The sequence below is a fragment of the Dermacentor andersoni genome, chromosome 1, assembly GCF_023375885.2.
Source record: "Dermacentor andersoni chromosome 1, qqDerAnde1_hic_scaffold, whole genome shotgun sequence".
Classification (NCBI taxonomy): domain Eukaryota; kingdom Metazoa; phylum Arthropoda; class Arachnida; order Ixodida; family Ixodidae; genus Dermacentor; species Dermacentor andersoni.
The window spans coordinates 39,998,423-40,059,370 of NC_092814.1; the positions used below are offsets into that span (position 1 = coordinate 39,998,423).

The 60,948-nt window shown below is 43.5% G+C and overlaps 1 protein-coding gene, 1 non-coding gene and 1 pseudogene across 4 annotated transcripts; 2 read left to right on the forward strand and 1 right to left on the reverse strand.

Annotated features, from left to right (window-relative positions):
• Nucleotides 1–7,099: 7,099 nt before the first annotated feature.
• On the forward strand, nt 7,100–7,174 carry TRNAS-GGA (transfer RNA serine (anticodon GGA)). Its single transcript has one exon. It is a non-coding gene; the product is annotated as a tRNA-Ser (tRNA).
• Nucleotides 7,175–9,353: 2,179 nt separating this feature from the next.
• On the forward strand, nt 9,354–60,230 carry LOC126545259 (uncharacterized). Of its 3 annotated transcripts, none has more exons than XM_055061354.2 (10): nt 9,354–9,629; nt 9,705–9,743; nt 13,388–13,508; nt 15,089–15,135; nt 19,986–20,181; nt 26,263–26,508; nt 27,338–27,409; nt 46,172–47,726; nt 53,364–53,493; nt 60,060–60,230. In XM_055061354.2, exons 1-9 carry the CDS (start codon nt 9,474–9,476, stop codon nt 53,452–53,454), a joined length of 2,523 nt encoding a protein of 840 aa, XP_054917329.2. In that variant the 5' UTR covers nt 9,354–9,473; the 3' UTR covers nt 53,455–53,493; nt 60,060–60,230. The 3 variants fall into 3 exon arrangements, with proteins under 3 accessions (XP_054917329.2, XP_054917328.2, XP_072141994.1); XM_055061353.2 differs by having other exon boundaries at nt 53,364–53,428; XM_072285893.1 differs by lacking the exons at nt 9,354–9,629; nt 9,705–9,743; nt 15,089–15,135 and having other exon boundaries at nt 13,394–13,508; nt 53,364–53,428.
• On the reverse strand, nt 39,828–42,095 carry LOC129380437 (uncharacterized; annotated as a pseudogene).
• Nucleotides 60,231–60,948: the final 718 nt, after the last annotated feature.

Below are 60,948 nucleotides of genomic sequence, written 5' to 3' on the forward strand. Positions count from 1 at the left end.
ATCCGAACGTCGACGTACAAAGACGCACTGAGAACAACGAAGGCGGCGAACGCAGATACCGCCGTTGTGGTAGTAAGGCCTCGGCGAAAACACGCAATACAGCCGATGTCACGAAGCACTAATACGAAACACACGGCAAACAGCATCAGCACAATAGTATAAATGTACAGAACGGCTTAGAATGATGCACGACTGGTATAACGAACCCACAACCGAGACATTGCAGGTGGCAGTGGCCGTTTTTTTTTTCAAACTTCCTGCCTCCCAGTGTTTCCGGTACGGAAAGAGATGCCTGAGAAATTTGGAGCGTCTCTACTTGACTGCAGCCGAAGTCATCGCAGCGTAGTGGCTCTGTGACACCGCTGTGGTCACTGCGACACCGGCGTTTCTCTCCTGCTGCTGTCAGTACCTGCTGCGCGAGCATATAGAAGAATGGTTTCCAGGAGTCGTGTGCGCGCCCCGTTTGGAAAATAACACGCCCTTGATTGTTGAAGTTCTGGTGTGAAATTATGTAACATTAGAGCCAACTTATTATGTTGCTTCCCACGAGTTCGATTTGTCTGTGGCGTCTTTTATTCGTTAACGCCGACGGCCGACGGTAACCGCACTTTTAACACGCCATTTGGCATGTTGTGCACTTTTAGACAAAAAGATTTGAAAAAACTTCTTGAGTTAGAAGTTCTCAATGTGTTTACCAAAATTGACTCTAGTGACACCAGTAGTGGGTTTTACCGCAGAAAGAATATATACTAACATATTCAGGTGCTCAGGTTATGTTTAGAAGAAATACTATTTTCAGTGTTATCATAGACCAAGACGTCTATAGCCGTTTGTAGCCGTTTCAAGAGGTATTTAGGAGGTTCTGTGTTTCATCGTCATCATCAGCCTGGTTATGCCCACTGCAGGGCAAAGGCCTCTCCCATACTTCTCCAACTACCCCGGTCATGTACTAATTGTGGCCATGTTGTCCCTGCAAACTTCTTAATCTCATCCGCCCACCTAACTTTCTGCCGCCCTCTGCTACACTTTCCTTCCCTTGGAATCCATTCCGTAACTCTTAATGACCATCGGTTATCTTCCCTCCTCATTACGTGTCCTGCCCATGCCCATTTCTTTTTCTTGATTTCAACTAAGATATCATTAACTCGCGTTTGTTCCCTCACCCAATCTGCTCTTTTCTTATCCCTTAACGTTACACCTATCATTCTTCTTTCCATAGCTCGTTGCGTCGTCCTCAATTTAAGTAGAACCCTTTTCGTGAGCCTCCAGGTTTCTGCCCCGTACGTGAGTACTGGTAAGACACAGCTGTTATAAACTTTACTCTTGAGGGATAATGGCAACCTGCTGTTCATGATCTGAGAATGCCTGCCAAACGCACCCCAGCCCATTCTTATTCTTCTGATTATTTCAGTCTCATGATCCGGATCCGCAGTCACTACCTGTCCTAAGTAGATGTATTCCCTTACCACTTCCAGCGCATCACTACCTATTGTAAACTGCTGTTCCCTTCCGAGACTGTTAAACATTACTTTAGTTTTCTGCAGATTAATTTTTAGACCCACCCTTCGGCTTTGCCTCTCCAGGTCAGTCAGCATGCATTGCAGTTGGTCCCCTGAGTTACTAAGCAAGGCAATATCATCAGCGAATCGCAAGTTACTAAGGTATTCTCCATTAACTCTTATCCCCAATTCTTCCCAATCCAGGTCTCTGAATACCTCCTGTAAACACGCTGTGAATAGCATCGGAGAGATCGTATCTCCCTGCCTGACGGCTTTCTTTATTGGGATTTTGTTGCTTTCTTTATGAAGGACTACGGTGGCTGTGGAGCCGCTATAGATATCTTTCAGTATTTTTACATACGGCTTGTCTACACCCTGATTCCGTAATGCCTCCATGACTGCTGAGGTTTCGACAGAATCAAACGCTTTCTCGTAATCAATGAAAGCTACAAGGGTTCGTTATATTCCGCACATTTCTCTATCACCTGATTGATAGTGTGAATATGGTCTATTGTTGAGTAGCCTTTACAGAATCCTGCCTGGTCCATTGCTTGACAGAAGTCTAAGGTATTCCTGATTCTATTTGCAATTAACTTAGTAAATACTTTGTAGGCAACGGACAGTAAACTGATCGGTCTATAATTTTTCAAGTCTTTGGCGTCCCCTTTCTTATGGATTAGGATTATGTTAGCGTTTTTCCAAGATTCCGGTACGCTCGAAGTCATGAGGCATTGCGTATACAGGGTGGCCAGTTTCTCTAGAACAATCTGCCCACCATCCTTCAACAAATCTGCTGTTACCTGATCCTCCCCAGCTGCCTTCCCCCTTTGCATAGCTCCCAAGGCTTTCTTTACTTCTTCCGGTGTTACCTGTGGGATTTCGAATTCCTCTAGACTAATCTCTCTTCCATTATCGTCGTGGGTGCCACTGGTACTGTATAAATCTCTATAGAACTCCTCAGCCACTTGAACTATCTCATGCATATTAGTAATGATATTGCCGGCTTTGTCTCTTAACGCATACATCTGATTCTTGCCGATTCCTAGTTTCTTCTTCACTGCTTTTAGGCTTCCTCTGTGTTTAGTGGGCATACTGTGTTTAGTGGTCATTCTGTACTGTGTTTAGTGGGCATTCTGTTCTGTGTTTAGTGGGCATTAAAACCAAGTGTATCACGTGCTTTGTGGGGATCTGTTGGTGGTTTCGTCGAAGTGGTATTCTTTGTGCCTTAATTACGTTTTGTTCCTGGAATACCTCAAAGAGCTCTTCGTCACTGAGGTTCAAGAAATCCTCTTCCGATATTACTCCTCTGCTTGTGTTGAGCGAGCGATGTGACCCGCCGTGGTTGCTCAGTGGCTATGGTGTTAGGCTGCTGAGCACGAGGTCGCGGGATCGAATCCCGGCCACGGCGGCCGCATTTCGATGGGGGCGAAATGCGAAAACACCCGTGTACTTAGATTTAGGTGCACGTTAAAGAACCCCAGGTGGTCGAAATTTCCGGAGTCCTCCACTACGGCGTGCCTCATAATCAGAAAGTGGTTTTGGCACGTAAAACCCCATTATTTAATTTTTTTTTGAGCGAGCGATGTGGAGAGATTGTGACATTAATATGTCACCGGTACTTGTGAGTTCGGCGATCTTTTCGACTTAGTCTTTCTTTGTCAGTTCGAGGAGGAGGTCTCCGCTTGCCATCTTTAATGCTTTGTAGCCTGGGCCGATAGTGTTTGGTAAGCACTTCGATACAAGGAAAGGTGATAGTTTTCTGACAGTTGTGTTGCCTTCACTGTGAAGGACATGGTACTTTGGGGAGGTGACTTGGTTCGCACTCTTAAAACGATTGCACCCTTTGGGGTGTATATTTGTCCCACAACAATAATCGTCCTCTGCCTTGCTTGCGTTTCCTTTCCTGAAAACTCCGCGCTCGCTACTTTCCAGTAGAGAATGATGCGTCACACTGATAACGCGCGTGCCGTTCGTGACTGGGAAGTACCGGGCTCGCAAAGTTAAAGAAAGGAAACACGGACAAGACAGATGACGATTATCGTTGTGGGACAAGGTAAGCCCCAAAGGGTGTAAATTTTTCTAAGAGTGCGGTTTAAAAAGGAACTGGAATTTTGCCCTCGTTTTTGAAGGCGATCTTGGAGGGGGGGGAGAGTGTTTGCCATGTAAGCACTGGAAAATTCGGCGGCGATGGTAGCCACCCACCACCGAGCCCAACAAGGGGACGCTACTACGTTGGAATTAATACCCGCAGACGCCAGTCATGCATCGCTGCTATAACCTAATATATAAATATATCCAGACTACATGTATTACACATGGTTAACCCTTGCCACCCGGAAATTTGGAAAGTGATAAGAAGAGAAGACAGGAAATATTGAAAGTGAGAGAGAAAGGCGAAGGTTGGAAAGGAGGACAGGAAAAAGAACTGCCGATTTCCTCCAGATGGGTCAGTCTGGAGGTGCCGTCCATGTGAAGCAGAGGCCAAAGAGGTGTGTTGCCTCCGCCGGGGGGCCTTAAAGGTCCGAACACCCGGCATCGGCTCAACCCGCAGGATCCCCTTTCCCCAGACACGGCTAAGCCACGCACGGCTACACGCGGGAGGGTTCAACCCTCATGTCGAAAATTGCGTTTTGGCAATGTAACGATAGGCCACGTTCACTTTATTCTCGGGGCTTCCCTTGATTTGCAGCACACTCAGCTATTCCTTGATGTTTGCTTAGCCGACAATATAGGGGCAAACGCCCGTCTCAGTATGCTCACCCATGCCACGTCGTCTGCTGGGCGTCTAGTTGGCGTTTACTCAACACCGTCATTGCGTACTGTACAAGGGCGGAGTAGTAAAATAATAATGCAGTGAAAAATTACACTTTTAAAGCGCACCGCATCGCAAACACATCACTAGCGCAAAAGCAATGGCACCAGCTGCTAAGCTAAAAGAATTTTTGCACACCGGCATGGTCTGTCTAGCCCTAAACGCGCCAAAAAAATAGTTGATCTCAATAACTATGCCAAAACATATCTAATGTCCTGCCCTCAGCATGAGGCCACACTAAGTGGTGGCTGATATTTCATCATTTATTTCTTGCCGTCGGTTTGGAGAGCAAATAACACGCGTGAATTTGGATCGAAGCGGGCGCATACAATGAAGAATGGGATACGCCATGGCTATTGGTCAAAAATACAACCTGCACAGCGTTGGCAATTAGGCTGCACAGATTATGCTTGTTTATTTATTTATTTATCTATTTATTTATTCATACGTTGGCCCATGAGGGCCGACACAGGGTGGAAAGAAGATAACACTAGGATATAGGCAGCTGACAAAGTAACACTTCAGAATAGACTTCTCGTAAACACTTACACATCTTGAAAAAAAAAAAAAAAGCACACACCGATACATCGTTCTTCATGCGCGAAACACTGTTCAACGATAGTCATAATAATTTCAAATATAGTCACTCCCGTTGCGCGGAGACGCATTGCCGCCAACGGGTGAGACACAAAAAAAGAAAAAAAGCCCCAATATACTCATCAATAGCCACACGTTTAGAAATGTACATTTACAGTATCCGTGAGCACAGACCGTACATAATTTTGAAAGGTTCGCAGACAAGTTCAAGAATAACTCGACACTCTCACTCACACAAACTAGGAAAGTGCAATGATATTCCGTCCGTTTTAGGGGAGCGGTCGGCTGGAAGACGTACACAACGTGAATAACTTTAAATCTGTTCAGCAGTTTCGATTAAAAGATAGCTTAATAAAGATTTTCCGAATTGATTTATGCTTCCTGCAATCACGATTTCTCGCGGCAAAATGTTCCATTCTTCTTTGTATAGGAAAGAAACAGTATTTGAAAGTGTTTATACATGCCATTATCAGCATGAATATATATATATATATATATATATATATATATATTGTACTAGCAACTAAACGAATACTAACTCTTTGTGCGTAATATTGCTTTGATGAAAGTAATTGGCAATGTCACAGTAAACAAATATTCTTATTTTTCTACATGCCCCGTTTGGTCTTGAGCTTTTCTGGAGGCGCTTCGGTACAGTGACGAGGAGGAAACAAGCAGAAAACGAGGAGTGGTGCTAGCTCGAAAACTTGTTTTTCTTTGGACTTTAGGTGCAGTGTGTTCGTAAAGGCCGATCCACACGACGAACCAAATCTGCGGGCCGATCGGTCACGTGATGCGACGTCACGGCCCGCCGCGGTCCGGTCCGGCGCAGAGCACATCCACACGGCGGACCGCCATAGCAGACGGCAAAGCAGACGGCAGAGCAGACCAACCAGCTACACTAACGCTTTTCCGCGTTATCTTGTAATCATTCCGGCTCGAGTCCCACAAAGCAGGGAACTGCTCAACGAGGGATACAAAATAAAAAACCTCCTCGTCATTTCAAGAGGACACGATGTTTAAAAAATGTATCTGCTGCACGCACATCTAGGCGGAACGGCGGACATGAAACGACTGGCTTGACTGGCTTTTGCTGAGCCGAAAACTAGAGTCGATTTGGCTGAAGACACTCTGTTGCCGGACAACATTCGTTGGCTACGCCAAAATCGCTGCGGTTTGCGTGCGGTCCGCCGCCAAAACTGAAGCGGGAAAAGCCTCGGCGATTTGTTGGACCGCGAGGGTCGCGGTTTTGCGCGGGCCAACGGCGGTACGCACGAACTATCACGTCCTATCACGTGATGCGCGGACCGTGGTCCAAAAGAGCAATTTGGTCCGTCGTGTGGATCGGCCTTTTACTGCACATTTCTTCGGCTGATGGCCGGTCGCTACAGAACAGGCCCCTGATAACCACTTTGGCCAAGCTGAAGATATGGTGGACGGCCACGGTTCGAACAGCTTAAAGCTTGCTGTATCGAGAGTTTTGGGAATGTTTTTGTTAGCTTCGAACACAAAACGTATTTTAAACGTCTTGAAAAATGCGTTTATCAAACGTCTTCACATAGACCAATAATAGCTGTTCTGAACCGTTTCCATACGCATGTTAATACGGGTGTCACACGGCGCACTTTCCATAGCAATCGAGCCCGATCGAGATCGAACTTCTCGGTCGCGTTTGCCTCCTTTGTGGAATCTGCGGGAGGGAGCAAATCGCGGTCGAGAATTTCGGTCCGGATCGAGCTTGATCACGATCGAAAGTGGCCGTGTGACACAGGTATAAAGTCTTTTGTGTTCCATGGGTAGCCCCAACAACGTGCCTACAATTTCCCATCAAATTTCTGATAAATTTTAACCGGAGCAGCCATCTTTCCACACAGCGCACACGAAGCTATGAGGACTCGGCGCACTCTGCTTCCATCACTGATCGCTCTCAAAATAGCGCCCGTGGGGCCCTATCTAAAACGAAATCATGATTTTAGCACTTATAGCCTCCGAATCCAATTCAACGCCATATATTTAAGCAGAACACCAGTATATGGTATGATTCAGTGCGTGCAACCTCTACTATTCTGATTTTCCCTTTATTAATTACTTCTCTCCACCTTGCGGGTTTCCGCAGAACTACTACGTCAAACATTTGCCTTTGCTTCGTGTGTTGTCGACAAATTCGACTTCGCCCTGCCATCTGCTAGCCGCCTGGTTAGCTCAGATGGTAGAGCGGCTGCCCCGGAAAGGCAGTGGTCCCGGGTTCGAGTCCCGGACCAGGGCGAATTTTTCTTCAACTCTGAGGCTTTTCTTTCGAGGAACCCGTATGGGTTTCCTTTGTAGAAATTGCTGCGAACGGGTGGATGTCTGATTTTCCCTTTATTAACCCTACACTGTTAAAAATGTGAGCATTCTTTGGGGTCGCGGTCTGTTCTGTTCCACAATGATAATCGTCATTTGCCTTGCTTGCGTTTTCTTTCTACAAAACTCAGCGCTCACTACTTTGCTGTCGAGAATGCTGTGCTTCGCTAATAACGCGCAAGCCATTCGTTTCTTGGGAGTACCAGGCTCGCAGCGTTAAAGAAATGAAATGGGGCAGGACAGATGACTATTATCTAACGTTGTGGGACAAGAATAGCTTCAAAGGTTGTAACATTTTTTAAAGAGTGTACGGAATTAATACCATTACAACAGCAGCATCCAACTTTCTACACTCTTAAGCAAAATTACACCCTTTTGTCACACGACGATAATCGTCATCTGTCTTGTCCGCATTTCCTTTCTTTAACGCGGCGAGCCCGGTACTTTCCAGTAACGAACGCCATACGTGTTATCAGCCTGACATTGCATTCCCGACAGGAATGTAGCGGGCGCGGCGTTTTGAAGGAAACGCAAGCAAGGCAGATGACGATTATTGTTGTGTGGCAGAACTTTGCCCAATAGTGCAGCACATCCCACATGTAGTCGTAACAATTTTAGAGCGCAGCTCTTTGGCGTCCGTTCCTGGGTTTCGCGTCGTCGTCGGCGTTGTCGTCGGCCTCGTAACCAGCTCCGCCCCCCTTTCATCCCCCCAGCGCTAGCAGCGACCGACTGATACCGCTGGATGCCGCTGACGCCGCTAGAGAGTCAAGATAACGTGACTGCATAGAACACCGTCGCCGCCATGCAGAAAGAGGAGGAAAGGGTCCCCCCCCCCCTGTTCTTGTGTGGCGGATAGGGTGCTCTTCAGTTGCCGACGCGCCGGTTATTTCACGTAGGCCCCGGCACGTCGACGAATACGTGACCACCTTCCCACGGCTAGACCTGGTTCTTAGCGCTGCGGAAGCGAGGGTATCTTATTGTTTGTGTCGGCATCGGCGGCGTTGTCCCTGAAACCAACTCCGCAGCTGGGGTTGACTCACTATCGGCGTCAGCGGCATCAGTCAGTCGCTGCTATCTCTTCCCTCCTCCCTTTATCGTGTTGTCCGCTTGCTGCGCGCGCTTCTGCCCCCATCGTTTGCCGCTGGGTGTACACGCCGCCCCCCTCCCCCCTCTTCCTGCGAGTCTCCGGTTGTCAAAGCGCCGGCTCGAACTTAATTCCTTTCTTCGCTCCTCCTCCAATGCAACCCCTGTGCGGTGGCAATCAGAGAGCCAGATCGGTGGCGGCGGATCTGTATATGTGCACCGCCCGAGCCGAAATTGCCGCTGCCGTTCGCCCTGTGCGGTGGCAATCAGAGAGCCAGATCGGTGGCGGCGGATCTGTATATGTGCACCGCCCGAGCCGAAATTGCCGCTGCCGTTCGCCACTGCGAAATTATCTGCCAGTTCTTTCTGAGCCATGAGCGAGACGACCGATGGGACTTTAATGTTGACATAAAGACAAACAGCAATTTCCTAACACTTATGCGGGAGAACATCCCGTTCCTCTCGCTCGTAACGCGTCCCACGGCTGTGACAACCTCGCGAGGCACTTGTATAGATCTCGTCTTTGAGAATCAAGCATTGGTGTACCAAGTCGAACATATATCAGTCTATTTCTCCGACCACAAAGCTTCCTTCATGACTGTCAAGAACTGTTAGTGGAGTCTTTGTTAAAGGAATACGTGTGAAAAATAAAAAAAAAAATTCTGTGATAGCGCATACATGTGTTGCTCGATTTCTTTGCCTCAATCTATCGAAAAGGTGAAACAGCTTATTTGCTGCGCTCAAATTTCGCATTAGGAAGTAACGTAATCGTCGGTAATTTTTTTTTTGGATAGCGCACTCCGAGACAGTTTGCACCCTTTGGGGCTTATCTTGTCCTACAACGATAATGGCGTGACATATATCATTATCAACAGATATCGAGAAGAGTGCATCAGACTCGCAATAATTTCGATTATTACGTGTCTTGATATGGCTTCGCTGCACTGATCGGTGTAAGCGTGCATTTGCGTGCATTATAATAACAGACATCATCATCATCGTAATGCGCATCAGCGCCACTCGGTGCTCTTGTTGCAGCTAGGGTTGGAACACGGGCTAGAGTTCCATTTCACGTTCAACAGCCTGCGTGGATCCTCTGACATCGTGCAGTTGACGCTCAAGACGAAGGTTTTAACATCATGGAGCATCAGTGCAGTCAGTCTGGTAAACCCCTAGATGACGACGACAAAGTAATACCACTGCGGTGTTATGGCCGCGGCTGGAAACTGATTCCCTTGGATGAGCTGCCGATATTCCAGTACCTCAAGCGACAGGCTGCCTTGCAAGGAGTAGCTGTGAGTTTCATGTGTTAGTTGAGCTCTCAGAACGTGCTCCTTGGTTTAAACTGTTCTTTAACGTGTGTTTTACAGGTTGCCGGAGAACGAGGGCGCCCACCTGAGAAGCACTCGGTAAGCCTACAATAGCTTTTGTAGCCGATCCTGTAATCGCTGTGCGTACAATAACCACATGCTGCATCGCTAAATGGCGAGACTTAAACATTTTAATTGTTTGGAGCACACGCTCATTTGCATTCGAAGGTGAGCTAGAGTAGCGGTGTTTTGTGCGGTGCAACATTTCCTCTGTGCTACATGTACTTGACAGCTTCGTCTTAAAACGACGTGCTAGGCTAGGCCTAACTATCTGCCTCAACCAACTAGGCTTGAGCGCATTGAGCATCAATCAACGTAAGCACAGCAAAGGTATATAGCGCCAGACGTCTGCCGGAAACGTCATGTCTTGACGGTATTCTCATGTTCCTGCATGCCTACAATATTATTTCTATTCTTCTCTCACGGATAACTGAACACGTTCTGCCGCACTGCTGGGGCGACGGGCTGTCAACATAACGCGAACGAACTGGAGGTTGAACTGGGTCGTTGAGGTTTACGCAGAAATCGGCACAGGTGATGTCATATAGAGGCAATATATTTAACGAATATCAATTTTTATATCTTTTTACTATTCGTGAAAAGAACACTTCGGTGCCGTTGTGCCGCCAGTGTGCATTATCGTGTGGATCGGCCACCACACTCTAAGAACAGTTTACACCCTTTGGAGTGCCCCTTCTGCCACACAACGATAATCATCTGCCTTGATGCGTTTCCTTTCTTTTACGCTGCGAGCCCGGTACTTTCCAGTAACGAACGGCATGCGCGTTATCAGCATGATGGCATTTCCTGTCGGCAATGCTATCATGCTGATAACGCGCGTGCCGTTCGTTACTGGAAAGTACCGGGCTCGCAGCGTTAAAGAAAGGAAACGCATCAAGGCAGATGACAATTATTGTTGTGTGGCAGAAGGGGCACACCAAAGGGTGTAAACTGTTCTTAGAGTGCACTACGCGACGGATGTTAAAAAAAACATGAAATAAATATAATATTTAGAAATCGATTATGTCTGCATTACCGCGATATGTTCGTAAAGGCCCGGTAGTTGCAACACAGTGTCTACGTTGATTTATGTTACTTTGCCTCTTAATGGGAAAACATGGTATAATAGGAGATATGGTAGAATTATTTCATTATCAAGCTTGATGGTATTCATCCTGTGCTTATATCAATGTAATATATATCTGTTTTCGTTTCTGGCTATAGGATTGACCATATTTTGTAGAGCAATGGTCACAATGTGTCATGGGCATTGTGGACCATTGTGACTCGCATATATATCATTTGTGTTAGGAAAAGGCTTTTTCATGGCTAGTTGTAGATAATTTTACACAAATCAAACAAATCCAATCTAACTTTGTACAAAATAGTCCAATATGCACTGTATAAGCTCCTGACAGTCGAGCTTGCTGGTGGGGGTACTGTACCACCTGTCACAGCGGAAGCGCAACTAAGGGAAGGACGAATTGACATCCTGTGAGACAGGGTAGTTCATGGCTTTGAAACTGGTCGGGTCACAGCATTTCATTGGCATGTTCTATAAGAGAATGAATCTTTTTGAAACATGTGAGGCAACGCTTATGCTTTCTGTTCTGTGTCATGGGCGATTTGACGTGCAGTCGTCGAATCACCAGTGACTGTGCTTGCGATTGTACGTTGACATTTCTAATGGTATCGCTGGACATTTGTGTCATTATTTTGCCTTTCAGAAGAGGCTTGGTCAAAATGTCCTCGGTGGCATGTTAGGGCTAGAAAATTGTTTAAGAAATCAAGCTTAACATAACATGCATCTTCTATAGATTGTTGCTCTGGTCAATTTGATGCCTTGCTCGATGATTTCCCCGTCGATAATTCATAGGCTTCATCGCTCTACTCTCTCGCTGGCAGTCGAGGCAGGTTCCTGTTACTTGGGCATCTGGTGAAGGTTTGCGCCTGGTAGGTGCTGCTCACATGGAGCAGTGGTGACGCCCCACCGGAGCAATTGTCTCTGATTAGCAACTCAAGACGGTTAATTACATTAATATTTTTCAGTTATCTTTGGTTAGCGTGATGCCTCTCACTGACTTGCGATAGCACTGCAATATATAATAGTTATAGTGCGCCACAAGTCCACCGTGAGGGATTTAGGTCAAGCTTAGTGTGCCGCGAAATCTTAGTTCTTTATTTTGCTTTCTTCAAAGTATGGCCGCAGTGATCCAGCAAAAGACATCGACATTTCAATGGCTTGAATATAATGGGCATACTTCAACATTGCCTCACATTGTGCATTAACTTTAGAAGTCGTTAATCACTTTGAGCACGCTTACGTAAGTGAAAATTGAAGTCTTAGACGAGCACTGAAGCACTACCACCAAAGAGCGAGTTACTTGAATACTGAGGCGGTTGTGCTCGTTAACTCTACTTACCTGTTATGTCAAATAAAGCATAACTTTATATAGGGCGTGGCGACTTCTGAAGAAACACTTTGTGTGTTTCCATCGCTTGGAATGCTGCTACTCCAGCACCAAAATGCCGGCGGCTTTCACAGCGAGCACATGTCTAGCGGTGTACATTTCCTTGGTGGAAGCAAATAATTTTGCTAATGGCTCGGAGTTGCAAAGCAAGATTTGCGCCCTTTCTGTTGCTCTAAGCAAGAGCTTGCATGCAGTTTCAGGGCCAACACAACACTGGCACCCTCCGTACCAGTGTTGACTCAGCTTGCCATGTGAGATGCTGATAGCACTTGCTCCGAGCCGCCGCCTGGCAAGTTTCGGGAGCCTATAGGAAATCATAAGCTCGATCATACAGCATTATAAAGAAGAACCATTTGTCTGTACATCTGCAATAGCCACGTAAAAGTGAATATGTGCAAGCTTTTTCCATTGCATACCGGGTACATGCAAGTTGCTCAGCTTGTAGCAGAAGACATACCTACAGTTTTACAGTGCATAGGAAAAGGGGTCTAGCCATATTCCCTCACTATGTGTGATACTTTGGCGGTACATATGAGGGTCAGCTTTGTGTGTAATACACTATATGCAAAACTAACAGCTATCAGTGCTCCAAAGCAGGCATGTTTTCATCACTGCGATGTGTCAGCTGTGTCCTGCTCTTAAATGATGTAAATGCTTTAGAACAAAGGTCAGGATTTGTGATTATTCTTTTGACTCTATTTGCTATAGACTTGCCAATCATCGTGCTGGTGGCTCATACCTGCGCCATTCAGCCCAAGGCTTCATGTGAGCCATTGATGAATGGAAAAAGGAATAGAGCATGAAAAGAATCATTATGAGATGAGGTCCCAGACCTGGCATTTGGGCAAAATTTCTGAATAGCTTCAAGCAGCAGTTGCAGCGATATAAGAAATGCCAAGCTCATGTGTGTCGTGAGTGGAGTTCTGTCACTCATGTATGTCAGCAGATCCTGCATGCATGTCTTATTTACATGGCAGTTTCTATGTTGTCATTTGGGGCACAAACTATTTTTTAAGGTGTTGGCAATAGTGGCAGCAGTGAGCTATTTATGACTCCTGCTGCATCATGCATTCTAGGACTAAGCAATTTCATTGGAAAAGTTCCATGTGTAAGGAACGTTTAATTATATTGTGCATTGCAAACTCGGTAGCACTGTTGTTGAACTCTATTTCCCATAATTGAATCGCTTGAATGATTATCATCTATTGACAGCATCCATCGTCATACGAGTCTTCTGATGCGGATCACAACAAGTATATTGGCAAGTCTGGTTGCTCCCGTCAGACACGACTTTGTGCACCAGCTTTGAATGCTGGCTTGGAACCAATGCAAGGCAAGTTCTTCATTTTGTAGTGTAATACAGTTATTTTTTTCATGTTAGGTAGAACTCAACTGGTGAACAAGCTGCCCTTTTCTCAAGTTCATTGCCTTGTTGTGTCTTCTTTTTTAGGTGCATTTATTTCTGCCTTTGAGATTGGTGGCAAAAAAAAATTAACATGAAATGGGCAGAATAGAGTGTATTAGTCAAAGGCTGCCGTTCTGATTCATTCCTTATGCTTATTTTTTTTGCCTGAAGTTGTGCTGCATAGATAGCTCAAGCTTCCTGTGATATTCATGGGTTTACAGAATAGTATGCATGTTCATTCATAAAATTTGCCTTTGGTACTGCTTTACTCCCTTATGCTTCATCTTTGCCTGGAGTTCTACAGCATGCATTGCTTATGCTTCCCATGACATTCATGACGATGAGCAAAACGAGAACAAGGTGAAAGCAGGAGCCAACGTTTCGACAAGTGGACTTGTCTTCTTCAAGGCCTTGAAGAAGACAAGTCGAAACGTTAGCTCCTGCTTTCAACTTGTTCTTGTTTTGCTCATCATCTTGAATTTCCATCTCCCGCCTTCCCCATGTTTTCCCATGACATTCGTGTGTTTGCAGAATAGTATTTATGTTCTCTCATAATGGCTTTGGTTCTGCTTATCTCCTGTATGCTTTTTTTCCTGGGCTGCACTGTTTAGGTAGTTCAAGGTTCTCATGACATGCATGTATTCACATTGGCACAGAAACTTTTATGCATTCTAATGCATGCTCACTCTGTAAATGAGGTTTTATCCTGACAGTGACTTCACAAGAACAGTTTTAGGAAAGTGTGAAATTCCGAGATTTACGCCATTACTTGCATCATAGGTCTGCTGTGGTGCCATTTCTAGTGCCCATTTCAATCAATCAATCTTTATTTTTTTATATGTATATATAACAACCTATATCTATACAGGCAGGATTGACCCCTGAACCCTTCGAAGGGTCGCAGCAGGGGTATGTTAACATATAGGACTGTCAAGGTACTAGACAAATAAAATAAATATTGACACTACTATATTATTATTTTTGAGCACAGATTGAGTAAACAAATGTGTAAAAAAAAAGCTGTGGTGCCATTTCTAGTGCCCATTTCAATGAATCAATCAATCTTTATATATAGCTTTATATATATATATATATATATATATATATATATATATATATATATATATATATATATATATATATATATATATATATATATAAAGCTGTATTTATACAGACAGGATCGACCATTGAGCCCTTTGAAGGGTCGCAGCAGTCTGTTAACATATGGGACTGTAAAGGAACTACTACACAAATAAAATAGATATTGATACTACTACATTATAATATTTGAGCACAGATTGAGTAAATAAATAAGTAAAAAGAAGCTTTAACATAGTTTTCTAAGGTGAATAGATGAAACTTAACAAGCTGCTTGATTTATTTAAGTACTGATGTCTAATATCTTAGAGGCTTGTCATATTTATGTATGTCACAAATTCAACAATGCTTGTGTGAGTTATTATGAGTGTTTGGGCTGCTCTGTTTATTACTGTTAATTTGAACAGCTGCCCAAGAAAAGGGTGAAGTCCTGCGTCAGCCATCAACCTCACAGGTTTCACTAGTTTCTTATTATAGACAGGGAACTGTGTGGCCTACGGAGATGCAGATGCACTCATGCATGCCTATTTGCTTTATTTTGCTTGTTGCATAGCTTGCATGGTTTCCTGCATGACGCCTGCATGGTTTCCTGCATGACTTTCGGGCCATGAAGCAATATATTCAGGGTGTTTCAGAAAATGTTTTGAAATTTCTTAAATATGGATATAAGATGCGATAAATGATTTCCTCAGGATTGCTTTTGCCACAGAGGCACGCATTTTAAAATAGTTTGACATAGTAACTAGACAAGTGATTATGCAAATTAGAATTAAACCAAGAGAGCCAGACGAGCGATCCTAATGCAAGACATAAATCCCACCATCTGTGGAGTTAGCCATATTCAATAATGCAAAACCTTGACACTGCTAATTCTGCAGTCGAATGAATTCTAGCCAATTGCACCCAGAAAACCAAAAACCTATTACAGATGGATGATCCATGGCAGAGTATGTCATTTGTAAAAGATGTCATTTGTAAAGCTGTGCCTGAAAGCGAAATTTTTCTTGAAGCCATGTTGGTAAGGAGTGAAAAATGAGATCTTTTAAAAAGCTGAATAATGACTGCCATAATTTTCTGAAAGGTATGCGTATAAGGCCAACTGGGCTGCAGTTAATGAGGGATCAAATGTTATTGGACTTCTGCAGTGGAACAACTTTCTCCATCTTCCAGTTGTAAGAAAGCTGTTAATATGAAACCATCTGCTAGGTGGTTATTCAAATGCATGTAATAATACCTCTAAAGACACAGACAAAAGTGAAGGCACATGGATATGTGTTGTTTCTGCAAACGCGCAATCAAGGCAACATGTGATTTTCCATGCGACTTCACCTGTGAGTATGTCTTTAGTGCTGTTCTTGTCTGAATATGCCAGAAAGCCCTAAGTGTCTTGATATTTTCGCTTTTATAAGCTAATACTCCTCTTAGATAGGCCAATTCGGTGTTACTTTGAGCTAGTGCTCAAAGCCAGGCTAGCCTCCTGGCTAGTGCACATACTAGCCAGGAGGCTAGTGCTAGTGCATTAGTGCTATTTGGAGGCTGTCATGCGGATAGCTTTAGTAACATGTCTGGCTTGGTGACAGTGGACAATAAGGCTTCAATTGGAGTTACTTGTTGCAGCATCATTTTGTTGACTTGGCTGGAACTTTCCACAAAGGACAGTAAGAAAGAACTCCTGTCTCCTTTTTGTACTTTGTGGAGAAATTCTAGCACAGTTCACCAAATCGCAGTGCGCGCTGAAGTGCACTCGCCAGTGAGTGCATTTGCTGTTTGCTGTGTCAAAGTGTGTAGCATCAATAGCAGTGATTCAGAAATAATGCAGGTAAAACTACCTTTTATTGCGATAGCAATTATATGGGTGAAACTGCCAACTTATGTTAGATTTCAAATATTATCAATGTCCCCATGCTATTTGTAATAGAAACTGCTAATACTTAACCACTCTTAGCACTTCACTTTCAAATACACGGTGCTTTGCACGAGTGTCGGGTGCAATGCAGTCTTTTCTTGGCTTGTGATGATTGGTTAGACTGTTGTTGTGCAAATATTGCCTAAATAATTGGATGTGCCTGTGGATTTACTCTATGACACTCAATTCCAAATGACACTCCTTTCATGTGTAGCAGTGTGCTGTCAAAGTGACATTTGCTGCAGCTTCACTGAATTCGCCTGTGTGACCTAGGTGTAACACAGTTTGCAGGTCAAAATGAACAGCACATAGATTGTTCAGACCATATATGTTGATGGTTAGGCATATTCATTATTTGGCATAGGTGTTGTCCATGAAGCTCTGCACCAATGTGGCATCCATGAAAAATGACTACACTGGTTGGGGTAAAGCTTCTCTTATCCCCAGAAAAACTAATTTTCATGCAAACGTCTTGACATATACAGTTAATGCAAAAAACACAGTTTAGAAAACGATAATTGTCTGCCTGTATTCTTAGCATGCTTGAAATGAAATTAACGTAACTTTTGTTTCAGAAGCTTTTTTGTTAGTGAACAATACTTCTGTAAGGTAGCTCCCACTTCTTGCACTGACATCTTGTTTACTTTCAACTTAAGCACTGTTCTTTTTATTAAGTGGGCTCACATAGCAACTGCATTTTTATACCAAGATATGCAGTTCCCTGGCAGCAGTGCCCTGCAGAATGGCAACAAATTCACAAGCACCTTTCTTATTTTGAACCTCTGAATTCTTCTATTGCTGTCTTGTGCAATGAGGTTCCCAGAGTAGAGTGCCTCATAATTTTAATTCCATTTCTGGTGCATGCTTTCATGAAAACCATACTCTGGTGTCACACCAAAGAAGTAGTAACTGCAGTAGAAGACGTAGTGGGGCTTGTTGGTTCATGGCTTTCAAAAGAGAGATAGCACACTAAGAAAGAACAAATACAGGACAAGGCGCAGACAGGACAAGTAGTAACTGTCTTTCAAAATGAATTTCTTCTTACGTTTGGGTTTTTAATATTGGCTTGATTGGTTTGGGGCTTACTTTAACTTTAAGGTAATTACATTAAGATAATTAGTTTAAGATGGAATTAGTGAACTTTTGTTAGTTGATTATGCACAATGTTTTGCGCAAGTAATTTCTGCCTCCTAGAGTAGACCAGCTCATGGATTAGATTATGCTATCTGCCGTGGGCATCTCTTTAATTTGGAAGTGTTTGCCGAAACACCCGGTATATGACTCAAGAAGTTTAGTTAATAATCACTTCACTCTCATTGAGTGTCAGTGCTTTTACTGATTGGCTACATTGGAAAAATGGATTAATTAATATATGAAATGTTATTATATTTGAATAATACATTAAAAATGCAGTCCAGTTTTTTGTAAAGGCTCTGCTGCACTTTTGAAGTGGAACTTCAAGCCATTCAGTGATCAAGGCATCTTGTCATATCTAGTATAAAAGCTTACTGGCGCCAATTTTAGAATAATTGTCCATTTCATTTTCTCAATTATTCTTAAATAATGACTAAAAGGCGGGAGTAGGTTCACATGGGTGAGCAACGTTTAGTGGAGGGCCTGTCTGCCAAAGTGTGCCATGAAATGCATTAATGCCAGGAAAGACAAAACTGCTGGTAGGCTCTTAATTCCTACTTTACATAGATGTGCCTCATGTGCTGATCATTTTCAAATTGCTACTGCAACATGTACAGTAAAGTGATTAAATAAAAAGTTAATCATAATAAATATTAACTTGCTGTTCATGTCATTCCTCATGCAAGTATGCCAGTCTCTGTGAATCTTAATTCGAAGTGAACTTATATCACAATTTTTGAGACATTGTGCATCTGAATAGTGACACCTGTTGTGAGGGTGTGTGGGAAGAATCCGAGAGGGCTTCTCAAATACAAGCAATAAAAATTTTGAATATCTTCAGAAAGCATTTATTTATCAAATTCTAGCTGTGTATTTATGTGCACATTACGCTATTTAATACCTGTGTCACACGGGCGTTTGGAAGGCCTTCCAACCGATAGTCAGTTGACTCAAAGGTCAAGTTCCAGCTGCTACACGGGTGGTTTCGAAGGCCGCCGAGTCAGTAGTCTATTGATTCAACGGAGCACCCTACAACTCTATCGAAATCTCGATGGACTTTGAGCAAAGGAAGCGGAAACAGCGTGAACATGCCCTCTCGTTCACAGTGTGCTCGTACTCACGGTTAGAAAGAACAAATCAAACCAAATGCTCTAAAAATACTATATACGTATGAGTCTTATTCATTATTCAATAAAGTGTTTTTGCTACTTGACATGTGCGAACACACACCAAAACTGCAGCTGCATCGAGCGGCGCAAACGTTGCCGCAGTTTCGCTACTCAACAACTTAAAAACTAAACATATATGTAGGCAATGTATAAACAAATTTTTGTTAATGTATAAACAAACTTAAAAGAAATTATAGTGCTTTTAAATGGTTTTAATGTTGTTTAACTTTTCGTGACATGAAAACGAAAATAAAGATCCGCAGCGCCACACAATATTGCGAGAAACGGCTGAACCACTCAACGGCCTTTGAAAAGTGCCGTGTAGCAGCGCGACAATTCCTTCGAGTCGATAGAGTTGTGGCGTTTCAAAGGCAGTTGACTGGAAGGCCTTCCAAATGTGCCCGTGTGACACAGGTATAAGACTTAAAACAATTTATGCAGTGATAACTGCAGATGAAGCTTCTGAAAAAGCAGGCATACATGTTTTCTTGTATGCAACAAACTATAGAAGCTGCCTAAAAATGATAGTGTGGCAAGAGGAAATGAAACTTGGTCAATGTCGTGAATCATCTCATCCCAGTTTTACTAATTAACGTTGGTCCTAAAGAGGCATGTCATGTCAAAGAGCAAATGTTAGTTATAGTCGGAGTGAATCCTGACTTCACTGATCAAGCTATTCAGAGCTCAAGTAACACTTCTGGCTTTTGTGCCCATTCGAAAAGAACTCTCCATTTACCAGTGTCATACGTGAAGAATCGCATATGCATGCTGGGCCATGAATAATGTAACGATTCTATTCCAGTTCTTTTCCTTTGCACGCTTTGTCAGTGGTCCTAGTGCCGCTTCTCCTGTATAATCGCCACGATTGGCCGGATTTGAGCAGTGAATGATAACAAAGGATTAGAATCAAGGTGAAGGAATCGCTACATTACCATATACTGGCCCTGGTGTTTCACATTTCGATGTGTCATTTGCTGTGAGCATGTGGTTGAGATATTGTGCATGCTGTTTGAGCTGTTGTGCTTGCATGTCACTTCCTTTTTTTTACTTTATGTGGTGGTAAATATGTTCACTCTGCTTGATCAAATGCTATAGGGATCACCAGGGCCTCAATCTTCGCACTTGGCATACCGGCACCGCAACATCCCACACACGTCTGGTCCACCAACTTCCTGTCACCACCAGACAGACAGGCCCAGTCGTCATTCAATTCAGCCATCTCCACCAACCACCAAGCAGTGCCACTTGGTGCCTCCAGTGAAAGGCTTGCCAAAGGGACCATCGGGGTCTGGTGAGCTTAATAGCTTGCCTTTTGTCGCTCTGCTTGCCTTTTGCCATTCTCAGTGAACTAATGAAATGCAAGAAAATGGACATTTTGTAGCAATTTCAGCCAAACATTTAGAGGCATCAGCAGATTTAAAAAAAAAAAAGGTTCGTTGTGAAATGTCACTGGTGACCCATGTACAGTCTGTTTCACACTTGAGGGAAAACTCGGAGCGCGTGGCATCGGCGATGCGGCGAGCGCTGGAGTCGCGCGGCGGAAGCAGCTCGCGCAGGCGCAGACACTCTAGGGACGGAGTCGTGATCTGCGTCGTCTGCTACGGCGGCGCGCGCTGGCCGCATTGTCGGGAAGAGTGCTACGGTCAGAGGCAGTGTGCGTATTCCATTGTTACTGCGGGAACTGAGCCGATATTCCTTATTAAGCGTTGTGCAATGCCAAACTGCGCTTTCATTGGCCACATTCGAGTTCTACGAACTTCTTTTGACGACATGCTTCTTTCGTTCTTTCGAAAGGTCGGGGTACTTAGTGCGTGCACGTATATTTCTTCGCTGTGTGTGTTACCGTAACACGCAGCGACAAGAAAGGGACACCGAACTCTGCGCGCAACGTGCTCGGTCATTATTTGGCGCGAAAGGAAAACAGAACACTCAATATAATGACTGTGCGAGTCGAACACGATGAAATAAACGGATAAGAATAAAAGAATACTTTAGGTTAAGGCATTGAGCTGAAAGTGTTTCTTCTCGACAATAATTCATTACACAAGACAGGCTCTGCCAGCCGACGAGGAAATGCACGCGTCACGCTCAGAACATCACTTAGTACCTCGTCATGTCCCCAGCGGCAGCGATGACAGTGCTAATTCTGGAGGGCTGTGATGTGTAAAGTGACTCCGTAAGCGATGTGTCCATTCGGAGCACGTCCCACTCGCTCACGATGGTGGACCAGAGCCTGTCCTCGGACAACCCATGCAGAGGATGGCGCGCCAGCGATAATTTCAATAAGCCCCAAACATTTTCAATGATGTTGAGGTCCGGGGATTGGGGCGGCCACTCCAGGACAGTGACGCCACGCTCATGCAGCAGTTCTTGCAGAACACGAGCAGCGTGGATCGCCGACCTATCATGTTGGAATATATAGTCGCCTTCCGGGAACGGGCCGTGAAGAACGTAGGGAATGAGTACATCGTCTATGATTCCCCCGTACCTTTCAGCGGTGAACTTGCCTTCTAAGCGTATCAGTGGGCCAAGACCATCTTTGGTAATGCAAGCCCACATGCTCACACTAGTGCGCCCGCTCGCAGCGACCCGTTGCAGGTACCACGGCATATAGCTGGGACAAGAAAAGAAAGCATCTATTGATTACGGGTATTTTAGATTAGATAATGAACTTGTCTAAGAATCTGGACCAACCTCACAGAAGTTCATGTTTACAGCATGCATTGCGAGCACTGGCTCGAATCACAAGCGCATGCACTGCCTGCGATGGTCAAACTTCAATACTTACCGCAATAAGTTGTACTTACTGCAATAAGCCGCACCGTTCTTCGGTCACCAATGAGCGAAGGAAGGAGATGACGCTGCATTGGCTTTTCAAGGTCATTTACATTTTATCTTCAGAAGATTAAAGAGCGCCAAATCACCACAAAGTCTACCATCGTCAGTGGAGTTGGACGTGCTGCGAATGAACACACGACTTACCGACTCAATTTGCAACCCACTGCCCTCCAGAATGAGCGCTGTCATCGCTGATAACAGCGCTCATTCCTTCGCTCATTGGTGATCGAAGAACGGTGCGGCTTATTGCGGTAAGTACAACTTATTGCGGTAAGTATTGAAGTTTGACCATCGCAGGCAGTGCATGCGCTTGTGATTCGAGCCAGTGCTCGCGATGCATGCTGTAAACATGAACTTCTGTGAGGTTGGTCCAGATTCTTAGACAAGTTCATTATCTAATCTAAAATACCCGTAATCAATAGATGCTTTCTTTTCTTGTCCCAGCTATATGCCGTGGTACCTGCAACGGGTCGCTGCAAGCGGGCGCACTAGTGTGAGCGTGTGGGCTTGCATTACCAAAGATGGTCTTGGCCCACTGATACGCTTAGAAGGCAAGTTCACCGCTGAAAGGTACGGGGAAATCATAGACGATGTACTCATTCCCTACGTTCTTGACGGCCCGTTCCCGGAACGCGACTATATATTCCAACACGATAGGTCGGCGATCCACGCTGCTCGTGTTCTGCAAGAACTGCTGCATGAGCGCGGCGTCACTGTCCTGGAGTGGCCGCCCCAATCCCCGGACCTCAACATCATTGAAAATGTTTGGGGCTTATTGAAATTATCGCTGGCGCGCCATCCTCTGCATGGGTTGTCCGAGGACAGGCTCTGGTCCACCATCGTGAGTGAGTGGGACGTGCTCCGAATGGACATATCGCTTACGGAGTCACTTTACACATCACTGCCCTCCAGAATTAGCGCTGTCATCGCTGCCGCTGGGGACATGACGAGGCACTAAGTGATGTTCTGAGCGTGACGCGTGCATTTCCTCGTCGGCTGGCAGAGCCTGTCTTGTGTAATGAATTATTGTCGAGAAGAAACACTTTCAGCTCAATGCCTCAACCTAAAGTATTCTTTTATTCTTATCCATTGATTTCATCGTGTTCGACTCGCACAGTCATTATATTGAGTGTTTTCCTTTCGCGCCAAATAATGACCGAGCACGTTGCGCGCAGCGTTCGGTGTCCCTTTCTTGTCGCTGCGTGTTACGGTAACACACACAGCGAAGAAATATACGTGCACGCACTAAGTACCCCGACCTTTCGAAAGAACGAAAGAAGCATGTCGTCAAAAGAAGTTCGTAGAACTCGAATGTGGCCAATGAAAGCGCAGTTTGGCGTTGCACAACGCTTAATAAGGAATATCGGCTCAGTTCCCGCAGTAACAATGGAATACGCACACTGCCTCTGACCGTAGCACTCTTCCCGACAATGCGGCCAGCGCGCGCCGCCGTAGCAGACGACGCAGATCACGACTCCGCCCCTAGAGCTTCTGCGCCTGCGCGAGCTGCTTCCGCCGCGCGACTCTAGCGCTCGCCGCATCGCCGATGCCACGCGCTCCGAGTTTTCCCCTAAGTGTGAAACAGACTGTACATAAACAGAAATAAGTGGTGGTTGCTGCAGCACTATCATTTTCCCCATTGTCATCTCTGTGCAACCTAAAAATATTTTTAAGTGGTTTATGCAAATGTGCATATTGACTTCTTGTTTTTATTTGATTGGGCATGCTGTATATTTTTGCATTGTGGCAATACTGAAAAACTGCATACATGTGAATCAATATTAACAGCAACTGCCCTGCTGTTCTGCATGAACTACACTACTTTTCCTTCATTCAGCTTTTCTTCAGGTTATTGCATTCTGTCATGGAGTTATATCTATTGCAGATAACTATCCAGTCTGCTAAGTCTACTGACAATTACATTTATATACTGACATCAGCATCCTTACAGTTTGAACATAAAACCAGAATCGCATTCGAATAACTCACTAACAGCTTAACTGATGCCGACAGTACACATATCTGCAGCTGGGTCACTGTTCAGGTTTTCTTGCCATTATCAGAGGCATAAAGCTGTCATGCACAAACATTGTGCCACCAACGTCATGCACTAGTGCACTGTTGCATGTAGTACACCTTTCTCTGAAATAGAAGACTGGTGTGATCACTTTGACTAAGTTCTGAAACCACACCTTCACGTGGATTGCATGCTTTGGGGATGCTGTGCTTTTTTGCTTAATGTCCAAGGCATGGCTCGATCTGAGTTGCACCTCTCTGATGGTGCATCAAGTATGAATGCCCTTCTGGGTTTGCATTTCTGCACAATGCCACACAATGGCAGAACTGCTGTCTTTCATATGCCCCTCATCAACTTGCATCTGTGAACTTCCTTTGGCTGCATGTGTCAGTGTATACAGTATATCCTTTTCCATCAGTTCAACGTTCACATATGCACATACTCTGGTGCTTGGATTTTTTCTCTTCTTTTTCTTTATCCAATACACGAACATGCACCTCCATATATATAAAATTCAAAAATTCGGTGAAATGGTGAACCTGATGAATGTTGTGTGGGCCACTTAATCTAACAGTGTAGTGCAGGAAAATGTAGTATAATACAGTGCAAATTATTTAGTGGGAGGATTTTTCTTGTTTCGAAAAACATGGCTGGGTAGACAATATGGTGTGTCCTGAGCTCTTGTGCACCATTTAACGAAGGGCTCAGTAATACATATTTAGGTCGCGGGATCGAATCCCGGCCACGGCGGCCGCATTTCGATGGGGGCGAAATGCGAAAACACCCGTGTGCTTAGATTTAGGTGCACGTTAAAGAACCCCAGGTGGTCGAAATTTCCGGAGTCCTCCACTACGGCGTGCCTCATAATCAGAAAGTGGTTTTGGCACGTAAAACCCCACAATTTTTTAGAATTTGTGCAGCAGTCAGTCACTGTCTTTAATGAATTGACCCCTTAGTGCCAGTTAAAAGCAGTTACTTAGGAAAGATTGCACTTTATAGTAAAATTTAGATTGTTTGCTTGTCTTGTTGCAGCTAAGCAGCCTTTGAAGTGGGGATGAAAAGTCTCACTTGTGCAGACAATTTTTAACAGAAACTGCCAAGGACAAGTCTCTCTCTTCCATTGAGCACTTGGTATAAGAGGGGAGAGAAGGCTGCTGTGTACTGATAGGATTGGAAGGAGGCCAGGCTTATCTCATGTCGAATGCAAATAAGCACAAATTGAAGAAAGATGAAAGGGCCAGTTTTGTTGTGGGTATCAATATGCAGAGGTGCATATAAACAATTAAAGGGTCTCCTAAGATCTCTCTCAAGAGGTGAACGGCGAAAGCTTACTCTTCCTCCTCTTATCATTCGTCTCATTAGTATTTTTAGTCATTTTCAATCAATTGTAGTCGTTACAATTTATTGTTAGACATGTTGGTCATATCATAGTTATTAGTAGACATTACAAGTCTTTTAAGTCATTACTGGTCATTACTAAGCATTTTTAGTCATTTCTAATCAATTGTAGTTGTTACAAGTTGTCGTTAGTATATTGGTCATTCCATGGTCATTACAAGTTGTTTCAGTCAGTCAGTCATTGCTGCTCACTAGTAAGCATTTTTAGTCATTTGTAATCAATTGTGGTCATTACAAGCCATTGTTAGACATATTGGTCATTTCATTTCATAGTCATTTTAGTCATTACTACTCATTACTAGGCATTTCTTATAATTTCTAATCAATTGTGCTCATTACAAGCCATCGTTAGACATATAATCAGGTCATTTTGGAGTCATTAGTAGTCACTATTAGTCAATACTAGTCATTATAAACCTCTACCAATTTCTATTATAATGTTATCATTCATTAACTGTCACTATCAATCACTTTTCATTCTTTAATCTGTCTTCATATGGTGTGATGATGCTTCGGCGGACACTCCGGCGGTCAGGTCTGCTGAAACAAACTTCACCATGAGCCTAGAAAGGCTTTCGCCTTAATAAATGTGAGGTGTGTGACCCACGCCAAGTGTTCTTTTTCTTTTTAGCCTCCCGCCTTCTATCAACCTGTATTGATGGGGAAATAAATTTATCATATGCTGCTTTTGATAACAGTCATGTCAGCCGCATCACTAAGCTGACTGGTGCATGTGTCACTTGTTTGCACTAATACCATAAACTACCAGCCTACAGTTTCAATGACGTAAGCTGACTTTCCTTGCCACTGCGCTGCACTTGGTAACCATTTGAAACTGGTCATATTAAAAGGTGCAATACTGGTCATGGTCTACCTATACCAACTCACCCGATTTTCTATTTTGCTTACGTATATTTTGAATTAGTGATTGTTCTTGCACTCAAGTAATTGAGGCTTCATAAAGGTTGACAGCTCCTTATTAAATCAAAACGAACAATATACAAGATTTTCAATAACCTGTTAAGTTGTGACAGGCATCTTTTACACAAGATCAAGGCTTATACAGAGTAGATACTGTCATATATGTGCTGCATCCAAACACAGAATTTGACTGTGCAGATTGCCATGGAGGTGCGCGAAGGAAAATGCCGACGAAATCTCGTAATAGAGGACACGGTGCATCTCGGTCTGCAAGGAAGGCACGACGTCCTGCCAAGAAGGCTTCCTTTGATCCAGACACCTTCAAACTTCCTGTCGACCTCAGTGGATGGGCAGAGTCCTTCACCAATGGTGTTACTCGTGACTCCATTGATGACTCGGATGATGATCTGACTGTCTGCAGGGATGCTGAAAATCGGCACTATGGTGAGAACTGACCAGAGATTTATGGTCTAAAAGATGTATTTTATTTTAATGCAAAGCCTTTTTTTTTTTTCTTGCAAACATTCTCGGACATCTGTGGCCATGGCTGCTAGATGCTGCTGTCGTGCCGAATAGTTCATACTTAAAACAATTGAATTACATGCCCGATGGTGGGATCAAACCTCGATACCCCCGCTCAATGCTTCTAACCATTAGCACATAATCGCATGTATACTTTTATCGTACCGATGCCAACTTGCTGTTTGAAACAATCACTGTGTGTCTCATTGAGTAGCACGAGAATGTGAGAGCACATGCTTACGTGCCAGTTTCCTTTATGCCAGACTCCGGAACGAAATGGGCAAATTTATAGCATTTGGTTAACAACTTCAGGAAAACTTTCCTTCACATAGACTCCAAGATGTGTGTTGGATCTGGATAATCATTTATTGTTTTTCTGTTGTTTTCTCCCTGTTATGAGGTTCCCAGAGTAGAGAACTCTGCGAACCTCATGTCTGGTCTTTACTTCACGACCAGACATTTCGTCAAGCTCTTGACTTCACGTCAGGAAAGCTTCGCTTCACATAGATTTCAAGATGTGGGTTGAATATGGATAATCTTTTAAGGTCTTTTTATTTTTCTCCAGCTTCCTGCTTATAATTTTTTTGGTAAAGAAACTGCTATCTTGGTCATCTGCTTATCATTTCATGTGAGATCTAACTGTCATGTACTACAACTTGTTTGCAGAGTAAAAATGCTACTTCTATTCACAATGCCTCTGTTGGCACTTTAAAAAAGGATAAGCAAGACACAACAATAATGCATTGTGCAGGTACGCTGATGTTCCCGCCTGACTCGGAGAATGAGTTGACAGACTGCAATGAGGATGAAGCAAAACAGCATGGTGAGAATGGACCAATTAAGGTGTTAAGAGCTGAAAGTCAGAACATTTTTCCTTGTTTAATCTTTTCTGTAACTTTCTGCATTTACAAATGTTGGGGGAAAAAAAGCTGTTTCTTTGTCATCCATTTCCCATTTTGCATGAGCACTATTTGCTAGGGACATAGTTCATTTGGAGAGGAATAACAAATTCATTCACAGTTAACAGAAATTCATTCACAGAAATTCAGTTCCTTGTGATGTCAGTTCAGAACAGATGTGCAAGCGACAAGAACGTGTTGTGCAGATACACTGATGCTCCTTCCTGCGTGACACAAGATTACTTTGTAGCACTACTAGCTTTCAGTGATTTATTTACTTAAAATTGCCTCAATGAGCTTGTATTCGTTTACAGGATGCTTGGCATGTATATATGTGTTTATATATATGCTGGGTGTCCCAGCTATCATGCACCAAAATTTAAAAATATGCAAATGCCATGTAACTGGACAGAACCAAGGTAAGGTTGCCTGCCATCACTTGGAGATACTCAGATTTTTGTGTTGCTTTCTGCTTAATTACATAATTAGTCTTAATTAATCAACTTCTCAGATATCATAATTAGATGAAAAGTCTCACTGATAAAATTGTAGGGCAACATGAAAAACTCCCTATACAGCCTTCTGTTGCTGAATACGTGCTACGTAAGTGTTTTTCTGAGCATAAAAGAAGCCCTTGAATACATGTAAAGTTAAGTGGCGAGTCCTCCAGCAATTTTGCATGTATTCACAAGCTTCTTTCACACTTGGAAAAACCTTTATGTAGCATGTATTGAGCAACCGAAAACTGTATGGGGAACATGGTTATAATGGCACGTTTTGAGGACTGGACACAGAAAGAATGCACACAGGACAGATCGGCGCGTGTCCTGTGTGCATTATTTCTTCGTCTTGTCCTCAAAACACGCCATTATAGCCATGTTCCATCAAGCCAGCAACCAACTAGCCCATCTAAGTCTGGTAATCGCTGTATAGGGAGTTTTTCATGTTGCTTTACAATTTTCTCATTGACACTTTTCATCTAATTACAATATTTGGGAAGTTGATTGATTAAAACAAGTTAAGTAATTAGGTGGAATGAAGAAAAGTAAGCATCACTTACAGCATGTACATAGACAGAGAAACCGAAAGAATGACGAAGACAAGTGCTTGTCTTCGTCATTCTTTCAAGTGCTTGTCTTCATCATTCTTTCGGTCCCTCTGTCTATGTACACGTTGTAAGTGATGTTTACAATGGTTTGATGTTTACCAACTAGCTCGTACCCAAACCCTGCTTCAGAAAAAAGTAATCTGAGTATCGCCAATTGACAGCAAACTACATTACCTTGGTTCTATCCAGCTACATGGCATTTGCACATTCTTAACTTTTGGTGCACGATAGTTTGGACACGCCGCATAAATAGATATATATGTATAAATTTTCTAACCAGCGAACACCACTGCTTCAAGAAAAAAGGGCCAATCTTCTTAGGCAGTGCAGTAAAGATGTTATTTTCTTTCTGCAACACATTATTAGCAGCGGTGCGCATTAGCGTATGTAAGGAAACCACTCATTCCTTAATAATTCATCGTCATCATCAGCCTGGTTACACCCACTGAAGGGCAAAGGCCTTTCCCATACTTCTCCAACTTCTAAGGGCTTATTATTATTATTACTTCTAAGAGCTGATTATTAGGGCTGCCAGCCCTAATAATTAGTATCAGCTAAATAAAATTCATTACTTTAGAGCGCTGTTTGCAGCTGTGGAATCGAAGTCAGTCGGTGTTAAAGGAATGTCCTAATTTAAAGACCTTGCACCTAGAGTTACTGTATATGGCTCCTTTCATACAATAACCTTACTTGAGCCTAGCACGAGTTTTGAGATACTTGTCCTCAGTCTTCACAAAATGTGATGGTATTCTGTAGTTTAGTCCTGCATTGCACAAGAAAAGCTTTGTGATCAAATAAGTGGAAAGCCAGTAGATCTGTCAATTTTTTGTAAGGGTATGTTGAAACGGGAGTGTGCAGTGCTTACTCTGTGTGTTGCCCACTTTAGCCTTCAACACTGCTGTTTCAGTTCACACTGATATGCCAGCCCCTCCTATAGAATCATTGTGCCTTGTGAAACTTACATATTTCTTTTTGCATAAAAAATCTGTTGCTCTAAACGTAAGCAAACTGTTTCATCCACTAAATAGATAAGCCCCACAGGGGTGTCTGCTTCAGCAGGCGTTCGGTACGTTTTTACATCACGTACCCGAGCATATGAGGGTTAGACCCTCCCGTGTGTAGCCATGCACGACTTAGCTGTGTCTGGGGAATGGGGGATTCTGGGGGTTGAGCCAATGCCAGTTGTTTGGACCTTTAAGGCACCCAGTCGGAGGCAGTGCACCTCTTTGGCCTTTGCTTCACATAGATGACACCTCTGGACTGATCCACCTGAAACACCTTTGTGGCCTCTGCTTCACATAGATGGCACCTCCAGACTGACCCATCTGGAGAAAGTTGGCAGTCGCCTTTTCGTGTCCTCCTCTCCAATCTTCGTCGTTCTCTTACTTTCAATTTAATCTGTCTTCTAGTCACTTCGTTTTACTTCCGATTTTTCGGGCTGTTAACCAGTCTTGGTTATGCTGTATTTGGTTATAGCAGCGATGTACAGATGGCTTCGGCAGGGCTTCCCTTGCAGGAATTCCTGTCACATCCCCGCATTGGTGCTTCTTCGATGGTGGTTGGCATCGCTGCTGAAAACCCCATGTCTACTTATGGACAGCTGTTTCCCTGATCGCCTTCAGAATTAATGAGGGTGCATCAAAAATGTTTTTCAATTTTTTGGCAACCAAACACGAAACTTTCCACAATTTCATATCATACACTCTGATAAGGCTTATAAGACGGTAAGAGTGATCTCACCCTTCCTTGTATCGAAATCCCTGACTGAAGTTTTTGGTCCAGGTTACAAAGTATTGAAAATGGCAAGTGGTGATCTGCTTCTGGAGCTCTGCGATCTTAAACAATATGAAAAACATCCCAATCTAGTGTCATTTGGGGATGTCCCAGTAACAGCAACCCCGCACCATACAATTAACGCCACCCTCGGCATTTTCTCAGATGATGATTTGTTGGAGCTGACTGAGGCTGAACTCTTGGAAGGCTGCAGTGAGCAGAATGTTATCAACGTTAAACGAATTAAGATGAGGCGTGACAGCAAAGAAATCCAGACTAAGCCCCTGGTGCTTACTTTCGGATCAAGTGTTTCGCCTGGGTCCATTCAGGCCGTGTAGATCAAACTTTGTGCGAGGCCATACCTACCAAATCCTCTCGGATGTTTCCAATGCCAGCGATTCGGCCACAGTTCACAGAACTGCTGAGGCCGCCAAACTTGTGCGAAATGCAGTGATCATGAACACACCTCTAAATCTTGTGAAAACTCTCTTCACTGTGTGAACTATGATGGGAAGCACGTCGCCTACTCACGGTCCTGCCCATGCTGAAAAAAAAAAACTGAAATTGTCACAGTTAAAGTAAAACGAAACATTTCATTTAAAGAGGCACGAAGCCAGGTGTTCTACCTGCCAAAAATCAGCTTTGCCGAAGCGGTGCATCAAGAGGCTGTGCCACAATGGCTCCTGGTGACTATCTGGCACACACACAGCGAGCCGGCCGTGATGCCATCTGCCCCCTCGGCGGTTGCAGTAGTGCTGCTCTGCCATCCAAGAAGGGCCCATCAACCTCCAAGGTCTTAACTTTTGATGCGACGCTTTTAAGGCAAACACATCACTCGCAAGAGCGCATGTCCAGTGCCTACGTAAGATGCCATGGACACAACACCAAATGTGAGAGTGCAGCCAGCACCTAAGGAGCGGTGTGATTCTATTGACCGATAAAAAAAAAAAATGCATTATGGTGCACAGGAAGGGCTCCATTAGCTAATTTTGCAACCTTGAGCACACAGCACAAACACACACGGTTCAGAATGGATGCACAGAGTTTACAGTGGAATGTAAGAGCACGTCTACATAACCTCACAATATCGGAGAACTCCTTAATAAATATAATCCAAAGGTGCTGTGTTTTTAGTAAACACATCTAAAACCCACACAAACTTCCTCGGACAACATGCTGTTTTGTGTAAAGGCATTGACAATGCTGTTGCCTCATCCAGAGGTGTAGCAATAATTGTAAAATAATTCTGTTGCTTGCCAGAATCTCTCTTCAGACACCACTCGAGCCGGTTTCCAAGCGATGCTTTTCAATAAGTTGGTAACCATCTGTTGTATTTAAACTTGGCAAAATGGAAGTTTACATGCTAATTGACCAGTTCCCAGAACCATAAACTGTTGCTGGTGATTTTAATGCTCACTGCACATTGTGGGGAGACTCCAGGCGTGATGCCAGGGGCTGACTTATAGAAAACTTTCTCGTAACCTCTGGTGCGTGCCTCTTTAATAAAAAAGGGCCTGCCTATTACAACATGCAACACGATTAATATTCTTCCATAGATTTAATAATTGGCACTGCAGCCCTTTTTTCTAACATAGAATGCAATTTCGTGAAGAATACATTTGGGAGTGACCACTTTCTTGTTATGCTGAATTTAATACAGCAACATCACAGTCCACCACAAGCCCCCCATTGGAAAATACTGTCGGCTGACTGGAAAAGATTTAAAGGTTCAACCTACTTAACACGAGATTTTAATAACAATTTTAGTATTAATGACAGAGTACCATATTTTAACTTTTATTCTCAATGTATCAGGCATGACAACAGTAAGGAGGGGAAGCTGGAAGATGTTTTTCCCTAGCATAAGATATTACACAAAGGAGTCCAAAGTATGGAATGGCCCTAGAAGGCTAAAGGGGCAGGAAACCCATCCATTAACCCTAGTCATTGAACAAGGAAACAGCTTGGAAGACCAGGCCAACGCTTTTAGTGAACACTTCGAGCATGGGTCTACCTTGATCCAGTATTCCAAATCATTTCTTAAACAATTAGCTGAACGGAAGGCACTTTAGTATCACCGAGTTAAGAGCTCCTTCAATATGTGTAAGAGCTCTGCCCTGGGAGCTGAGAGACCAAGGCAGCGGTCAGACCTGCAACGCAGCAGAGGGTGCTAAGAATCTCTGGACCTGGACAGGCCGCCAATGGAAACTGATTCTTGCAACTTTTAACACCTGAACTCTTATGAGTGAGGCTAACTTAGCAGGACTCTTTAAGGAACTATCAGGCATTGTTTGGTATATCATGGGCTTTAGTGAGGTTAGAAAAACTGGTGAGGCTTATATGGTGCTGACTAACGGCCACGTCTTCTGCTATAGAGGACTCCCAGATAGGAAGTTATATGGGGTAGGATTCCTAATACATAAGGACATAGGGGGCAACATTGACGAATTCTACAGCATTAATGAGAGCGTAGCAGTAGTCATAATAAAACTTAATAAGAGGTACTATAGATTAAAGGTGGTACAAGCCTATGCTCCAACCTCCAGTCATGATGATGATGATGTAGATCAGTTTTATGAAGATGTAGAATTAGTCATAAGTGCAAACTCAGGATACTGTAGTAATGGGCGACCAATGCAAAAGTGGGGAAAAAGCAGGCTGGTGAACAAGCATTTGGCGACTATGGCATCAGGTATAGAAACACTAAAGAAAGACGTTAGTAGAATTCGCAGAAAGGAATAAGCTGCGAATAATGAACACCTTCTTCAGAAAGTATAGCAACAAAAAGTGTACCTAGAAAAGCCCTAATGGTGAAACAAGGAATGAAATCGATTTCATACTTTCTGCTGATCCCAGAATAGTGCAGGATGTAGAAGTGTTAAGAAGGGTAAAGTGCAGTGATCATAGGTTAGTGAGGTCTAGGATTCACCTGAATTTGAAGAGAGAAAGAGCAAAATTGATCAAGAAGAAACAGGCGCTAACCCTAGACGCAGTAAGTGTAAAAGCAGACCAACTTAGCTGGTGCTTGCAAACAAATATTCAGCCTCAGAACAGAGGGATAAAGGATGACACAGAGGGAATGAAAGAAACCGTAACTAGACTGGCTTAAGAAGCAGCAATTGAAGTAGGAGGTAAGGCACCAATTCAACCAGTAGGTAAGCTCTCCTAAGTAACAAAAGACCTCATAAAGAAATGACAAAGAATGAAACTGTCCAACTCAAGAGATCAGATAGAATTTACAGAACTGTCCAAACTGAACAAGGAGAAAGTAAGGGATATAACGTAGGAATGAGGAAGCAGAAATAAATGGACGCAGCATGAAATCAGTGAGAAAGAAACTTGACATAGGACAAGCCAAGATGTATGCACTGAAAGATAAGCAGGGTCATCATCATCATCATCAGCCTGGTTATGCACACTGCAGGGCAAAGGCCTCTCCCATACTTCTCCAAGAACCCCGATCATGTACTAATTGTGGCCATGTCGTCCCTGCAAACTTCTTAATCTCATCCGCCCACCTAACTTTCTGCCGCCCCCTGCTATGCTTCCCTTCCCTTGGAATCCAGTCCGTAACCCTTAATGATCATCGGTTATCTTCCCTCCTCATTACATGCCCTGCCCATGCCCATTTCTTTTTCTTGATTTCAACTAAGATGTCATTAACTCGCGTTTGTTCCCTCACCCAATCTGCTCTTTTCTTATCCCTTAACGTTACACCCATCATTCTTCTTTCCATAGCTCGTTGCATCGTCCTCGATTTAAGTAGAACCCTTTTCGTAAGCCTCCAGGTTTCTGCCCCGTAGGTGAGTACTGGTAAGACACAGCTATTATACACTTTTCTCTTGAGGGATAATGGCAACCTGCTGCTCATGATCTGAGAATGCCTGCCAAATGCACCCCAGCCCATTCTTATTCTGATTATTTCCGTCTCATGATCTGGATCCGCCGTCACTACCTGCCCTAAGTAGAGCCGCTAACGATATCTTTCAGTATTTTTACATACGGCTTGTCTACACCCTGATTCCGTAATGCCTCCATGACTGCTGAGGTTTCGACAGAATCAAACGCTTTCTCGTAATCAATGAAAGCTACAAGGGTTCGTTATATTTCGCACATTTCTCTATCACCTGATTGATAGTGTGAATATGGTCTATTGTTGAGTAGCCTTTACAGAATCCTGCCTGGTCCATTGCTTGACAGAAGTCTAAGGTGTTCCTGATTCCATTTGCGATTACCTTAGTAAATAGTTAGTAGGCAACTGACAGTAAGCTGACCGGTCTATAATTTTTCAAGTCTTTGGCGTCCCCTTTCTTATGGATTAGGATTATGTTAGCATTCTTCCAAGATTCCGGTACGCTCGAGGTCATGAGGCATTGCGTATACAGGGCAGCCAGTTTCTCTAGAACAATCTGCCCACCATCCTTCAACAAATCTGCTGTTACCTGATCCTCCCCAGCTGCCTTCCCCCTTTACATAGCTCCCAAGGCTTTCTTTACTTCTTCCGGCGTTACCTGTGGGATTTCGAATTCCTCTAGACTATTCTCTCTTCGATTATCGTCGTGGGTCCCACTGGTACGGTATAAATCTCTATAGAACTGCTCAGTCACTTTAGCTATCTCATCCATATTAGTAATGATATTGCCAGCTTTGTCTCTTAACGCATACATCTGATTTTTGCCAATGCCTAGTTTCTTCTTCACTGCTTTTAGGCTTCCTCCGTTCCTGAGAACATGTTCAATTCTATCCATATTATACTTCCTTATGTCAGCTGTCTTACGCTTGTTGATTAACTTCGAAAGTTCTGCCAGTTCTATTCTAGCTGTAGGGTTAGAGGCTTTGATACATTGGCGTTTCTTGATCAGATCTTTCGTCTCCTGTGATAGCTTACTGGTATATCCTGTCTAACGGAGTTACCACTGACTTCTATTGCACACTCCTTAATGATGTCCACAAGATTGTCGTTCACTGCTTCAACACTAAGGTCCTCTTCCTGAGTTAAAGCCGAATACCTGTTCTGTAGCTTGATCTGGAGTTCCTCTATTTTCCCTCTTACTGCTAACTCATTGATCGGCTTCTTATGTACCAGTTTCTTCCGTTCCTTCCTCAGGTCTAGGCTCGAGTTCTTACCATCCTGTGGTCACTGCAGCGCACCTTGCTGAGCATGTCCACATCTTGTATGATGCCAGGGTTAGCGCAGAGTATGAAGTCTATTTCATTTCTAGTCCCGTCATTCGGGCTCCTCCACGTCCACTTTCGGCTATCCCGCTTGCGGAAGAAGGTATTCATTATCCGCATATTATTCTGTTCCGCAAACTCTACTAACTCTCCCCTGCTATTCCTAGTGCCTATGCCATATTCCCCCACTGCCTTGTCTCCAGCCTGCTTCTTGCCTACCTTGGCATTGAAGTCACCCATCAGTATAGTGTATTTTGTTTTCACTCTGCCCATCGCCGATTCCACGTCTTCATAAAAGCTTTCGACTTCCTGGTCATCATGACTGGATGTAGGGGCGTAGACCTGTACAACCTTCATTTTGTACCTCTTATTAAGTTTCACAACAAGACCTGCCACCCTCTCGTTAATGCTATAGAATTCTTGTATGTTACCAGCTACATTCTTATTAATCAGGAATCCGACTCCTAGTTCTCGTCTCTCCGCTAAGCCCCGGTGGCACAGGACGTGCCCGCTTTTTAGCACTGTATATGCTTCTTTTGGCCTCCTAACTTCACTGAGCCCTCTAATTCCTGTAATAGCACTGCTAGACTCGCCTCACTAGATAACGTTCTAGCGTTAAACGTTGCCAGGTTCATATTCCAATGGGGGCCTGTCCGGAGCCAGGGATTCTTAGCACCCTCTGCTGTGTCGCAGGTCTGACCGCCGCTGTGGTCAGTTGCTTCGCAGCTGCTGGGGACTGAGGGCCGGGGTTTGATTGTTGTGTTCATATAGGAGGTTGTGGCCAAGTACTGCACCAGGGTGGCCAATCCTGCTCTGGTGAGGGAGTGCGTTACCGGTTCTGGTCACCGGGATCAGGCCACACTCCAGGCCTGTTTATGCAATTTGATCAACACGCGGATTTCTTTTCTTTTTTTCGTTTTTTTTTAAATCCGGTGGAAAATTGCACGGCACTGGGATTCGAACCACGGACCTCTTGCACGCGAGGCGGGTGTTCTACCTCTACGCCACCACTGCACTTCAGGGTAATAAGCAGGGTAATATCAGGAATTTTGAAGATATAGTAAAAGCAGCAGAATTCTTTACTGACCTGTACAATACCCAGAGCAGTCAGGACACCTACATTGAAAGTAGTAATGAACAGGTTACAGAGGCTCCTTCTATAACTCATGAAGTTAGAAGGGCCTTAGGAGACAAATGAGGAAAGGCGACAGGGGAAGATGGAATACCAGTTGATTTAATCAAAGATGGAGGAGACATCATACTGGAAAAGCTTGCGGCCCTTTATACGAAATATCTCGTGACTTAAAGGGCCCAGAGAACTGGAAGAATTCCAACATTATACTATTCCACAAAAAAGGGAGACATTGAAGAATTGAAATTATAGGCCCATTAGCTTACTTCCAGTATTGTATAAAATATTCACCAAGATAATTTCCAATAGAATAAGGGCAACACTTGACTTCATTCAACCAAGGGAACAGGGTGGCTTCAAGAAGGGATACTGTACACTGGATCCCATCCATGTAATCAATCGGGTAATCAAGAAATCTGCAGAGTACAATCAGCCTCTCTATGTGGCTTTCATAAATTATGAAAAGGCATTTGCTTCAGTAGAGATACCAGTAGTCGTAGAGGCATTACGTAATCAAGAAGTACAGGAGGCTTACGTAAATATCTTGGAAAATATCTACAAAGATTCCACAGCTACCTTAATTCTCCACAAGTAGGAAGATACCTATTAAGAAAGGAGTCGGACAAGGAGACACAATCTCTTCAATGCTATTCACTGTGTGCTCGGAGGAAGTATTCAAGCTATGAATTTGGGACATCGAATATCTCGGCAACCTTCAGTTTACAGATGACATTGTCCTGTTCAGTAATACTGGGGACGAGTTACAACAAATGATTGAGGACCTTAACAGAGAGAGTGTAAGAGTGGGGTTGAAGATTAATATGCAGAAAACAAAGATAATGACCTATAGCCTGGCAAGGTAAGAAGAGTTCAGAATCACCAGTCAGCCTCTAGAGTCTGCAAAGGAATACGTTTACTTAGGTCAATTACTCGCAGGAGACCCTGATCATGAGAAGGAAATTTACAGAAGAATAAAATTGGGTTGGAGTGCATACGGCAGACATACTCAGATCCTGACTGGAAGCTTACCATTATCACTAAAAAGAAAGGTGTGCAATCAGTGCATTCTGTTGATGCTGACATATGGGGCAGAAACTTGGAGAATGACAAAGAAGTTTGAAAATAAGTTAAGGACTGCTCAGAGCGATGGAATGAAGAATGATAGACTTAACGTTACGAGACAGGAAGAGAGCGGTGTGGATCGGAGAGCAAATGGGCATAACTGGTTTTCTAATTGACAAGGAGAAAAAATTGTAGCTGGGCATACGATGTAATGCGTAGGACGGATAACCATTAGAGTTACAGAATGAGTGCTAAGAAAGGGAAGCGCAGTCGAGGACAACAAAAGACTAGGTAGGGTGGTGAAATTAAGAAATTCCCAGGCGCAAGTTGGAATCATTTGGCGCAGGACAGGGGTAATTGGAGATCGCAGGGAGAGGCCTTTATCCTGCAGTGGGCATAAATAGGATGATGATGAAGGCACTTGACTGTAAGTGCACACATAATTACTTATAACCTTCCTTTTAGTATCGCCAAGTTAAGAGCTCCTTCAATGTGTGTAAGAGTGCAGCCTTGGGAGCCAATAGAATCATGTAGGACATCATTAAAAACCTCCACACAGACACACTAAGGACACTCCTAGTAATTTTTAATCAAATTTGGACTGCTAAGTATATTCCAGCTCCATGGAAAGAAGCTGTTCCAGTTCTGAAGCAGGGCAAAGATCCCTCCTCCATAAGAAAGCTACAGCCCAATGGTGCTTATGAGTTGCTTTGTAAGCTTTCAAAAAATGGTTAATTGCCATCTCCTACATTATCTGGAATCTAACAGACTGCTTGATCTGTGTCAGTGTGGCTTTCGTGAAGGCTGGTTGGCGACTGACCATCTCATATGCATTGAGGGCAACATTCGCAATGCCTTCATTCATAAACAATTCTTTCTGTCGTTATTCCTCAATATGAAAAAGGCATACAATACTACTTGGCACCACGGAATATTGAGACCTTTCCAAAATGGGAATCCGTGGAAACATGGTTAGCTTAATTGAAAGCTACCTTCCTAACCAGAATTCCCATGTTAGAATCGGAAACACTTCGTCTGGGCACTTTGCATAAGAAACTGGAGTGCCACAGGGTGGCATACTTAGCTGCACCCTTTTTATTGTCAAAATGAACCTTTGCATTCCTATATATTCCACGGAGTTTATTTTATTGTGCATTTGTTGATGACGTGCACATAGGATTCAAGTCATGTAACCTGCGCATCTGTGAACGACAAGTTCAACTAGCTATTAGTGGGCTAATGAGAATGGATTTTAGCTCAATCCCCAAAAAAGCTCCTGCATCCTGTTTACGAGAAAAAGATGTCTGGGGAAGTATTCTGTAAGAGTCCATCTAGTGTACATGTCCGTTTTGTCTGCTGTTAAAAGTTCTGAATGGGTGGGCTGGGCGTCCACAGCACCAAGGCACCACAGCCAATCAGCACTTCAGCAGCAAAGGAAATGGACATGGACAGAGGTGGACTCTTAGAGAATACCCCCCCCCTGGTCTCGGAGCCTAATATTCAACTGCATGAAGAACGCGTTTCTCAGAACTCGGAACACAAATTCTTAGGTATCATACCAGACTCAACCCTTATCTTTGTTTCCCACATCAAGCACATTAAAGGTAAATGCCCAAGAACACTTGAGTATCCTGAAAATCTTGTCACACACGACATGGGGTAGTGACAGGAAGTGCCTCATGACCCTGCACAAGAGCCTTATAGGCTCGTGTTTGGACTATGATGCTGTAGTCTACCAATTTGCTACACCCAGTGCCCTCAATATGCTAGATCCTGTGCACCATCTAGCTATCTTCCTCATGACCAGTGCCTTCAGAACAAGACCCATACAGAAGCTCTACGTAGAATCAAATCTGTGGTCTCTTGATCTACAGAGGACATACTCTAGTTTCTTATATTTTCTGAAAGTAAGTTCAAACAGTGAACATCCATGCTATTCTACAATAAACAATACATCTAGTACACTTTTTCACAACTGGCCTACTGTGAAAGAGCCCTCCTCACTGCACGTAAGGGAATTGAAAGAGGAAACCTAACCTAACCTAACCTAACCTAACCCAACCTAACCTAACCCAACAGTTGCAGTTGTAGACGAAAAATGCAAAGCATTGACCAAGTACTCAGGATGAAAGGTTTATTTCTTGACTGGCAAGCATATAGTCAGCATCGAGTACAAACTTGTCATACAAAAGCACCAGGGACATGGGGTGCACCTTCTTTGCATGACGCTTGAGCAATGGACAGGCCTTCCACTTGTAGCGAAACATGCGGTGGTTAAAGGCATCGTCAGCAGGAAAGACTTCATTGTTAGAGAGGACAATGACAGGCGTTCTCGAGATGGTCTGGTCGGGTGAGTACTTGACTGCCACAGAGTCCACGTCGCCGCCAAAGATTTTCTTGACCGTGTCAAATGCAGAAGACTCACAGTTTGGCTCGTTCCACACCAGTATGCGGCGGCCTACAGTGTCTTGTAGTGGAAAGTTTGAAAAGCGGTTAAAGTTGTGTATAGTGCCCCTGTTTATATAAAAAGAAAGCACAGCGTCAAAAAAAAAGTTCTTGCCAGCACTCGGGGGAGACACCACTTCAATACAATTCTTCTTGGGCACCAGCTTCTCGACAAGCATATAGAGGTTGTTTACAAAGTCAGACAGTCGAGCTGGTTGTCGTCAAACTGAAAGTTTAGCAGTTCCAAGACAGCATCAAACGAGCCTTGCACAGTCATATAGTGAGCATCCAAGTCGCCATGTGGAGCGTCAAACAATGGCTGTGTGTGTTGGTACAGCTCGATAAAGTCGAGGGTAGTGTAACTGCACATCTCGTCGTTAAAAACTTGAATGGCCCTCTGCAGGTGCTTGTCGTCCAGTCGGATAAACCGAAAGGTGGGGTCTGCAAGCCACTTGGGAGTTCGCACAATATTCGTTAGCGGCGATACGGGGTTTTCCCTGAGCCAATCATAGATGGATTCCTCCGCTTGTCTCTTTGTACGTTTTCGGGACTTTGTTTGCCCACCCTCTCGTGCGCGTAACGAATAATCGTCTGAATGGCTTGGTGAACTTCCGGACTCGACGTGGCATGAAGCTGCACACGCAAATTGCGGGTGCAGTATTTCCAAAACTCTTGAGGACTTGTGTCCTGAATTTTCGAGTTGTCCCACAACTTGAGTTCTACAGTCACGACCCCAGTCGCTTCCTCCCACCTTAAAGTATTCCAAAACTCTGGGGTCGCTATACAGATACTTGATGAGATGGAAGAAGTCCCAGGCTGTGGCGTTTGTAGACCAAACAGACGAGCGGTTTGGTCTTCGCACAAAGCCAGCGAATGCCACACATCTGCAGCTGCCATTGCTCCAGGAGCAGTCGTGGATGACATGCACGTGGGGGAGGCTAGTGTCTCGTGTGTGAGTAGCGACGGCGGCGACTGCATATCGGGTTGCTCCAAGTTCGAACCGTCTAATAATCTCACCACAAATGTTCTCAGCTTCTCCATCGTTTCGGGCGGGAAAGACGTCATGCACAATTCTTCGGCGTTTAGGAATGTCTTGTAGCTGCAGTGCCCACAGCGGAGGGGATTGTATATCTTTTGCAGCTCCTCGTCGTGATGTTCCTGGTTCCCCAGCATCTGCTCCTGAAAGCTCGTCCACGCCTCGATTAATTGCCGCAAACTCCGCCACGGTCTCATTAAACTGGTGGGAATAATTTTGGTCGCTTGCATCAACAACGTCTGTAGCTGGTCCCTGGAGATATACGCATCATCACCAAAAAACACTTCCAAAAGAAAATGTAGAGGTACCTCGTCGTGGTCCTCCTCATGTCTCCTCTTTGCATCAGACATTGTCTGAAATGAAAAAAAGCCCCTGTAAAGCTAGCTTTCCCGCCTAGTGCTCCTGTAAAGCTAGCTTCCTTGCCTAGTTCCCCTGTAAGTTGGGCTTCACCGCAAAACGCCCCTGTAAAGTTGGCTTCCCTGCAACACACCTAACCCTATGTCATAAACTTAAAATGGTGACTGTAGGTTCACTTACCAAGGAGTGGGAGTAGTATGTGCTCCTCGACCAAGTTCTTCGCACCCAAACCGGCTGCGCCCAAGGCAGAGTGCCAATTGCCTGTCGATAGAAAGTCGCCGAAAAACTCCTTTGTAGATGCCCGGTCGGCTGCAAACACGTCGGTATCGCTTTGCACTTTTTCGTACGCCTCGTCGTGCCGCTTGGCAATGCGGTCGTCCTCGTCCACTGGGGTCCTTCCCTTGTGACTGCCGGGGCCCAAGTAATGGTGTCCTGGAAACAGCATCACTGCATAAAATAACAACATACGGTAGCGGTAGCGACCACAACACCAGCACCAGATCCTAACTTAGATGCATCTATTTAACCTAACCTAACCTAACCTAACCTAACCTAACCTCACAGGAAAGAATGGCTCCAACGAAGCCGCTTTCGCCATGGCTGTGGCAGGAGAGAGTGCAACATGTCATTTGTTGATATTGCTAAACATGCTCCAGAGGAACACATTCGTATGCAATTCCTTGAACTCCAATGGAAGTACTCTTGCCCACAATTCTACAGACCCATCGAAGTCATCCGGCATCTCGCATGCAGCTGCAGGTCCATTTTCAAAATCGGACGTCCTGAACCGGGAAACCAGCATCTTCACCGCAAAGGCCTATGCAGTGATGGTGAATGTGAAACATTACGAAAACAAAGCTACAAAAAGTCATTATATTATTGCGACAGCAATTATATGGACAATCCAGGCACATTTCTGCCATCGCTGTCGCTGTGAGGTTCCGTCTGAGTGAAAGCGTGTGTGGGTGAGCTGGCCAACGTGGTTCAGTCTCTCATGCGTGAGCGAGGAACGCGGCCCAGATGCATGCCCTCTCCTGTGGCGCACGACACAGGGGGGTGAGGTGAGGGAGGAGAGGCGTTCTCCGGCGGCTGCTACGGTGCCTCGACGTCCTCCTCACCCGCCGCTCCGTACAAAGTGGAGACAACCACAGTGTCTATTATGGCGTTGGCCACGCGAATCGCGGACGCTGCAGTAGATGCTTTTGGCAGATGCTGTAGGGATGCGTTGCTGGCGCTCGTGTGTCTTGAAAGCGGTCTGCGACGTGGCTAAAGTGTGCGCCCGCGTAGGCCTCATCTTCAAAGCGACCTGCGATGTTTGCAGAGTGCATATAGTGCCGGTAGCTTCATGTGCGCTGTACTGTCGATGTTTCATTCGCCTTGAAGTGACAGATGCACGGAAGTCAATTGGCTCGCGGCTGCTGCCGCAATTCCTAACTTGAGCGTTTTCAGTTTCCGCATTCATCGAGCAATGTGTGTTCATGTTTACCTGTACGTACGTGACACTGTACTGGTTAATTTAGTTAATCCTTTGAAGGTCAATGACGTAAATGTACGGCACCGCGAACAAGTCCGAAAATTGTCGATGCCGTGTATTTACGGCGCCGTCTGTACGTTTAAAAAGCGTGCCAATTTCCTAACTTTTTCTTTTCTGTCATGTGCTGTCACTATGTGGGGATACAAGGAACTTTTCGTGCGCCTCCCTCTCTCTGTCTTGGTTGCATGGTTTGTTTTAGCGCTAGTTTGCTCCCGCGCGTCTATATACTACTGCTCGCGCATTGGCGTGCGTGTGGGCGGCCGGCCGTTTGGATTTCGTTTCGCGGGCGGTTTCGGCTTTTTGCTCTTGCAAAACTGATGGCTATCTCATTACTAATCGCTCAAAGGGTGACCGCTTGTTTCTCGCTCGTTTATTGCTCACAGGGGTGTGCACAGGAAGGATGCAGCCGTGCATGTGTTTCCATTTCTTTTCTTTTTTTTTTTTTAAGACTCGCGAAAACTAATTGCCCTAGCTGGTTGGCGATAAGATGAAGATTAGCGGAAGTTTGTCACACGTGTTGCTTTTTTTTATGGGCACACAACCAAACAGTTTCCTCGAGTGCGCGCAACTACGCAGTTCGATTACGCTATGGATGTACATATTAGTGTAAGAGCAGGAGCATTTGAGACTTGCAAAATATTCTCGTGTGTGGATTTTCAAAGCCTCGAACTATGTGCATAAAAATGCATAAAATTTTTAATTCTGATAAGTTTATTTCCTTTTTTTATTGTTGTTATTCATGAATGAACAGTGCATATATACCAACGCAAAAGATTTTTTTTTCTCACTTTACGGTCACCCTAGAAAAATCACGAAAATTTTTTTTTTTCAAAATAAGTCACTAAGAAGAATTAGGATCTGCAATAAAAAAAATCGACCCTGGGCGGTTGCATATGGCGAAAAAAATCGACCCTCAAAGGGTTAAAACATGTTGACTGGCTAGTTGGTATGAATCCATGATAGAATGTGTAAGTGCGACTGAACAAGGGCGTAGAAAGAAGCAGACACACAAAGACAGCGCTGTTTTAGTGTCTGTTTCTTTCTACGTACTCATTGAGTCACGCTTACACATTCTATGGTTGTTAATTTAGTTAGTAAGCGAATGTTTACAAGTTTACACGGTTGGTAAAACTACTATCCTTACTTCGTACAGCTATCTACTAATTTGCTATCGCAATTGGTGCTTCGCCTTTCCTGCAGAACTGTGAATTTTTCAGAAACTCCTTAAGCGTAGTGAAAGCTTTAAATTACTGCAGAAACATAAAAATCCTATAATCAATGATTTGTACGCATTGCTGTGCACAACCTATATGTCTAACCAAGATGTAATACGCTCAGTGCCTTGGCACAGATGCATTGAGAGAAATGAGCTAGTATATGAAATGGCTAAAGCCATAGCAATGAAAGCTAGCAGTCTGTCCATAACAGTTCCTGTCACAGACGTGAAGCCATTCCTGCGTAAGAAGCTGAGGAGCTATTGGCAACACTTGTGGGATGCAGAAACCTTACATAAGCTCCACATAATTAAACCCCACTTAGGGAATCAGCTGCCAGTATCAGTCACTATGTGATATGCTCTTTTGCCGAATGAGAATAAGGCACACATATGGTACCCATTCCTATCTTTAAACTGGTGGTGAACCTCTCAGCTATGGTAGATGTGGCGAGGGGTTGACCGTCCTCCACGTCCTGCTGGAGTGTCGGGAAGCAGAACCTGAACTTAAAAAGCACTTTCTTCAAGCATACCAACAGCGTTTCCCCCTTCATCCCATGCTGTTTCTTTGTGCAGAACCATTATTCGAGACTAAAGCAGTACTTAATATTTTAAATTATGTTGTGTTGCATGTTATCAGCTCAAGTGATTCATAGCACGCCCTCTCTCTAGAGGGTGCTGCTGCGATAGTAGTGCTGTAAGGCATATGCCTCGGGGCCCTTGCACTCAAGGGCCCTGGTGAAGTGGCTGTGCCATTGGCAATGACACATTTTATTGTATTATCGACTTAATGTGTAATGATCATAACCTATATCACTTTTCATTCTCATTATTTTAGTGTCTATATATGTTTTACGCCATTTACATTGTTTAGGCCTCTACAGAGCCATAGTACAATTACCCTTTACAACTTCATAGACTGCTTCATACCATCTTTGTCTGCACTCATTGGCCATCCCTGGTCCTTGTGCCAATAAAATCCATATATAGTCATCATCACAAATAGATAAGGTATACACAGCACAAAAAAATACTATCAAATGTGCTACCGCCACTGTGATCATTCGACAGAAGAAACTTTATAGGAGAACCTGGAACTAAAGTTTAGGCACCAAACTAAGGACAGGATGTTCAACCTTCTTGGTGGTTATATTGGCTGACTTTTGTGCATACTGCTCTTGAATTGTGCGTCGTATCTGTGTTGACTGGAAAGTCTCACTACCATGCAACTGCATGAGTGCACCATCAAAACAATTGCAGTTACATGCATCTGGAAAGGACCTATTTTGGAGTGCTTATTCACTATTGCACTTCAGGTGCACCAGCCTTGATAGTATCCACTTCGTACAAATCTATATGACCTCAATTAGTGTGCTGGCTGGTTGTCTGGTACATTCCTCCAGCTCACTTGATCCTGCTCCACTTCTGGATGACTGCTTATATTCTTTAGTGAAGGCGGTGTAGGGATGCTTATGCACCCTCAGGGTGGAAAATTATGTGTGGTCTTAATTTTGGTGCCTTAGAGTGAATAAATATAGCAGCTGAATGCTGCTTACATAGCCTCTCTAAGTTGTTGCATTGCCTGCAGTAAATTTAGCATTGCCTACTAGATCGTTGCATTGTTGGCATCAGTGTAGTCCAGCACATTCAACATGGTGTCATTGAAAAATATGAAAAATGCAGCTCCTACCTTAATCCTGATTTCATTTTGTTCGAATGAAATGATTTAGTGCTGTTGCTACAAGCACAAAGTGAAAATGGGCAGACAGCTGCTTTGCTTTGACTGGTGCCAGGCAGTGACAAAAAGTGTAAAATCTATACTGAGGTCTGCATTCCTTTTCTGTTTTACAGTGTCATCTGAAGATTCTATCTATGAATCTCTCTCAGCAATGTCATTGGAGTCCACAACAGACCTGATGTATGAAACTGCTGCAGAGATGACTCCAGAGAATTGCTCTCCTGTCCCTGAACCAGCAAAGACTGCCCCATTAATGGGTACTTCCAAGTCCCTGGAGGCCAAGAGTTCTTCACAGGCACTTACTGCAGAGTCTGTCTACAACAGCATTGTTTCCTCTGCCAATGCAAGAGCCACAGAGATAACTCCTGAATACTCCAATCCTAGCCCTAAACAGATAAAGACAGGCCTTCCAGCACGCACCTCAAATGTGTCGGATACAGAGTGCACTCCCAAAGCTGTGACTGCAGAGTCCATCCACGACAGCATAGTTTCATCTCGTGCCGAGATATATGTGCAGAAGGCCCTTTTAAGCTCTACTGCTGCCTCTGAATCTAAAAAGACGGACTTTAAAACAGGTGCCTACACGTTCTCGAAGACCAGGCGCATCCGGAAGGCGACGGCTTCGGAGTTTGTCTACAACAGCATCATTTCCTCTGCTGCTGGAACTGTTGCAGGGGGAAACTATGTAAGCTCTACTTCTGTCCCAGGGCCGACAAAGATATGTTTCCGAACAGGTGCCTCAAAGCAATTGATGCCCAAGTGTTCCCTCAAAAGCACGACTGCTCATTCTGTCTACAGCAGCGTTGTTTCTTCTGCTACTGGGAAAGCAGAAGAGGTGGCCCCTCGAAGCTCTACACGGGTTTCTGGCCTGCCAAATGCAGGCTGCCAAACTGGCATTTCAAAGGTTTTGGATAGCAAGCACTTTTCACAGACTGAAACTGTAGAGTCTGTCCATGACAGTGTCATTTCCTCTGTCGCTGGGGTGATTGCCGCTGAGGTGACACCTGTAACCTCCGCAACTTTCCTTGAACTGCCAAATATGAGAGCCTCAACAGGCACCTCAGAGGTTCTGGATATCAAGCACATCCCACGGGCTGCTTCTGCAAAGTCTGTGAATAATAATGTTATTTCCTCTGCTGCTAACGCAGCCACAAAGCTGCAGAATCCCCCTGTGATTTCTGCTGCTGTCCTTGAACTGCCATACACAGGCATCTCAGCAAGCAGCTCAATGGTTTTGGATAGCATGCATACTCCCCAGACTAGTATTGTTGAGTCTGTCAACAATGGCATTATTTCCACTGCTTCAGAAAAAGCTGCAGGGGTGACTTTTGGAAGTTCCACTTCCATCCCAGAACCAACAAAGACCAGTTTTCTAACTGGCACCACCTCAGAATTCATGGAAACCAAGCAGATCCCAAAGCCTATGACTGTAGAGTCTGCCAAGAGTGATACTTCATGTGCTACTGGAATGATTGCAGAGGTGATTCCAGCATGCTCTTCTCCTGTGTCAGCAAAGACAGACTTACCAGCAGCCACTTCAATTACTTTAGAGATCAAGGGCCTTCCTGAAGGAACAACCCCAGAGTCCCTCTACGAAATCATTTCCTCCTTTGCTCCTGTCGATGATGTCAGCGTCACTGCGGGAGACGAAGTATGTGGGAAAGTAATGTGAGTATGTGAAGATGTCTTTCAGCATCTGTACTCAACCTTAGATTCCAGAGTCCCATTGAGTTGCTGTATGCCATATGCATCACGTGTTGAGCTTGGCTATATCTATACTTATTGAATATGACCCTGATCATGTTTTCAAAAGTCTTCCCAAAATATCTTGACCAAAAGTTTCTCGCTATGTGAGCTGTCTTGATATATATTAACGGAATGTGGTAAAGATTTCTATCAGAATTGTGTGAGGTTAGAATTATCGGGTGGATCGAACTTTTAGTTAAAATTGAGAAGAGCTAGGAATATTCAAACCCATCACTTTTTTAATTAATATGAATATATGTGATTAGCAGCAGCTGACTCGGCTTTAAAAATTTGGTAGACCTGTGAAAGGTTTTAGTATAGCATACATCAAGAAGGTCATCAATGGAGAGCACATTTCTAAAGGCCCACAAGGATTCCCCAATGCAATCTTAATGTGAATAAAATTATGGGGTTTTACGTGCCAAAACCACAATCTGATTATGAGGCACGCTGTAGTGGGGGGACTCCAGAAATTTGGACCATGTGGGGTTCTTCAATGTGCGCCTAAATCTAAGTACATGGGTGTTTTTGCATTTTGCCCCCATCGAAATGCGCCCACTGTGAATCTTAATGTGATGATGGATGCAATCTTTATCTGGTTGTAGAGCCTTTACGTAGAGCACTCGTCAGCAGAAGTTGCCATAAGACAGACACACTGAGAAGGCTCTCAGCTGGCTGCTGTGGTGGCCACTCATTCTATGAAGGTTTATTGCACATTTGGTAGTTATCTACATGCTTTAGGATTTCACTGCACACACATTGGAGCTCTCACCAGCAAGTACACAAGGTCTACTCATTGCCTGCAAAGTTAAACCTTGATGCTTCTGTCTGTGGTGTTCATTAGATAGACCACTGACCACATTGTAAACACAAAAGAAAAGAGCTATTGGTGAGTGTACATTAAAAAAGAATTTTTTCATCCATGTTCTTCCCGTGTCATACAATTTTTCAGGAAACCCTCAATTATAACACCCAACATTAGTCTCATCATAGGTCATATTGTATTTGACATGAATATTTGAATTTGCTGTGAAGTGTCAGGCTTAAAACGCTTACTGAATATTATTGTACTGATGGTTTTGGCACAAGCCCCAGAATCTAATATATTGTACTGACTATATACTTGAAGAGCATATTTATAAATTGTTAGCCTGCATTCCCTGGACAGGCACAGAACCTGTGCTATAAATGAAAACTGGTAATTTCTCAATAGAGTAGGCAAAAGATATAACAAATTTATGATGGTAAAGAGAGAGCTACACATTAAAAGTTTATCTTATTCCTCAAGGAAATACGTAATTGAATTAAGAGACAACCTCCTTTTTCAATTTGGAGCATCATTTGCATAGTTTTTGAGTAGCAGCTTTATTGACCTTTACACGAGAGCTAAAGCCACTGTATGGAAGTTGGCCTAGTGTACATTGAAAAAATGCAATGCATTTATTGTGACGTATCTTCTGCATCTGCTAGCAAAAGTGGTGGGAAAAGAAAACTTAGAAAGCTAGTGGCTGCCTTGGAAATGCAAGTCTAGCATTTTTTCGTGTTTATTAGTTTTATATGGTTACATGTCAAATATGTACCAATTTAGTTAGAAACAGGCTTCATTCGGTCTCCAATTCTTTGTCTGCTTCATGAGCTGTTTGATCCAATATGGTCATTTTTTTTTTTTTGTAGGTACATCTATTGACACACAACTAAATTCATGCTTATGCTGCAACATTCTCCCCTTTATCTTATATTTCTTCACTAAAAGCCATGTAATGCCTGTGATACGTAAGGATAATTTATCATAGTTATCAGCAACAGGTATAGGTGCAGCTAATTCAGTGCAGCACATTACAGCTTTCCAAGCCCAATTCACTTTTAAGTTCAGATTTATTTGCCATAAAAATTGTAGCCCAGGCTTTATGAGCCCATATGCTCTGGAAATTTTTAGTGGAGTGTTTGGCCTTACTCTGCCACTGACTGGTGAATGTACCACTTGATATTGACCTAGTATTCTTTATACCTTGTCTCAGGGGAAGAGTGACACCTGTGAAGGTATGTTCAAAGTTGCAATTGGTTAACTCCTTTGACATTCATTTCATTCATGCTAGTTATGCTAATCCTCCATGTGCTCTGTTCCATATCAACAGTGGTGTTCTGCCCACTCCATTCTCTTGGCTTTTAGGCGTCCCTCAGTAGTATCATGCCACCATTATCATGTCATCCTCCAGTCTCCTTGCCGCTTTCACCTTTTTTTTGTTATGCGACAAACGTGGTTTTCCCCCTTGAACATTTGCAGCTACGTTCATAACTCTGGCTGGGCCTTGGACGCGGTCATTCCAAATTCTTTCCTTGTCACTCATTTTCACTTTACACATCCTTTTTAGCATTTCGTCTTGCCACAGGCAGCAATAATATTGCTGCTTGGTTGATATAGTTCTCAGCTCTTTTTATGTGGTAAAACCACTTCAGCCTTTCTTCAACTTGACTTTGATATAATAAAATGTAACTTTTGGCTGTCATTGCTGCGAAAGGAATGCCTGTGTGATATGCACATGCACCAAATGGTACACCACCTGCTTTTGAAGAAAACTAGTGTACAGATTATTTTACAGCAATGCATTATTAGGAGCAATGGGAGTCTGGAATCTGGCAACTGTCAAACTATCTGAAGTACTAACTTAATTACTGTCGTGGGCCATATGTTGTAAATAATGAATTGAGGCAGGTGAGTGCTCATGACAGGTTTGTATAGTAGGAATTGCAGAGACTAGCACCAAGTTTAAAGAGCTTAATTTCCAACATCTGCTCCGAGACACGGTTTGCAATTTTGTAATCTGATTGCATGCGCGACTCGAATTGTTTGGTACTTTCTGGAAGCCAAGCAGGCACCTGCAATTACACTGTCAGCTTCGACGAGTCATGTATAAAAGCCGACGCGCTTTACCTACAGATCAGATTTCCAATGATCGCCGAATGCTCGCTGCTATCGTTAATTAAATTAAATTATGGAGTTTTACGTGCCAAAACCACTTTCTGATTATGAGGCACGCCGTAGTGGAGGACTCCGGAAATTTCGACCACCTGGGGGTCTTTAACGTGCACCTAAATCTAAGTACACGGGTGTTTTCGCATTTCGCCTTCAGGGCCGGGATTCGATCCCACGACCTCGTGTTCAGCAGCCCAACACCATAGCCACTGAGCAACCACGGCAGCGTGTGCACAAGGAAGGCTTTGTGGAAAAATTAACAGGGTGTCTACCAAGTTGACATTTCCAATTTCCCCGAGTTTTCCAGGTTTTCCCTGAGCACCTTTGCGAAATTCCCTGAATGAGCCAGAACTTTATGTCAAGACAGGCTGACACCATGTTGCCCGATGCTGTCACTCTCTAGCAAGCATGTTGAAACAAAAAAATGGCTTAATCCAGTTTGAATAGTAAGGAGTAATATCTATTTTATTTTAAAAGACAGAACGAAGGTGTTAGTAAAATGCACAGCAAAAAAAAAAAAAAACCCATTCCAAATTGAGTCGAACATGTTCAAATACGACTGAAAAGTAGATGCATACATAAATATTTTTTAATATGGGCTATTTCTATTGACCGATAGCAAGCTCATCGGTATGAGGCCTAAATTTTGTCAGAACTAACATTCTCTCTCAGCAGCTGGGAAGTCAAGCTCAACTGTCCTGACATACTCTCAGCCCGTACACAACATCTCTGTGTTGGGTTTCACTGCTTTAAAGAGTTTATTTTTGTTTGGATGAGGGATACCTGCATCTCGGCGTCAGCCAACACTTCGTTTTTTGAGATCAAGCTCCTTCGAAGAGGCGGCGGCACGTTTCCTTTCCCGTTAATTCCTGAGTGCATCGGACCTTTCTGTTCTCATCCTCCTTCTGCCATGCGTTCACCCCATCGAACATTTGAAGCATCCTCTTTGGTCAGTTGTACAGTCAACGTCCGATTTTTTCGGACTCCCTTGGGGCCGTAAAAACATCAGAAAAATCGGGCAGTCCGAAAAAAAAAAAAATGAATGCATGTCTTTAGCTGCTCTTAAGGCCTGCCGCTACACTTATTAGTCATATCGGTGCTCGTACTGTGACAGGAGACGGGGGTGCACGCGTGTGTAATTAAGGAATACATAATTATTGTACAATTGCCGTAATTATTGTACAAGCCTTGCATGACTGAATTTTCGTTGTTATTAGAAATTACATTCGTTCCCATTTTTGAAATGTCTTAATTGTGTATGTGCAAATAACTGTATTTATGTTGAATTATTGACCCCTCCCCTCTATAATGCTTGTATGCCTTGAGGGTACAATAAATAAATAAATGTCTCCCGTGACAATTGCCCCTTCCCACGCTTGTTATGCTTCGCCGCGTAACACTGCTGTACTGAGCGAAGCTAACTTTCGGAGACTGGCATTACGCAACGCGCTGTGCTCTGCGAGCTTCGAAGCCAATCGCGAGTATTACAAAGGCGGAGTCGGTGCCATTGCTGACAGCGGCCAATTCTTCCAATGAAAAGCACGGCACCGCACGGCAAGAGGCTTAATAGCGAACGCAGAAGCAGCTAGGCCTAACGTTGCCGCGCGGTGGTGGCTACGGTGCCAGCGGATCTGCATGCGAGAGTGCCGGTTCGAGGCGGCGAGATAATCAAAATGGCGGCAGTGGTGGCTTTGATTAATGCCATATAAGACCTGCAGTCAGGGCAATATACATTGACTATATGGAGTACGTGGTGGCAGTGGCCTAGCCAGTGGCGTAGCTAGGTCGTCCGGCACCCAGGGCCCATAGGTCTTCTGTCACCCCCCCCCCCCCCCCCCACCCACCCGTAGTTTAGCCGGCGGGAAGAGGGGTGTCTTCAGACGTATATGACACCCCCCCCCCTCCCCCCACTGGCCCCTTGCACCCGGGGCCCACGGCCCCCCGCCCCCCCCCCTGTTGCTACGCCACTGGGCCTAGCTAGGTCGTCTGGCACCCGGGGCCCATAGGTCTTCTGTCAGCCCCCCACCCTCTGGTGTAGCCGGCGGAAAGAGGGGTGTCTTCAGACGTATATGACACCTCGTGCCTCGTGCCGATGACACGGCGTCAGTGACGATTCGTTGCGATCCCTCTGTTACTGGAGCAAGCATTAACAAGACTTTCGTTCACTTTCAATAAAGTTGCAGCTAATTTTCCCTGATAGAAGCACAAATTCCCTGAGAATTCCCAGTTTTCCCGGTTGGTAGACACCCTGAATTAAGCTTGGAACACAAATGTATTCCAGCCACATTTTGGGGATGCATTTCTAAGGAGTTTGGTAGTCTCAGCTTATGTTTAAATTTACCAATTAAAAAGTAAGTGTAAATTTTGGCAAATACGCAGCTCACTTATGATTATCACACAAATTCTCATGTTTGCTGTTGCAATGCTTCTTAAAAGACAGCCTATAATAATCTGCAAAATTACTTGTGTCCTTTATGATATGTGAAAGAACCTTCCTCCTTCACCTGAAAGAAACTAAAAGTTTTGTCGATAGCATATTGAATTCAGATGGCTAGCTAAAATGAATGGTGTGTTTCTCTTTCCAGTGTGACCAAGTGTTGCAATGTTGCCTGGCTAATGAAATGCTTGCGAGAGGCTTTGGCTCTTGAAGGCAAGTGCTCATTGCATTTACACTAACTACATGTGCTTGCAAATATTATTCTGCTTCGAGTTCAGGTAGGTCACATACTGGTAGTTTGTTTTAAATTTAACGTGAAGCATAGGGGGATCCAAGGATCTCTATTTTTTTTTAGTCTGTCATACAACCTAGCCATGCAAAGTATTCATTTCCCTTCTGTTTCGTCCTTTGTTTCCATGATATAAAGTTACATCAAAGTAACAGACAATGAAGCTGAAGAAAGCATAGACGAAGAATTATGCTTAATTCAAATGTAAAAGTAAAGGGCAATGATAGTGAACGAAGTGGTAATTCTTGCCGCAGGTTGGGGCTGAACCAACATATCTCCCACATTACACATGCGGTGCTTTACAATGTACTGTGGATGCCATATCCTTTTGCCTACATTCTTGGGTGTTTTTTGTGTATGTGTGCATAAGATGTTAACCAGTGTCACTCATGGCCATGGTGAGCATAACAAGCTTTCTACTGTATAGGTGTCTCATAGTACCTTCAATCAATCAATCAAAAATTTATTTATTCAAAGTATGATTACAAGTAGCATATGCAGAAGAGGGTCCCAAGGTCACAAGACCGTACCGGGACCCACTCTACAGGATTATTGGATACAAATTACGAAATTAGCAGAGAAATATAAAATTAACCAAACCAACAGGCACATAAAAACCAAAGTTTATATATGCATGATTCTGTTTTGTGATGACATAAATATTTGATAGAGAAATATAAATTCAGTTCAGTTCAGTTTATTGTCCTTAAAGACCCCCGGAGGGGGTATTACATAAGGGGTGGGTTTAACATGAGTTCCACATTTGGTACACTTCATAAGTTATATTCAAAGTGATCAATCACACGCTGTAGGAATGAAGACAGGCAAGTGATGCTAACAATGTCAGCAGGAAGGCCGTTCCAGTCTTTAGCTGCTCGAGGAATGAATGAGGCGGAAAAATGAGTGGTTCGGGCACGCGGCCGTGCGACTTGCTGCGGATAACTGGTGCGGTGAGAGATGCGTGCTGCAGGAACGATGTATGGCGCATGATGAAGGGTACTGAAAAAGAACTTGTGATAGAGCTCAAGACTAGCAATGCGTCGGCGATTAGATAGTAATGTTAGTCCGGATTGTGTTTTAAGTGCGGAAATATTTGACATCATATGAATATTGTGAGTGAATGAACCTAGTAGCGCGGTTCTGAACAGATTCAAGTGAGGTGATAAGATATGTTTGGTGCGGGCTCCAGATGGCAGATGCATATTCAAGTTTTGCCCGAACAAGGGACTTGTAGGCAAGCAGTTTTACGTTTTGAGGTGCCTGGCGGAGATTACGTTTTAAAAAACCTAGTGTTTTATTAGCAGATGATATGATGTTAGAAATATGTTTATGCCAGGACAGATCATTGCATACAGTGACACCTAGGTATTTATAGGACTCTGCTAGTTCGAGAGGCATGCTTCTAATTTGGTAGGGAAATACCAGGGGATTACTGCTACGAGTGAAAGACATAACTTTACATTTTTGTACATTAAGTTTCATTAACCAATCGTCACACCATGTTAGTATGTTGGTGAGGTCTTTCTGCAGGGCTGTTTGATTGCTGGTGTTATGTACAGTTCGATAAATGACACAATCATCGGCGAACATTCGGATATTACAGGACACATGTGAAGGTAAGTCATTAATATATATTAAAAATAATAGAGGGCCAAGAACCGATCCTTGAGGGACGCCTGATGTTACTGGCACAGGGTTAGATAGGTGATTATTTATAATGACAGATTGGGAGCGGTTGCTAAGAAATTCAATGATCCAATTCAAAACATCAGGATGCAAATTAAGTCTTGTAAGTTTCAATATTAGACGTTGATGAGGAACTTTATCGAAGGCCTTAGAGAAATCCAGGAAAATTGCGTCAGTCTGTATGTTACTGTCAAGGTTAGTGTGAACATCGTGCAGGAAAATGGCCAGCTGTGTTTCACAGGAGAAACCTTTGCGGAATCCGTGCTGGGCGGGATGGAAAAAGTGATTCAAGTCAAGAAAATTCATGATAAGAGAGTAGATGACATGTTCCATGATTTTGCAGGGGACACTTGTTAGGGAGATGGGGCGGTAGTTAAGAGGCGAGTTTCTGTTACCAGATTTGTGAACTGGAACGACCTTCCCAATTTTCCAGTCATCTGGAATGGCACCTGAAGAAAGAGACTGGGCAAATATCAAGGACAAATAGGCTGCAGAAATAAGCTTAGTGTTTTTTTAAATTTTTGGGTTAATCTCGTCTATGCCGGAAGATGATGAACACTTGATTTTGTCAATGATCGCACAAATACCGTCTGCATTGAAAGCAATGGCTGGCATTGACGAGTTTATACTAAGCGATGACGAAATGGGAGGCGCATTAGATTCGTTAGTGAACACAGAAGCAAAGGCCGAATTGAACACGTCGGCGCAATCAGAATCATTAATAATTTCGTTCGATTTGTTAGTTATCTTAATAGTGCGCGTTTCGCTATCGTTTATAACTCTCCAAAATTGCCTCGGGTTATTGATTAATAGGTTTGGTAGATTATTGTGATAAAAGGAGTGTTTAGCGTGACGCAGTGCGTCTACGTAGCTCTGTTCGGCTTCATAATATTTATCCCATGTGCATGGGCGTCCTCTCTGTTTGGCGGCGCGATACAGACGCTTTTTTTTGTTTTCTAGGCGTTTTAAGGCCTTTGTGAACCATGGTTTTTGCTGATAAGAACGAAAGGTGACTTTAGGAATGAATTTATGTGCAAGATCACTTAGTTTGTTTTTGAAGTGCGTCCAATTGCTGTTAACGGAATGGTTTTGAAAAGTTGATTCGAATATAGGAAAGAATGTATTCATAGCTTCAGTTATAGCTCCGTAATTTCCTTTGTCGTATAGACATATTGTTTTCTTAAAGGTATCCCGTGCCAACAAATTGAACGAAAAAGTGGCATGGATGACTGTGATCACTGATCTCAGGTAAATAAGAAATGGATGAAAGGCTGTCAGGGTGGTCGGTTAGTACGAGATCGAGGACGTTAGCAGTTTGCTGTGAAATCCGGGTTGGTTCAGTTACTAGCTGGGAAAGGTTAAAGTTAAGGCAGAAATCGACAAAATTTTTGGCCTCTGTGTGTCCGGATACCGAGAATGATTGTATGGTACGCCAGTCTATTTGTGGGAAGTTAAAGTCACCGAAAAGCAGGATTTGCGCGTTTCGGTGGGTGGTTTGCACTAACACGGAAATTATGCAAGGATAGTTAACATGAACAGTAACAGTGCATCATTATCATGCAAATAATTAGATAAATTAAGAGGAAAAGAAACAACACAAATGAAGAGTACATACAATAAAGAAGTCATAACGTTTATTTAAAAGATAGGTGTTAGGTTTTTTTTAAGTTCAGTAAGAGATGTTTTGATGGGGTAGGGGAAATTCCACATTTTATAGTGCAGAATGATGCTCTCATTTTACCATAATTAGTGAGAGCTTTAAGCACCAAGAAATTATTTTTCTAAGCAAAACGAGTAGGGTTAACATTCTTCAAGGAATCCAAGGAAATGAAATTGTGTGCGATATCTTTTTTAATCAACCTGAAAAGTATAGTAATTAATAATTTATTGTCCATATACTAATATTGTCTCGACTGAAGTTAGAAATGCGCAGGGCTTGGTCTTGTATGTACTGAACAGATAAGTGGCACTGATAAGTGTTGCCATAAGCAGCAATACTGTAATTAATGACTATGAATTAATGCATAACAAAGTGAAAGGCGAGCAGGAGTAGACAGACAAGGTATAGCTTTTACGAGTGCTCTTATACCGAATGTAGTTCTTGTCTTGTAAAATGTGTTTGTGAAATTTTAGTTGATTGAGGCGGATACCAAGCAATGAGACACAATCGCTAGTCGAAGTAATGTGCGAGTCAAGGGAAACCTGAGGTGAAAATGGTAATCTTCTTTTAGGAGAGCGAAAAGCCATGAATTTAGTTTTGTTTGGATTTAAATTAAAATCGAGTGATTACTGTGACACCAACTAGTAATGTTAGCTAATGCACTGCTTAATTGATGAGTTAACGATGTTAGATATATCAGAGTCTGAGATGTGTCATCAGCATATAACATGCATTGGGAGGGTGAAGTGTGTTGTGGAAGGTCATTTATGGAGAGAATGAATAATAATGGTCCCAAAATGGTGCCCTGTGGCACCCCCTGATTAATTGTTGTGATGTCTGAAAGCTTTCTTCATAAATAAACTGTTAGTTTTCTGTTACACAAGTAGTTTCTTAAAAAGATTAACGCTGTACATGGTATTCCATAGGTTTCTAATTTTTTTGGTAACATATCGTGATCATGTCAAAAGCTTTGGAGAAATCTAAAAATACAGAACCAACGTTAAGTCTTTTGTCAGTAGAATTCTTAATGTAGTTTGTTAATGAGATTACTGCCAAGTCAGTCGCACTACCTGAACGAAAACCAAATTGGGAATTATTCGAGATTAAACTTTTTCAAATAAATATTCAAGCAAGTAACAAATAGCTTCTCAATTATTTTGCTAATAGAGGAAAAGATAAAAATAGGTCTGTAATTAGAAACAATAGACCTATCACCTTTCTCAAAAATGGGTATGACTTGAGTGTTTTCAAGGGGTGCACGGAAAAATTTCAGTTTCAAAGATGCTGTTAATTATGCATTGGCCAACGTTTCAGATTAAATTACCTACCATTTTTAAGTGGTGTGCTTGAATGCCATCTAATCCGGGCGAGGTATCCTTAAGGCTCATAATCATTGTGAAAACTTCTGGTGTTACAGGAACAAGAAATTAACTCAATCCTTGATGCATCAGGATTGAGTTTACAATCAGTGTGATGCTGATTGTAAATTTCGAAAAAAAGTCACTAAAAGCATTAACAATTTGGAGTTCATCTTCATGTGTAGTATCATTATAATTAATATTAGAGATGGAGTCTGGCACGTTCGGTTTAAGAATGTGTTAAGCAACTCCCAAAGCAGGCAACCGACCAATAAACCCTCATATGCTACTTGAAAGGGACACTAAAGGGAAATACTAAGTTGATGCGGACTGTTTAAATACCCTTCCAGAAGCCTCGCAACACTTGTTTCGCGCCAAGAAAAATACTTTGTTCACCAGAAAATTGCATTTGAAGGGTACCTTTTTCGAAATTCAAATCTCCCGCCAGCCATGGCACCCGGGTAGTGGTGATGTTACATAAGCCATCACCACCCTTTGCTAGTGGCAGTGAGTAAACCGGCGCCCGACAAACGGCGGTACCGAACCAAGAAAGAGCGGTGGATTCGCCACTGCAGCAGCTTTTTGGTTAAGTGGCATAGGCCGTTCGGGCATCCCATGGAAGTTGAATTCTCTGCTACTTGCAGTTTATCACAAGCGAGCAAAATCAGCGCAGCACTAAGCGATAAAACTAGTGAAAAGCGAAAGCATGGGTGGCGCAAGTCCAGCGAAAATAAAACCTTTCGGCCACCCACGTCATGGCCAAGGGTAATTTCAATTAGTCTTTTCTTCTAAAAAAAAAATTAAATAAAACTGGACATGTAGCATTTTATTGTCTTATAATACAATACACAGATTGAATGTCCTGGGGAAGTCTTTAACCATCTCCTGCATTTACCTCAATTTCAGTATTAAGGCTCTGTTCACGATAGTTTGACGCCTTAGGGATTCTAGAACACTAATCTATCACTTTAGCTTGACTTAATATGCCTTTAGTGTCCCTTGAAGGCATCAAATCAGCTATAGATGAGGCCTATGAAATGAGCGAGAAGGATAAGGCGGTCCAACGGTTTGGAATTGAGCAATTGAGGATCAACAGAAAAAAAAAACAAGGACAAATGCCTTTGTTTCCTCAATTTCTTGCTGCACCCCTTCGATGGATAACGTCAGACTAGGGTCTAGTATATATTACTGATTCAGCATTACTTTTATAGCATCTAGCTGCTAATGGACTTCGGTGCCTAAAAAAAAAAGGGGGCAAACTATTTTGCATGAAATTTTGTTTTTTTTTTGGCATGGAATTTTCTTTTGAACTCTTCATATGGGCAGTGCTGGCATTATTACTCACACTGTTCAATACAATTATCTTGTATTTGCAGTCGGTGGTGCTTGTTCTTCAATTAATATGAATTTCTCCAAATTAGTAGACTGTTCTGCCATTGTGCCTTGTAGCTCATCAGGTCAATACGCTTCTCTAGTGCAGGTGCATATCTGCATTACTCAGCACAGAACAATTTGAGCCATTTGCTGTCTAGAACAGCCCAACAGCTGTAATTAGTCATGTCAAACAGTTGATGGCATGCTTGTAATCTAGGATTATTGCTTTGATGTTATCTTGTGACTGCTAAATTCAGTCCTTTACACCTTTTTCCCCAAGTGTGCTGGACACAACTTTCAGTTAAGTTTGTAGTATCCTTGCTTGTTATCCCCCCCCCATATCCTTAGCTGTGTGTCAATTTGTCTTGCGTGGTGCTCAAAAAAATGAATGTTAACGTACTGGTGCCTGTTTGTATCTGTGAATGCGGAGTTTTTTTTTTTTTTTGCTAAGAAATGAATGCTTTCATGCCTCTGCAGATGAACCAGAACTACTGCAGTTTATATGCCCCGGAGAAAAGTGAAAGCCCTCCACCCTTGGGTATTATCACTTGACATGGACTGTTATAGTGCCAGTGCTGCATAACAGCCCACAGAGTGCAGCTTTTTTCTTTTTTTCATTGAATGCCAATAAAAGCTGTTTTTCTGGAACGGAAGCTTATTGTTGTTCACCCAGGCAAATACTGCAAGATAATGTGCAGATAGCACTGGAAACTGGTCCTTAAATAAATATCCACCTTTAATACATGTGGGGGGTGCCTTAAAATTTTTTCTGGCATGTTCTTTGCATTCTAATTCAACATGAAATCAGCTTTGATCTGAGTTGCCAATGTGGCCACTTGACAAAGCTAATTTTGGCTACTTCGATCTGCACAAGGCTTGGCCTGAAGAAGCTCTCTGAACAGACATTTAATTGAACTGAAGCTCATAGTTGTATTACAAAAATGTAGCTTGTGGAAATCTAGCAATCCAAGTAGTAATTAAGTGATGCTGTTAAGTGAAACAGCAAGAAAACTTTCTGAGCTGGCATCACAGGGGAGTACAGACTGGGGATTCCCTCTCCTCCCACTAATACTTAAAGCAGTGTTGAGTAAATGCAAGGTTCGCCCATGAGATCATCTTGCATAGGCATAGCCAGAAAATTATTTTTGGAGGTTCTCTGCTGACAACCACTCCTCCATCTCTTTCTCTACGAATTTCGGTTTGCACTGTATGTGCGGACCCAATCTAAACCAAAATTTGTGCACCATCCAGCGTGCGCCATGCGCAAATTTTCGCACGGCCGCACGCATGCGGCAGGCGAACGGTGCGGCTCGAGCGTAAATCGGCCCTAACATTGTGCATATGCCTGCTCTCGTAGAGGCCCGCA

Coding starts and splice junctions, on each gene's coding strand:
- LOC126545259 (XM_055061353.2), top strand. CDS start 9,474: ATGGAGCATCAGTGCAGTCAGTCTGGTAAACCCCTAGATGACGACGAC. Junction 13,509..15,088: donor TGGCTTGGAACCAATGCAAG/GCAAGTTCTTCA, acceptor TAATTTGAACAG/CTGCCCAAGAAAAGGGTGAA. Junction 47,727..53,363: donor GAAGTATGTGGGAAAGTAAT/GTGAGTATGTGA, acceptor TTCTCTTTCCAG/TGTGACCAAGTGTTGCAATG.